General features: G+C 40.4%; 1 long non-coding RNA gene and 1 pseudogene across 1 annotated transcript in view; both read left to right on the top strand.

The window, feature by feature from the left end:
• LOC139702086 (uncharacterized) overlaps positions 1-3,002 on the top strand; it is a 4,130-nt gene extending 1,128 nt beyond the window's left edge. The window contains exons 2-3 of the long non-coding RNA XR_011704680.1: positions 1,360-1,547; positions 2,900-3,002. This is a non-coding gene — a long non-coding RNA (uncharacterized lncRNA). The remainder of the gene's footprint in view (positions 1-1,359; positions 1,548-2,899) is intronic.
• A 5,837-nt stretch (positions 3,003-8,839) lies between these two features.
• LOC114101734 (thioredoxin-related transmembrane protein 1 pseudogene) lies at positions 8,840-44,349 on the top strand (annotated as a pseudogene).
• The last annotated feature ends 21,691 nt before the right edge of the window (positions 44,350-66,040 follow it).

Raw genomic sequence — 66,040 nt, 5'->3', positions numbered from 1 at the left:
CAGCCCTCAAAACCTTTTAAGACAGGGAGCCGGGTCCAACCTGCTGTGTTAACACACTGGGAGGTGACTGAACTTGCCCCTAGAATCCTGCCTATGGACAGGGCAGAAGCCAGGCAAACATACTGTGAGCCCAAGCCTGAAGTCAGAGCCACAAGGGCCCTCTGTTCCAGTAGAAAAGAAGAACCCTGCATGAAGAAGAGTTAGAAGAACTGCTTCTTCCCCCAGGCTGTGCAGCTAAGCTCTCCTGTGATCCAAGGAGGTTATGGCCTCTCTTCTGCTCACATACCTGCAAACTGTGGATATTCACAGCCTACCTACTCACTGGACTGTTTATAGTGAGAAAAAAGTAAGACATAAAAATACAAACCAAAGCTCTGTACACATATAGGTAGATTAATTGTTGGCAAAGGAATCATGTTGAAGCCTATCAGTTCTCTGGATCCTGCTTAAACAGAGATGTAGACCTCTGACCCAAGTGAAATGTATAGCAACCCTTCAGAGGTCTATTTACCATACATTACAGTATCTGAAAGATTTTCACGCTCTGACCCTCAGAAGGATTCTGTGGTCAGTCCATTTCCAATAATATTGGTTTTAAAAGAGTATAAGTTAAAGTTCAGGGAATTGTCTGACAGGAGTAATGATTAAAATATGATAGTCATCTGACCTTACAAGTTACAAGACTGTAGTTTGTGGACTGGATAGTCTCACAGAATTGAATGTGGACTGGGTTTCAGATTTTGGCAAACAAGGTTCACCCTAATATTTTTTCTCAAATTCATTGCTATGTTAGGTGTCTCCTTAGGAGTCCATGAGGAAACCATCTTTCCATCCAAAGCAAAAGTATGATAACCATTACAAGGATCTAATTATTTTTCAGTGATAGGGATTGAACCTAGGGAGCACTTTACCACTGAGCTACATCCCTTGTCCAATTTATTTTTTATTTTGATACAGGGTTTTGCTAAGTTGCTAAGGCTGATCTTGAACTTGTAATCTTCCTGCCTCAATCTCCTGAGTTGCTGTGCTTATAGGCATGTACCCAGCAGGGGTGCAATTTTTTTAAAAGTCAAAAAGTCCTATCTTTTTCCATGTTGATAAGTTTTATTACATTTAAAGGCAACATGTGAAAACTTACTAATACCTTGTTATGGTAGAGAAAACAATGTAAGGTAGGCGATGTTCCCAAAGATGGCCACCACAATCTCTCCTTTGTCACAAAGTAGAATAGTTTTCCTCCCTTTGAAGCTGGGCTGTCCTAGCATCTGCTTTGACTAACAGAATGTGGTAGAAATAATGTTCTGGTACTTTCATGCCTGGACATTAAGAAAAACTGACAGCTTCTGCTTTATATTCTAGCAAAAGCCAGCCACTATGGAAGGAGACAACATCAGGCCGTGAAGAAGCCCAAGCTAACCATGTGGAGAGGCCACATGGTAAGAGAGACAGCCCATAGCTGTCCACCCATCCTAGCTGAGGTGCCAGTCAGGAGTGAAGAAGCCCTCTAGGGAGTTCAGAGTTAACAGATACCGCATGAAACAAGTGAGGTAAGGCATCCCCACTGAGCCCTGCCAAAATGTCAGATATTGAGTAAACATTGTGTTAAGGCACTAAATGTTGGAAGATTTTTAAATTTTGTTTTGTTTGTTGTTTGTAGTGCTAGGGATTGAACTCAGGGCTTCCTGCATGCTAAGCAAGAACTGTACTAGTGAGCTACATCTCCAGCCCTTAGAGTATTTTTTAAAGCAGCAATAGATAACCAGAATACAAAGCTAAAATATTAGATAGGCCCATCACTGGTCTTTCATTTCTAAACTCCACACAGGGATAGCTTTTGTGATTTAAAAAACAATGTATTGGGGGCTGGGGATGTGGCTCAAGCGGTAGCACGCTTGCCTGGCATGCGTGTGGCCCAGGTTCGATCCTCAGCACCACATACAAAACAAAGATGTTGTATCCGCCGATAACTAAAAAATAAATATTAAAATTATCTCTCTCTCTCTCTTTCCTCTTTCTCTCTCTCTTTAAAAAAAAAAATAAAATAAAAAACAATGTATTGTGTTGGGGATGTAGCTCAGAAGTGAAGTGCCTGATTAGTATGCATGAGAGGCCCTGGGTTCGATCCCCAGTGATCCCCAGCACTGCAAAAATCTTATCTCAGGAGTCATTTGCTTTCTGTTTACTCTCTTGCTGATTTATAATCTTGCCACCTGGTACTTGTTTATCCCAGTGATGTACCAAGGGATGGGTGGAGGGAGGAAGCTTAGGAGAAGTCTGCCTTGTGAGGGAGGAATACTTTATCACTGACACTGTTTGGAACTATTGGGGCATGATGATATTACAAAGCAGATTGACTTTTAGTCAGTTCTATTATTGTTTTAAAATTCTCTACAGACAAAAAATAAAATAAAACATTTCACTGCCAGTTGCCTGCACCTAGGGTGAATCCCTCTGTCTGTCTCCCTCCATGGTAGGCCACTCGTTTACATACATACATGCAGTGAGACTCAGGAGTAATGTCATCTCCTCAGCAGAGAGCTCAGTGAACACAACCAAACTGACAGATCAGAGGACTGCAAACCAGCCTCTCATCTGTTAGCTGACAAAGACCTAGCCAGTTCTTTGCCTGGGCAGATCCAGTCACTCTAACCATCCTTTAATTCATAGGATAATATTTAGAGTGTTGCTATAGTACCCAGTTCCAGGCTGACCCCCTGCTGTGGTGTGCCCCTTTCCCCATCTGTCAGAGTACCCTTGAGTTCAATACACTCTCTTATCTACCCAAACAAAAGGGATTCAACCTCAAGTTTTGTTGGAAGGATCACAGGGCAGGACCACATTTATGCCAACATCCAGATACAATGCAACTAATGCTCCTGCCTCCTGTCCACGAACGCAGACTGTGACCATCATCCTGCCAGTTGCACCCAGGCTGCTAAAGACTGTTGTTTCCCACCACGCCACAGGAGAACCCCATACAAGACAAACTTGTGGCACAAAGCAGCAAGTTATCCAGTCTGTGCTGTGGAAAATCCCAAAGTGAAGTCTACTTAGGTCATTTTCAATCTATCCATCAATAAATCAGGTCTATTGGGCTTCGAGTATGTACTCAGCATATTGCCAAGTGTCTGGAAAGACAGTAAAAACATTTTTATTTATCTCTTTTAATACCAGGATTTGAACCCAGGGGCCCTTACCTACTAAATCACATCCCCAGACTTTTTTTTTTTTAATGTAAATTTTTTTTTTTTTTTTAGTTGTCAATGGACCTTTATTTATTTATATGCGGTACTGAGAATCAAACCCAGGGTCTATCACACACACTAGGCAAGTGTGCTACTACTGAGTCACAAGCCCAGCCCACATTCCCAGCCTTTTTTTGTATTTTATTCGGAAACAGGGTGTCGCTGAGTTGCTTAGGGCCTTGCTAAGTTGCTGAACCTGGCTTTGAACTTGCTATCCTCCTGCCTCAGCCTCCTGAGCCACTGGGATTACAGGCATGTGCCACCACACCTGGCTAGAAAAAACATTTTTTAAAAATTGCATTTTAATCACTTAGAATTCCAGTGAAATCTGTTGTCCAGTGAAATCTGTCTGGACCAGAAAGCATGGAAGAGAAAGAAGCAAGAGATTCAGTGAGCTCTACTTTTTGGAATAAAAACAGGATCATAAGTGTAACAGGTATTCGTAATCCTGCAACCTTTGTGACTTCTGTGTGTTAGTTTTTCCGTTTTTGTTTTTGGTGCTGGGGCCTTATACATGTTAAACATGTACAATATCACTGAGCTGGAATCCCAGTCCCATTAGATTTTTTTTTTAACCCCGTTTCCACATGGTGATTAGAAATAAAGCCTTTAAAATACAAAGGACCGGTGTGCTGGCAGAGAGACCAGAAAGGAGCAGGAGGTGTCCCCACATCATTCAGCAGCCAGTACAGGGGAGAAGAACCGTTTAGAACTGTGGGGGCATATGCTGGATTGTGGCTGGTCCATGTCAGTTCCCCAGGCCTGTGGTGCTTTCTCCAGTTTCTGTAAAGTCCTAAATTTAAAGGCTTTTTGGTTTCTGGATGAATGCATAGTTAAGAAGTAAATTATGTAGAATTATATTAAACTTATCCTTATAGAAGAATAGAAGTCAAGGTCATCCCTGAATGGATATATGCTATATGGTGTCCCTCCACACACTTTCCCAGTCCTAGGGAGGCTTGAAGGGACCCACTGTGTCGGGGTGGACCCCTGGAGCTGGGGCATTTGTTGGGGATTAACTAAAGTGTGTGAGCTAAGGTCTTTTCTAACTCTTGCTACCAAATCTACCTCTATACTCTCACTACTACTTCTGGACCTGTGCCCAACAGGCTGCGTGGGCCAGAGGTGGCCCAAGGTGGGGTCTGTAATCATGAACTGCTCTGTTATGGGGACAGCTTGAGCAGAACGTGCTTCTCTGCTTGTCTACAAAGAATGCCGCAGACAGTGTGATTGCTGCTCACCTGAGCGCCACACTGCCCAGGGACTCTATCTATTTAAGAAAAGTTGTTTATTAGGTCATCCTTTTTTGCTTCAAATACCTACCTTTAGTATCCATTACATTCTGCCAGGTTAATTTGTGTTCTTAAATATCCAGGTTTTTCTTGGTCTTGGGGTTGCCAGGCCTAAATATTTTGATCAACTGAGGTAGGGTTTTTGATTTCTTTTCCTTTGGGACCTCTTCTGCCTTACTCCTCTTTGGCAGGGGTAGTCATTTCTTTTGCTTTGTAGCTCAGATATGTAGTATAGTTCCATAAAGGCTGAATCATCCATTCATTCATTCGGGCCACAAAGTGCCTATTATGTTCACAGCATTCATTCACTCACTTATTGATTCAATAATTACTTAATGAGCACTTACTCTATGCCACATACCAGATATAGAGCAGTGAACAAAGGACTGTCTTGGTCCTCGAGAACCTTCCGTCTAGCAGATGAGTTACAATAATCAAGTTAATATATAATATAAAGGGTGCCGTGAAGAAAAACAAAGCTGGGTAAAGATCTAGAGAAGTTGATGGAGGGGCGCAGATAGGATGGTTAGGCTGAACAGCAAGAACTGAAGAGTGTGAGGGCAAGAGTGGTCCAGGCAGCAGGAAGATCAATTGCAACAGCCTGAGGCAGGAGAGTCCTTGGTGTGCTCAAGGAAGAGCGCTGTGTTCACCCTCTCACTGTACCTGAGAATTTTGCAGGATCTGGTTATCTGATGTTACCTGTCCAGATCCATTGTTCTTCAGGTTGAAGAGGACTGGCCATAGAACTTCAAATTCCTTTACAATTTTTTGGAGGTTTTCACAACACTTCCCAAAAAGGCCTATAACCCCTGAAAGGTAACTCTTTATGTTTATCATTATAACATGGAACTGCATTTCAGAGTGCTGAGAACAGGTTTCACAGAATGGGCTGCAGGGAATCAGTCCTGCTGCTGATGGGGAAAGCAAAAGCACTTTTATGCTCCCTGGCAAGGAAAGGAACAGGTAAGATGGAGACCCTATTCTGGAATGGGGACAGAAAGCAGAAAATGCCTGACTCATGCTGGTGTTCAACAAGTGTATTCCCACCAGCACATAGACCCTTCTTGTTTTAAGGATTTTTATGTCTTATCTCGTGTGGAAATAGGATTTTAAAAAATATTTTTAAAACCCTAAAGTTTACATCTTTAATAGCATTTGAGAACTTGAGGTCCTGAAGAAAACCAACGGAGTAAACAGCAAAACATCCTCAGCTTCTTTCCTATGTTTGTAAGCAGGTGGTCTAGACCTATGCTTGGATTTGTGCCTACCTGACCCATATTATGCATTATCCAAATGTTTAAAACCATAGTTTGGAAAATAAGCCACTCTCTAACATACACTGCTATACCTGAATTACTTTACCTGTCTAAACACATATGTAATCGAAACCCATCAGTCCCTGAAAATAAACTCAGCTAGTATCCATATTGTCCATAACTCATAATAGAATTTAAAGTGAGATGCAGCTGAATGTAATGGTTAAGAGGACTAGTTCTGGAATCAGGCCTTAGGGCAAGTGTATGACCTTGGGCTTGACCTCATTTAGCCTTAGTTTTCTGATTCATAAAATGGGGATGATAAAAAAATCTCTTTTTGGTAGTTCTGAGGATCAACTGAGATGATGTGTATTAAAGTATCTGATACAATTGTAGTGGCACCCCACACACACACAGAAAATCTTAACTAAGCTTCTCCAGAAATCGTCACCATAATTGATTTTAGGACTATCAGCAAAAGAGTCTCTACAAAAAGAGTTCAATGTAGGTAAACTTCCTATTTTCCTGTTGCTCTATTACTTAGCCACTGGCCTGGAAGAAATCAGCACTCCCAGTGCTGAACACCCCTTGACTTGTTTTTCACAAACATGTATCCAGTATAGTAGTTTGTAAAAGTGTGTTTGCAAATGCAAGATGTGATTAAAAAAAAAAAAAATATATATATATATATATATATCTGGCCTTGAGCTTGGCTTCATAGAGATGTCTACATTTCTAAGATAAGAGAAGTTACCAATTGGGCTCCATGGTAACAGTTGACAGGGGGAGGAAAGAAAGGGGAGAAGAAGCTCTCCCCTTCTCAGGTGTTGTTCTTGAAGGGTTAACTTGCCCAGAACAGTGAAAGAAAAAGCTGCTTTTATGTGAACTTCTGAGCCCCTCCCCTTACATGCTGGGTATAAAATTCTGAAACTACCTGGGGTTCAGGGGATTAATTGATTACAAATTTCAGGGGATTAATTGATTACAGCGAAAGCTATGCCCTCTGAACCTGGCTGCAGACAAATAAAACTGTTTCCTGCTATCTTTGGTGCCTTGCCTCATCTGTCCTCTACAACACAATGCTTGGCACTATTGTAAGCACTTATTAAAATTCATAAGTGTAAACCTGAGTGTGCTGAGTTCTCTGACCTTTGGACAAGTGCTAGGTGAGAGGGTATCAAAGAAGGTCTCTCCCGAAGGTGAGTTTTAAGCCAAGCCCTGAATGATGTAAGGAGCCGGAGAGCTCTGTGGAGCCCTAAGCAGCAACTAATAGTAGAGGCAGAAGGAGCAGTGAGTGGCAGCCCCACCCACCCCACCCACAGGAGTACCTAGTGTCCAGGATTGTGGCTGGAGAATGGCAAGGGAAGGGGACCATGGAAGGAGACCAGCTCAGAGAGGTAGGCAAGGCTCAGGTGAAGAGAGAACCTGTAAACCAGAATGAGAAGTCTAGATTGCATTCAAAATGTAATGGGAAATGAGAGGCCCAGTAATTTCAAAAGAATCAGCTGGGTCACTGAATAGAAAACAGCCTATAGGGGAGAAGGGCTTTGGGTAAGGAAATGAGATGCAGTCACTCAGGGACAAGAAGGAGCAGTTTGGAGCAGGAGCTGGAAGGCAGCCATAGAGGTGGGGATTAACGGTTGAAATGGGCGTTTATGTGCCAGGCATGATGGCTCACACCTGTGATCTCAGCTACTTGGGAGGCTGAGGCAGGAAGATCACAAATTTGAGGCCAGCCCAGTCAATGTAGCAAAACTGTGTCTGAAAATTATTGAAAAAAAAAAAAAAAAAAAGGACTGGGGATGTAGCTTAGGGATAGTGTGCCCCTGGGCTCAATCCCCAGTACCACAAAAATAGGTAAATAAATAAAAAAGAAATGAGGGTAAGTCTTGAAGTAGAGACAATGAGGCTGCTTAGTGAATTGATATGAGGTATGAGAGATAAGCAAGGGCGGTGCTTGGGTTTCTGACCTCTTTGGATGAATGGTGATGCTATTAAAGGGCATGGGGAGAAACAGGAGAGAATCTTGGGGAATGTCTGAATTTGAAATGCTCTTTAGATAGCCAGGTGGGCATGTCTGGGACAACTGAATATTTGGGTCTGGGTCTCAAGGGAGTGGTGAGAGTACTCCCAACGGAGGTAAGTGTGCAACTAATAGTATTCAAAGCCATAGAACTGGGGGGAGTGAGCTAAAAAGAGATTGCGGACAGAGAAGAGGGCTGAGGGCTCTGACACTTAGAAGAAAGAAGGATAAATGATATCCAGCCAAGAAGTCTGAGAGGAGCAGTCTATGGGGTGAGTGAAAAACGAAAGAGTATAATGGCCTGGAATCCCAGTGCTGAAAATGCCTTCCAAAGGGGAGTGTCACCAACTGCAGAGAAGCCCAGTTTGATGAGGACAGCCGAGGGGTCCCCGAATCCAGAGAAATCACAGCCAGTAATGACCTTGACATAGTGGTTCTGGAGACTGGTGGAATCCTGACTGGAGAGAGTTAACAAGAGAAAGGAAAATCACCAGAAACAGACTGGGGCCAAGGAGGAAGATGGATGATCCAGCTGTATTTGTTTGCTGGGGCTGTTGTAACAAAGTACCTCAGACAGTGGAGTAAGAATGGACGTGGTTTTCTCACAGTTTTGGAGACTGGACATCTGAAACCAAGGTGTGGGCAGGGCTGGTTTCCCCCGAGGCCTCTCTCCTTGGCATGGCTGCCGAGTTCTCCCTGGGTGCTCCCATGCCCTGCATGTTGTCCCCGTCCTAATCTCCTCTTCTCACACGGACACCAGTCATACTGGATGAGGCCCACCCGAATGGCCTGGTCTTCACTTAACCACCTCTTTAAAGGTCCTGCCTCCAAATGCAGTCACATTCTGAGGTGCCACGGGTGAGGCCTTCCACATGTAAATCTGAGGGGAGGACACAATTCAGCTGATACCACTAAGCAATCATTTTAAAAGGAATTTTGTTTTGAAGGAGAGAACAGAAAGGAGAGGGAAGTGGGGAGACAGGGCAATTGTATCCCAATCTTGAAATTTCTACTGTGGGAGAAATGAGGCCTGCTGGTATTGCCGCTGCAAATGGTTTGGTGGAGAAGCCGAAACTGGCTGCAGGAGAGACGGGGGTAATTGCAGTAGCAAAGCCTACCTGAGAAGGGAAGGGATCAAGAGGTGTTAGATAACCCACTCGTGTCACATAACCTGTGAGTGATGGGGCCTGCACTTGACCCCAGGGATGTTCATTCTGAGACTCTTTGAGTTCCACCAAATTATAGTTCAATCCTCTCCTTGGGAGCAACAAGAACCAGCACAATCCTCCAGAACACAGAGAAGGAAACACATTAACATATCAAATGTCAGCTGACCTGGCTTCCTACATACTAGATACTCAGGGCTCACAGAGGGCAAAGTAGGTCAGTGGGTTCATCGGAGGGAAGATGAGGATGAGAAGATGGGGCTGTCTGCCTGACTGATAAACTAAAACTCCCAAAGGAAGTCCAGTGCAAATGTGGTTGAATATTTCAAATCCATGACCCAATGTTGGCCTGTCTGAACTGAACTTGGTCAACTTGGTGTTGAACTTGGCAAGTCACCACTAGTCATTTCAAAAGGTTACATCATTAGCTTCCCATATGCAGATTGTATCCTCTGTTACCAGTGCCAAGGGACACGTGGCTTTGTGATTTTGCTTCTATAAACTCTCTTATCACAGCACTTGCGTGTTGCAGCCCAGATGTTAAACAAATCAATAAATAAACCTTGGCTTCACATTTTGTACAGACAAATTTAACTGACACAGACAAAAAGTCTCTTAGCTACTGCGCAGCCTCTGTGTCACAGGGGTGACAATACAGCCACACTCCCAACATTTCCTCCTCAACACTGTGGTTTTCACCTGAATAGATAGGTCGGGCTCCTAACCTTGGTAGGGCTTTGCTGTTTTCGTCACAGCAGTTTCCAGACATGTGCAGTTTATCTGAAGGCAAATGCGGATGTAATTTGGTGCCTTGGTACAGCTGATGACTGCAACGAAACCACGACTGGTACACTGTTGAGGAATGAATAAACAAGGAACTGACTGAGAGGTTTAATACAGCAAGGGATGGCTGCCTTACTTAGTGCTCAGACAATGGCATCTCAGTATTTTTAATCCAAATGGCAGGACACTAAATCCCTTGCATTTGTTTCATATCTTCTTACCCAGCTTTCTGCTAAATGCTCCATTTCATTCTCCAAAGTGTTTGTTTTGAAACCACCTATGTCCTCCTTCCTCTCATGGAAACCACCTGTAGCAGCCACCCCTGGAGCTGCTGCAAACATTTGTTTTTGATAACAGTGCATTTTGAACTTCTGTGGTTTCAATTTCTATTTTTGTACCTGACTGTTGTAACTTTTCGATCTCTTCATACCTTTTAGGGGTAGCTTTGCATTTCCCAGGCTTTTGTACTCTGCCCAACACGTCAGCTACATAAATTGTGATAAGACTATTGCAAAATTTTTCCATCATTATTACCCCCAGAAAATGCCTTGTGATAGACCAGAACTCTAAGAGGCCAGCACGTGGACATTTTCAGCCTTGTATTGTATCTTCAGCTATTCCCAAACATCAGAAACTGTGCCACGAGAATATCCTTTTTCTGAAAACTTGACCTGCAGTACAGAGGAGCACAATGGTATAAACCCCTCATTCCCAAATAGAAACTTGCTGTTTGTATTAGTCAGGGTTCTCCACTGACACATAAGACTCACTACTATACTCAAGTTTTATTTTGTTCTGAACTCTAGCCTACATCATTTAGAATTTTTCCTCCTTCCAATTAGCACCATCTGATTTTCATTCATTCAGCAAACACTCTTAATATTTAAAATCAGGAAAATTGCTTAATGATTTACAGTTTTCAACTATATTATTTAAATTGGTCCAAATGACAATTCAGAGAACAAAATCAGGGCAACCATTATTCCCATTTTTACAGGTAAGAAAACTAAGGTCTCCTGGCTAGCAAGTAATCAAACTTGTAATAAAAAATGAGTGAGATGCAATTCAGAATAGCCAAATTATGGAATCATCCCAGATGCCCATCAATAGATGAATGGATTAAGAACATGTGGTATATATCCATAGTGGCGTTTTTACTCAGCCATAAAGAAGAATGAAATGATGGCATTTGCAAGTAAATGGATAGAACTGGAGAACATCATGCTAAGTGAAATAAGCCAGACAAAGTAAATCAATGGGCAAATATTTTCTGTCATGTGGAAGCTAGAGCAAAATAAAAGAAAAGGCGGGGACAGGGAGCAGTGAAGTAGAAGAAGGAGATGGAGAGGGAAAGAGGAAAGAATGGGAGAGGAAATGTGAAAAGAATTTTAACAAAATCACATTATGTGCATAAATAAATATACCACAAGGAATTTCACCTGTATGTGGAAAGTGCCAATCAAGGATGGGTAAATGGATGAGCAAGGGGCAGACCAGTGGAGTAGGGGGTGGGTAGGAGAGGAACAGAGGGAAGAGAAACAGGGACTGAAATGGAGTGGGTCAGATTCTGTGCATGTGATTTTCTCAGATGAACCCACTTTGTATAACTCTAATATGTATACTATGCGTAATGCTCAAATTTAAACAAATGGGTGATAGGAATTCTGGTCCAGGAATTTTTCCTACCATAATACTGGCCATCAAGATGGCTAAGTTTCTCCAGCTTCAGCTGCATTCAAATCCCCTGGAGGGTGTGTTACAACACAGATTCCTGGGATCCACCCTCAAGCATTTCTGATTCAGTAGGTCTGGGATGAAGCCCAAGAATGTCATCATTCACACTCGTGGTCCTCTGCTTTCTCTCTCGCGGCTAGAGGTGGCCATCTGATCTAATTCTGGCCATTGGGATGTCAGAAGTCTTCTGAGAAAACCTGTGCCTTTTTATGAAAAGGAACAGAGTTGACTTTTCACATCTCTTGGTTCTTCCTGCCTAGAACACCTATGCAACACTTAAAGGTATAGAAGCCACATTATTTATGACCAATATGTTAAAATTAGCATGATAGGAAGAGTCCTGATGGCCCTGGACTCCTTTCTTCCAGTCTTCCTATTGTGTGAGAAAAGTGAATCTCCTATTATTTAAGCCACTGTAGTCAATCTCTGTTATTTGCACCCAAATGCATTTCTTTCTTTCTTTTTCTTCCTTTTTTTTTTAAAGCCCAATGCATTTCTAACTGATAAAGAGAAAAAGAAGAATAAAAAGGTGTATGATGGTTTGAGGACATGGCATTACACAGGCATTTTTAGGCCCTTTTCTATAGCTGACATTGTGCTAAATGAGAGAGGGTTCCTGCCCCCACCCCCAAGGGGTTCCTACTCAAGGTGAAAAGAGCACTAAATAAACACATAAATAATAATACATTTTGACAAGCAGAGGTATAAACAAATTGCTACAGAAGTGCTCAGAAGGAGCCCTGCCCAGGGAGTCAGTGAATTCTCCCAAGAGGTGACCTCTGAGCAAGGTCCTGAAGGGTAAATAAAATTCTGTCAGATAAAGAAGGAGGGGGGAGCTTTCTTCACTGTGTCTCTTCTCTCTCCTATCCTTGGGGTTCAGCTGGGGTGTATGAGGACAAGGTTGTAACAGAATTTCTAATTAGACAAAGGAGGATTCCAAAGCCCAAGCTTCCAAGCAGGACCAGCTGCAAAAAATCCAAAAGTATAAAGAACAAAGAAGTTGTAAGGATTAGCAATAGAAAATACTGACAGCTGGTCTAGGAAACCAGAAGTCTGGGGCTAAAAGACAAGAGCAAGAGAAAAGAAGGCAGACAGGACAGTAGCCCAAGAATATCAATGGAAACTCACTTCTCAATCAGGACAGAACCTCAGCAGTTCAATAAATACCCCATTTTGTTCTCATTGTGTTAATCCTCTTCGTGTTGCTATAACAGAACACCTGGGACTGGATAATTTATAATGAACAGAAGTTCATCTGGCATGTGATTCTGGAGGCTGAAAAGCCTAGAGTTGAGGGGACCATGTCTGTAAGGACTTTCTTGCTGCATCATCCCATGGCGGAAGGAAGAAGGAAGGAAGAAGGCAAGAGAGCTTATGTGCATGAAGGAGGAAGGGGCCATCATTATGAGCCCGTCCTTTTATCAGGAAGTTACTTCCAAGGTAACTTACCCTCTTTGTGGTAACATACAAATCCATTCATGAGTGCTGAGCCCCCATTGATCTTCTCACCTCTTGAAGCCCCTACCTCCCGACATTGTTGCACTGGGGATTAAGTTTCCAACATATGAACTTTGGGGGACACATTGAAACCATAGAACTTACAATTCAATTTCATTTTCACTCTCAGCCCCCATCCTGTTAGACTTGTGGGAAATTCAACCTTAGTCTTTCTGGGGCTTCCCCCTGCACCCACGGCTGGGCTAAAATTCTGGTGTCTTACTCAACCTGCAGGGCCTTGAGCTGCTTTATTATGTGACACAGTAATCTGGCAGAAGGATGCCATCTCCCTGATATATCCCTGACATTTCCATAAAGCACCTGGTACATCCTTTGGTGCTTCTAGAAAGCAGGGCACAGGTTCTTGCTTCTGGTGGGCCCCAGAGACTTATCTTTCTTCTCCCCAAGCCCAGGCCTCTCTTCTTATTCTGGGAAGTTAACTTTGTTCTCCACCTTCCCAATTTCCCCCAAGGCTATGAACAGATCCTTTTAGAAGGAAGAGAGGAAAAAAGGATATAAATAAATAAATAGAAAACAAACTTATGAACAATTACTGGGCTACATATTGATGGCAATTCTGTATTAAAGGACTCAGTACAGAACACACACATTCTAACAGGCATGAAGTCAGAGTCAGGAGAGGGTGTGAGGTGTTTGGAAACTGGTGAGTCCTTGTGGAATGAGGAGGAAGAGACTTGAGGGAATGCCAAGGGATAGACCATTTATGGAATTTGGATTTTATTCTGAAGGTATCAGAAGTCAGGAAAGTTCAATAATCTATGTGGAGACATGACTCTGTATTTTTTTTTTAAGGGGAAACTCTGGTAGAAGAGTAGGAGATTAAGTTGTGAGGAGCTTACGGCTGGCCCCAGAGATAAGCCAGATGAGGGCTCATAAGAGGTTAAGTTAGAGTAGCAGGAGAGAGAAACATAGTCACAGTTCTGGGAGAAAAATCAACTGAACTTAGTCATTGATTGGCTATGAGGGAATGATGACAATGACAAAGAAAGAAGTTGAAGAAGATTCCAAGATTTTTAGCTTGGAAGACTGGGCAGTTAATAGTCCTTTATCCAAGGTTTGGAAGACAGTGAGAGTGAGAGGGAATGGGGACAGGTGATGGGGAGGAGAGAACTAGACAAGCTTAGCACTGGTCATATGCCAGGTACTGTTTTGCATACAAAAACCATGTGAAGTAGTAGTAGCGTGCCCATTTCACAGCTAAGAAAACTAATAGCTCAGAGATGTTGTTCACCCACCTTCACTCAGAGAATAATGGTGTCAGGATTGGAAACTGGGATCTCCTTGGAAATTGGAAACTGGTATCTCCTTGGCCTGTAATCCATGCTTCTCCCCCACATGCTGCTTAGTGCCACGCAACTTTGGAACATTGGGGAAATCACTCAGTACTCTGAGTCTGGAGCTTGGGAGTCAGGCAGAAGGTGCAGGTATCACATTGGGAAACCTTATTATGCAAAGGATTCCTGCATCATGGAAACAAATGAGATCACCTGGGGTAAAGGTGGAAAGAGAAGACAAAGACAGACCCTGTGTACTGGGTTACACCAGTTAGTTCTGTGTTATGTGACAAATCACAGGACAGGCAAGGAGCAAGGTTAGGACTGTTTTTCCCATGGTGGAGTTCAGAGGTGAAGTTTCCAGAGGTGGCAGTTGGCTTCATTAGAGACCAAGCTCTTTTTCTTCTCCCATACTCTGTGTGTTCCATCTCAAAAAATGGCCTCTTTAAATCCCACCATCCTATTTCAGGCAGCAGGAAAGAGGAAGGGCTAAAAGAAAAAGGTGTCTGCCAGCTTAGCGAGTCTGCATTTAGGGAAGTCTTTCCAGAAGGCTGATCATGTAACTTCCACTTACATTGGCCAGAACTTGGAACCATCTTCAGGGTCGGCTGCAGATGTGGTTCTTTAGCTAGGCCCCTTACTGTGCCAACTAAACCAGGTCCTGTTGGTAGGAAATGAAAGAATGGAAACTGGGTGGGCCCTGTAAACTCTGCCAAAGTGGTAGTTGGAGGAAAGAAATAGACAAAGAAGAACATTTGAAGAGAGAGAAAGAAAGGAGAAAAGGATCCTATGAAAATTATACTGGTGAGGATGATTTTAGTTTCATGATTGAAAATCCAGCCCAAATTAGCTTAAACTTTGCTTGAATAACAAAAACCAAAAACTGCAGATAGAGCAGGTGTGTCCACTGGGACTTTAACTTCACACCTTTGCTTTTTTTGGATCTTCCCCTGTGTTGGCCTTGTATTCAGACTGGCTTTCCAAATAGTAATAACGCAGTATAAGCAGTTTCAAGATTCACATGCCTACCACACTGTCCAGAGCAAGACACGTCATTTTTTTTTTTGGGTGGGGGGGTACCCAGAATTGAATTCAGGGGCACTCAACTACTGAGCCACATCCCCAGCCCCATTTTGTATTTTTATTTAGAGACAGGGTCTCACTGAGTTGTTTAGCACCTTGTCATTGCTGAGGCTGGCTCTAAACTCAGGATTCTCCTGTCTGAGCCTCTTGAGCTGCTGGGGTTACAGGAGTGAGCCACCGCACCCAGCGACAGGTCATCTTTCTAGCAAAATTCCTGAAATGTGTTCATTCATTCAGAAATATTTCTGAGTACATACTGCATGCCAGACACATTTTGGGTTTATACCATCTATTCCCTGTACTAAAGCCTTTTAAAAGTAAGGCAGATCATGTCACAGTATGGCTCAGAACCTTCCAGTAAGGTCTTTACTTTCCTGCTGTCTCTATGTGAACTTCATAATCCCACCCTACCTCTCTGACTTGATCTTTTCCCTTGTTCACTTAGCCAAGGATGGCTAGAACAAGGCCCAGCTGGGCAGGACCCCTGTTTGTTTTATTCACATTGTCTCCTGCACACAAGATGTATGATAAAGACAAATGCTTGGCTTGTTAGCCAAGAAAGAAATACAAAAGAAAACCAAAGATGATATGTTTTCAACTACCAATTATCAAAAAGCAATTTATACCATTTAACCCAGTAATTCCAGTTCATAGATTCCTAAGAAACTAAGCCAAAATGCAGATGAAAAGAACTGGCCATAATTTTGTTTGTGATAGCAGAAAATAATCCAAATAGGTTACACCAAGAGACTAGTTTAGAAATTTATGGCATATTCATACAAAAGAATATTAAACTGCATCCATTTACAAAAATTTTGGGGAAGAATTTATTGTAACACAGGAAAATGCTTATATTGTCTTAACTGAAAAAAAGAAAGAAAGAAAAGCAGGACTATAAATGTATATCATACCTATATTCTCACCTATGGGAAAATGTTCATAGGAAAAAGGGAAACTCACCCAAATGTTCCCTCAGGGTCACACAGGAAGACTGGTTTCCATTCTTTCATGTGGCACACCTTTGTTGAGTTCTGTGATGGCCTCTCTATGCTAAGTCCTGGGAGTACAAAGATAACTTGGAAAGTTCTGCCCTTGAGAAGTTTATATCCAATTAAAATTTGACAAACTGTTCTGTGGGAGTAAATAAAGTCTCAAAAGATATAAATATAACTTGAATCCAAAAATATCACAGCACAAATGAGGCCAGCTGCAAGGTGGCCTTGCCTAGATCTACAAGTCCCAGGGTCAAAAAGCTGCTAGGGGCTGTGAGGTGGACTGAACTGTCAGTTGAGTTCTTGCAGACCCAAGTGCTGGAGTTAAGATGACCCTGGCCCTAAGGAACGAACACCAAGGTCTAGCTAATGGAATCGAAGGATGAAGCTGATATTTCTAAACAGTATTTATTCTCCAGTTTCTTGTGAGAAGAGATTTGGCGCAACTGTGCCTCTGTCCAGCCTTTGCTTAGAACCACCAGCCTGCATATGGATTGTGGTTACTCCTTCCATCTTGGGCAACTCTGCCTCCCCACCTCTTTGCCTGGTATGGTATCAGGGTCAGGCTGGTTAAAAAGCCTTTGTTTTCAGACTTCTCATAAATGAAGACAACAGAGGACGGTACCTCACATTTCCAGAATCTTTTATGTGTATTTCACATATAATCATATGCCACATAATAATGTTTTGGCCAACAAATGATTGCCTAATGATCATGGTCCCATAAGCTTATGATGGAGCTGAAAATTTTCTATTGCCTAGAGACATGTCTGCAGTGCAACCCATAACTCAAGTGTTTGTGGTGATCCTCATGTAAACAAATATGTTGTGCTGCCAGTCATGTAAAAGCATGACACATATAATTATGTATAGTACATGATACTTGACAATAATAAGCAACTATGCTACTGGTTTACTGGTTTAATATTGATTATATTATACATTTTATTGTTATTTCCAAGTGTACTCTTTTCACTTATTAAAAAAAAAAAAGGTTACTCTAAAACAGTATGCTGTTGTACCCTGGAATCAGCTCATGTATCTTGATAACTGTGTCTCTCAGTTGCATCAGGAGGCCATGTCCACTGACGGATCTATACCTAAGTTTGTGTAAGCACACTCCATGATGTTTTCATAACAATGAAATCACTTAACAATGCGTCCTCAGAACATATCTTCATTGTTAGCAATGCATGACTGTATTTTTCAAAACAAAATTCTGACTTATTTGCAAATCAAACAATGGTGGGGTTGCTTATAAAACCAACCAGCTACATTATTTATTTTCTGGCAGTGTCATTTCCACCTAGCTGCCTTCACCTATCAAATTGCAGCTATTTCACAAATGATAAGCAAACAAAATACTGGTTCCAGTAAGCTGAGGAAGAAAGCTCTTCTAGAAGGCTGCTTTCTGGAAAGTTCAAAGAGATTGTTCTTTAAAATTAAGATAGATTCAGGGTGCAAAGAATAGCTACAATGTGATCTTTAAACCAAAGGAAAATTCAGTTTCTGATTATAAAATAAGTGCAATTTGAAAATTCTTTTTTTTTTTCTTTTTGTACTGGGGGTTGAACACAGGGACAATTTGCCACTGACTCACATTCTCAGCTCTTTTTATTTTTTTAATTTTGAGACAGGGTCTCTCTCAGTTGCTGAGGCTGGCCTCCTGCATCGGTCTCTGAACTCTGTTTTTTTTTTTTGTACCAGGGATTGAATTCAGGGGTACTTAGCCACATCCCCAGCCCCCACTTTTTTTTTTTAAATTTTTTATTTTAAGACAGGATCTTGCTAAGTTGCTTAAGGTCTCGCTAAGTTGCTGAGGCTGGATTTGAACTTGCAATTCTCCTGCCTCAGCCTCCCGAGCTGCTGGCATTATAGGCATGTATCAACATGCTCAGCTGAAAATTCATTTCTTAAGAGGAATTCTCAATAACTACCCTGTCATTAGGACTCTTGTATCTCAAAATTACCTGTCTGGGTTCAAATTCTGGCTCTGCCAGTATTCTGTGTGACTTTGAGCAAGTTTCTAAATTTCTGGGTTTTTTTTTCCTCATTTGAAAATGGAAATTGGGGCTGGGGCTGTAGCTCAGTGGCAGAGTATATGCCTAGCATGTGTGAGGCACTGGGTTTGATCCTCAGCACCACATAAAAATAAACAAAATAAAGGCATGCTGTCCATCTACAACTGCGGAAAAAAAAAAAAAGACAATGGAAATATTGATAGGACCTACTTTATAAAGTCATTCTGAGAATTAAGTGAGCTAATATCTGTAAACATCTTTACAATTACCTTCATAATTCTTCTATAGAGTACTTGCCAAGTAAATATGTAAATAAAATAAAATGAAAGGGTAGTTTTTTTCTTCTGTCATTTGCAATTATCACAGGTAAAACCAGCCCATAAATTCGTTCTGTGACAATAAGATGAAGTGTTTGTTTCTCCTTTCTGTGTGTCCTTTCTGCCCTGTGTCTAGCAGGTGGCCATGCTTTCTGGTACCTGTGTGTTGAGGGATTTTTGTAGGGCAGGAAGCCCATGGAAACCGAAGGTACCTGAAGCGTGGCTTGTCCCATGTTTCCTGAAAGCCTGAGCCCACGGACCTGATAGGTGAGGCTAAGTGTCACAGAAGAGATGGAGGTGGGAGGGCTTGTGGGTACAAGAAGAAGGGACGGAAGAGGGGATGGAAGTCTCCCTGACAAGGGCAGGAAGCTGCAGACCTACAAAGCCTGGAGCTGTGGGACCTGGGCCAGGCCTTAAGGGAATGGCTGTGTGGTGTGCTAGGAAGGCAGCACCCATCTTCCCATGCCTCATGTGACCTAGAAGCAAGGTGCTCCAGACTCAGGGACCCTGGGATATTGGACTAGGAAAATGTCAGTCTTCACCATGAGAGATCCGAGGTCAGAGCAGCACTGATCAACAGAAATATAAGACAAATTTGTAATTTAAAAATATCTAGTATTGTGGATGTAGCTCAGTGGTAGAGTGCTTGCCTAGCATATGCAAGGCCCTGGATTCAATCCCTGGCACCACAAACAGTATTAATAAATAGAAATTAAAAAGGAGTTTCTGATTTCTCTTCTCAGGAGAATTTAAAAAGAATCTATGGCTTTCAGTGGGTGACTGATTAAGCAAATTGGTATACTCAAACCACGGAATATAGTGGAGTGGCAAAGAAGAACCGACTGGAGTCTGGCAGCCACATTAAAAACTATCAAAGGACACAAGTAAATTAATTTTAATAATATGTTTTGTTTATGTCTACAATATTATTTGAACATATAATTAATACATAATACTGAAATATTTTACTTTTTAAATTTCACTAATTGTGAAATCTGGTATGTAGTTTCTGCTTGTGGCACAGCTCCTTGTTAGTGGGAATTTAAAATGGTAAAACCACTCTGGAAAACAGTTTGGCCATTTCTTAAAACTAAACATGCACCTACTATCTAATCCACCAACTATACTTCCAAGCAGAGAAATAAAGACTTGTGTTCATATGAAAACCTGCACATGAATGTTTGTGGCAACTTTATTTATAATATCCCTAAACTAGAAACAACCCAGATGGCTTTCAGTGGGTGACTGGTTAAGCAAACCATGGTACACTCAAACCACGGAATACAGTGCAGTGGCAAAGAGGAACCAACTGTGGATACAGGTGATGACTTGCTGTTTCAATCTATTAGACCACCAGAAAAAGACAGTTCTATCTACCAGTAAACTTGCAATGAGAATCCTGCCTGGGACCTTGCTGTAATCTCCTTATTGATCTGCACGAGACTTGAAACTGCAAATAATACTGGGTGAGGTGGTGCATGCCTGTAATCCCAGCTACTCAGGATGCTGAGGCAGAGGAATCACAAGTTTGAGGTTAGCCTCAGCAATTTAGCGAGAACCCCATCTCATAAAATAAAATAATTTATTTTTAAAAAGTGCTAATGTCCCTTAGAACTAAATTCACTCTCTTTATCATGGGCAAAATTAAATTCCAATGTATATAAAAGATCTGAAGAAAGTATGAATTCAGACATTTTTATGTCACTAAAATTAGACATTAACTGAGTATTCTAAGGTTGTTTTTTTGTCTGTGTGTGGGGAAGGTGAGGGGTACCAGGGATTGAACCCAGGGGCACTTTACCACTGAGTCACTTCCCCATTCCCTTTTTTTTTTTTTGAGACAAGGTCTCACTAAATTGCCCAGGCTGATCTTGAACTTATGATCTTCCCAAATTTCTGGGATTACAGATGTGTTCCACCATGCCTGGCTCTCAGATCTTTGAAAAAAAAAAATCTCTTCTGAAGGTCTTATGAAAGAGGTGGCGATTTTAGTATGAGTTTAGTCCATATTTTTGAAATCTGGGAATTTTACTTTTTGACTTTATACACTTCTCTGTTATTTGAATTATTTGCCACAAATGTATAACTTTTGTAATGATCTTTAAAATCTTCTTTTGAAAATAAATTATATTCATAAAGTCTATGTAATAATCTGGAAAAATATTTATGAACTAATAACTAAGGGAAAAAGTAGAAATACGTGCAGGAGAATCATAACAATGTAAATAAAAAACATGACAAAATATAAACCATGTTCATTGAAGACAAAGGAAATACCTAAGAAATAGTGGTTAGGCTTATGTGTTGAGACTGTGGATAATGCTTTTGTTCTTCGTGTATTTTTGTATTTTACATATATTTTTTAAAAGCATATTCTCCATTTATGATGGGTAGGGATATTAAACCATCCATGGAGTTGGTCAATGGCAGAAGTTGCACATTGTGTAAAACAGTGTGTAGGGACACCCATGCTCAGAGGAAGATGTCACTGCAGTGCAGTTATTGTTCAAAGAAAAATGACACTGTAAACTGTAGTTAATGAATCAGGCATGAAGTTTTGTGGACATATGTTTAGCTTCATCCCCCTTCTTTCCAGAAACATCTTCTTTTGTTTAGTCATCTCTCAACAACCTATGAAATGCCTCGGGCTTCACCCCTGACTCACAGGAACAGAACAGGACCCAGGCCTACACCAGTCAGCAGGTCTTATTCCTCTTACCTTGTGAATGGTTCCAAGATGGCAAGTAATTGAAGCCAGTTAAACTTAAGTCACCACAAAGAGCATCTTCTTTTGGCTGGGGATGTAGTTCAGTGGCAGAGTGCTTTTCTGACAAATATAAGACCCTAAGGTTTGATCCCCAGCCCCACAGAAAGGAAAAAAAAAAAAAAGTTTTGTTTGCTTGTTTTTGCATGCCATACTTGAACTTGAAACTCTAAGGCTGCAGCAACTTCCGTCGTCATCTTACTTCCACATGGAGCCTGAGAATTAAGCAATGCATGGAAGAGAGAAAATCATTTGAGCCTCAATTTGGCCATACTGGGGCCAAGTCAGCTCTGTGATTGTTTAGCTCTGTGAACCAATGCATTTCCTAAGCCAGGTCAAGTTGGGTTTTTAGATACTTAGAACAAAAATCGTCCTACAAACTCTGCTTATAGAGATTGGCTTTAAAATGAGGACTAGAAAAAGAAATGTCGTATCTTTTATCCAGTGTTTTCTTGAGAGAACCAATGTTCTGATTCCTGACCTCCCCCCACCCTTCTCATCCCACCCTCCCACTATTCAATGGTCAGATATATTTCTCCCCTGAAGAAATAGTCATTTGTTCAGGTAGCCATGTAGCTCAGTGAAAATACCTCCTCAGGCTACCCCACTCTTATTTCTGATTCCAGACTCATCACCAAACTATCTTCTAACCTGTAGTTTGGCCTCTTGACTGGGTTGGGGTCAGGCAAGCACTTTCCCATTATCCATGTTCATGGTGGCATTATATTTGCTAAGTCAACCTCTTGTGAATTTGAGTAAGTCATTGGTTGCTGTAGTATGCTTGAAGGAGAAAACTTGAGATTCTGGATGCAAAGCCGAGAACAATCCCAACTCTATGGTGACCTTCCGTAATATGGAGGAGTCAGCCAGCTTAAGACTCTTCATATCTCTCTTTAGCTTCAGCAAGGTCATTTGTCTGAAAGAGGATTAATAAGGCAGAGTGTGCATGTTTGGTACGTGGTCCTGATGATACTATATGTAGGCTCTGGGCTGTGGTTAGACCTGAGTTTGTATCACCACTGTTTTGGGATAATCAAGGGCAGGTCAGTTACTCCCTGAGCCTCTATTTAATTCTTCTACTATAAAATGGTAATAATAATACTTTTTATGTAGGGTTGTTGCAAAAATTAAATGGAACAATATATATGAAATCTAAGCTCAAGAAAAATAATAGCTACTCAGAGGTGCATTTTCCATGAAGCTAATGAAGTTTCAGGTCCCTGAGAGGAGCCCTAAAAATGTATTCACACGGTCCTATATTTTTGTAAAATTTGCCAATTTAAGATATTGTTGCCATTATTTTTCTTAAATCAGATCCCTCAAATCTTGTGCCTTACAACAATATTATGAGATTGACATGGTTATTATTACAAATGAAAAAATGAGGCTTATGAGTAGTAACAACTTTTCTAAGATAATACTAGAAGTGATGAAGCCAGGATTCAAACTCAGGCAGTAGTATCCAGGGGTTGTCAAGTTGCTCACCCAGTTTCCCAAATTGGCTTGTACTGAAGAATCTCAAGGAACACATATTAATGTACAGATTTCAAGGCCCAAGTCATGATTATCAAGTTAGGATCTGTAGGGGAGCTCTAGGATTCTACTTTTAAAACTCTTCCCAGATGAATACGAGCAGGAAAAGTCACACTCTTACGATTACTCTTACGATTTTTAATCGGTTGCCTCCATATAGCAAGAGTTCAATATGAACTGGCTAAGACTGTGATAAAATTGTTTTTGTTGTTTTTACAACAAAAACCTCAATCTTGAAGTTTTCACAGAGGAGACAGAATTTTAACTGAGAACAGACAGAACTTCACAAAGAGGAAAATCCTGAGAACCCTTAAAATAGTAAAGTTTATCTGATCTAAAATAATTTTGGGTAATTTTGCTACTGGTTAACTGTTGTTGCTAAAATTTATTGTCAGCTCTGCCAAAGCTACTTAATAGGTTTTTGGTTGTTACTGGGGTTCCAGCCCAGGGCTGTGCTAGGCAAGTGCTCTTCCTCTGTATCTGGGCCCCCCCCCCCCCTTTTTTTTTATTTTGGGACAGGGTCTTTCCATGTTGCCGGGCCGGCCTGAAACTTGTGATCCTCCTGCCTCAGCCTCCTGAGTAGCTGGATTGCAGGTGTGTACCACCACGCCTAGCTGTTTTATTTTTAAAATGAAAGTTCTCCAGCTTATTTGAGCAAATGTGAAAATATCACATTTGGAAACTACCTGAAAAAGACCAAATGTGACTACAGAAGTTTCCAATCTAAAGAAAACAAATGTATATCAACAACAAGAGCTTTAACATTACCGATGAGCTGGATTGTGTTCACACATGCTGGTACCCTTTTGCCAAATGTATGTTTTCCCCATCGATTCTTAAATCTGGGGGAAGCAAAGAAAAAAATCCTACCAGAATGCTTGCCGATTTTGTGTCTAAATTCCTGAAGACTAATTTCCCACATGTAACATCTGAATTCCATTATGTTTTTCTAAGTACACAATCACAGGCTTCAAATATTTTGCAGCATGAAGATCCAATTCCTTTTTTGTAGGCAACATGTAGATATATCTTGTTTTTTTGAGCAACTTGGGTCATCTATAATTTTAATTAGTGTATTAGCATCATTGCTATTCAAAGGAATTGTTGGTTTAGTTGAATGGATATCTGCCATATTTGTTATTGGTTTGCATTTGCTGTCTTTGTTCTTTTTATTTATTTCTTTTTTGTAGTGCTGAGGACTGAACACAGGCTCTCTGCACCACAGTTAATTGTTTTACCACTGAGCTACATGCCTATCCCTTAGAATTATTTTTGTATTCTGCTCTTTTTCTGCCTTCTTGTGATCTTACTTGAATATTTTATGATTCTTTTTTCTCACCTTTTTTTAGCATACCAATTTTACTTTTTAAAACTTTGTAAAGTGGTTTGCAATGTACCTTCACAACAATTCAAGTCTATTTTCTTTTCTTTCTCACCCCATCCCCGAGTGAGGAGTGAACCTAGAGATGCTCTACTACTGAGTCACATCCACAGCCCTTTTTAGTTTTTATTTTGAGACAGGGTCTCACTAAGTTGCCAAGGTTGGCCTTGAATTTACTATCCTCTTGCCTCCACCTCCTGAGTTGCTGTGATTGCAGACGTGCCCTAGGACGCACGGCTTCCAGTTCACTTTCAAATAAGGCTATACTGGCTGGGCACAGTGGCACACATTTGTAATCCCAGCAAGTCAGGAGGCAGAGGAAGGAGGATCACAAATTTCAGGCCAGCCTGGTCAACAAATCAAGACCCTGTCTCAAAACTAAAATGCAATAAATTAAATGGGCTGGGAATATGAGTGGTAGAGATTCCTGGGTTCGTTGGTGGCAGTGTGGGGTTGTGGGAGGGTGAGGGGACAGGGACAAAAATAGCACTATACTTCTTTGTGGGCTTGTGAGGACCTTATAATAACAAAATAATCCTATTTCCTCCCTCTTGTCCCCTGTATCATTGCTGTCATTCATTTCACTTTCCTATAAGCATGTATACCTTAAGTGTACACAATCAAATACATTGTTGCTATCCCTATTTCTATTTTTTGGCAGTACTGGGAATTGAACACAAGCCCTCTGACATGTTAGGCAAGTTCTCTACCACTGAGCTTCATCCCTAGCCTTTTTTTTTTTTTTTTTTTGAGATAGTCTCCCAAAATTGTTAAGACTGGCCTTGAACTTGCAATTCTCCAGCCTTAGCCTCCCAGGTTGCTAGTATTACAGGTGCGCACCACTGCACTAGGCTTTAAGTTTTTATTTTATCTTCACTTATTCCTTCTTTAATGTTCTTCCTTTTTAAATGCAGATCTGAGTTTCCTTCTTGGATTATTTTCCTTTCCTTTAAAGATCTTCTTTTAACATTTCTGGTAGGGCAGAACTATTAGCAACAAATTCCCTCAGTTTTTGTTTATCTGAGAAAGTATTTCTACTTCACCTTTGAAGTATAATTTTTCAGGGTACAGAATTTTAGGTTGGTGGATTTTATTTTTTCTCACACCACTCTTCTTGCTTGCATGATTTCTAAGAAGTTGGATATAGGGCTGGGGTTGTGGCTCAAGTGGTAAAGTGCTTGCCTAGCATGTGTGAGGCACTGGGTTCGATCCTCAGCACCACATAAAAATAAAATAAAGATACTGTATCCACCTAATACTAAAAAATAAATATTAAAAAAAAGAAGTTGGATATGATTCACATGTTTCATATATGATGTGTGTGTATCGATGTAGGTATAAATATATAACTGTATCTGTATATCTCTGTATATCTATCTATCATCCATATATAGGATTCTTCAGGAATCTAATTTTTTTTTTTATAAATCAAAAATGATATGCCTCAGGGGGCTGGGGTTGAGGCTCCGTGATAGAGCGCTTGCTGAGCATGTGTGAGGCACTGGGTTCTATCCTCAGCACCACATATAAATAAATGAGTAAAATAAAGGTCCACCAATAACTAAAAAAGAAAGAAAGAGAGAGAGAGAGAGAGAGAGAGAGAGAGAGAGAGAGAGAGAGAGAGAGAGAAAACAAACATTACTGAAACATCAATAGTAATAAATCTCATGGAAAACTATTTAAAAAATGATATGCCTCAATAGGTTTGGAGGGGTTTGCGGGGGCATTCATCCTGCCTTGGTGTTCTCTGGGTTGGTTGTTTGGAGTCTGACATTAATTTAGGAAAATACTTTGTCAATATTGTTTCAAATATTTCTTTGTTTCTTTCTTCTCCTTTTGGTATTCCTATTACCATATGTTACACCTCTTGTAGTAGTTTTCCCAGATTCCTTGGGTATTCTGGTCTGTTTTTTTCAGTCTTTGCTCTTTGTTTTTCAGTTTGGGAGTTTTTTGTTGATCCATTCTCTAGCTCAGAGATTCTTTCCTAGTCCACTCTACTAGTTAGCCCATCAAAGGTAGTCTTCATTTCTGATACAGTATTTTTAAATCTTCATATTGGTTTTTGGTCCTTTCTTAGAATTTCCATCTCTTTGCTTACTGTGCCCATCTGTTTTTGCATGCCATTTACTTTATTAATTAGGGAAATACCCAACTCCAGGTCACTCTGGAGCCCTTGCCATAGTAACTGTTGTTTTGAATTCCCAGTTTGATAATTCCAGCATTACTGCCATGTCTGGTTCTGGAGTTGGGTATTTCCTTTCCCCCAGGTCAGTTAGGCTCTTGTAATATCCCAGCAAGTTAGCTTCTGGTTAACTAGTATTTTTCCTAGGGTGGACCTTGTTAAGGACACAGAGTGCTAATGGTGTATTTCGAAATGGTTCCATTTCCCCTCTTGAGAAACACATGGGGATTTTTCTCCAATATTTACTGTGAGAACTCGGTTGAGCCCCAGGAAGTAAAACTCACAAAAGTGTGGGGTCCCCATGGCATGACTGAGTCCCTTCAGAGTTCTTAATTTTCTGATGTGTCTGCACTGAGCCTCTAGTCATTCGTCAAGTGCAGTGCAGTTTTCCTGCCCCTCAGTGGTTCCTGCCACATTTCCACTCCTGACCTGGACCTCACGCTCTGCGTTCACCTGTCTATCTGTCTGATCTTGGGAGCAGCCGCTTGCCCCGAGTCTTCATCTCTCATATAGTTCAAAGAAGATGTGATTTTTCAGTGTGTTCAGCTTTTTACTTGCTATTGGGACAGTGGTGACTTCCAGACTCCGTACATGCAGAACTGGAAACCAGAAGTCCTATCCCAACTCATTTTTAATTTATTAAATATATGCAAAAGTACAGTAGTATATGAATCCCTAAGTGCCCATCAGCTAGGTTTAGTAATTATTAACATTTTGCTAATTTTGAGAAGCAGTTTAAAACTCCATAGAGACCGGTGCTTAACAGTTAAAGTATTTAGTGTTTGAGACTCAAAATAGTCACCCAAATAATTTGGAAGATGAAAAGAACTAATTTTTTAAAAATATTTATTTTTTAGTTGGACATAATATCTTTATTTATTTATTTTCCTGTGGTGCTGAGGATCGAACCCAGGGCCTCAAATGTGCTAGGCAAGCGCTCTACTGCTGAGCCACAACCCCAGCCCCACCCCCCAAAAAGAACTAATTTTAAGAAAAATTACCTGCATGATTTGGGGACAAACCCTTTTTTATATTGAAAACACTGTATAAATAGATAACAGATAATGTTAATTTTTTTTTTTCAGTTCTGGATTTGAACCCAGGCGTGTTTTATTACTAACTTCACTCCTTTTAAAATTTTGAGACAGGGTCTTAGTAAGTTGTCCAGCCCAGACTGGCTTTGAACTTGAAATCTTTCTGCTTTAGCCTTCCTAGTATCTGGAATCACAGGCACATACCTCTGTACCGAGAGGGCAAAACAGTTCAACTCAGTTCACTGGATTTGTTGAGTGTGGGGAGCTCCTCTATACTGGGAGATCAGAGAGAAGAGTCGCAATAGTGGAAAAATTGGTGTTTGAATGACACCATTGAGAATGGATTTCGTGCATAAAAACAATGTAGAAAGGGACAGAATTCCAGGCTGAGGGAACTCGGTGTGCAAAGATAGGAGGTGGGAAGGGACAAGGTGAGCGTGGGGGTGTGGTTTTATGACGGTGTTTGTGATGGAAGGGTAATTTAAGAGCTGGATGAATCTCAAAGGTGATATCATGGAACAGAGGTTAAAGCATAAACTCTGTTGACAGACAGACCTGTCTGGTTACCTACTGCCTCAGGTGACAATGCTAGGGGCCAGCCCAAAAGCATTCCCAGTGAGTGTCCCTTACTGGAGAGCTGCCTTTTCCTCTAAAGGGTGGAAATGCTAGATACTTATTTACTCTTAAAACTAGAGCATGGCCATGTGATCCAAATGTGGCACAGGGACTTGATGGGAAATCTGTAGGGAACTTCTGAAATGTTTTTTCCCTAATGAAAAAAAAAAAAAATCCCTACAAAAGCAAAAACTTCTTTTTGCCTTTGAATCCAGTTTTGTGACAGTGTGACCTCTGAGTTCTGGCAACCACATTGTAACCATGAAAACACAAGCCAACAAGGAAAGCTAAGGTGTTGAGGAGGGCAGAGGAGAAGATAGAGAGTGTTTTATTCTTTGATGACATCAATGTGCCATGCTACATATGCCACCCTGTGTTTGGAACTTCATGTTGTGTTCAATGATACATTTTCCTTATTGTTTAAGCCATTTCAATTGGCCTAACTCCTAGTTGATATCAGCTCAGAAAGTAGAAAACACATAATTCTCATACCTAGAGTATTTTTCCTTTGCAGCCTTTTTAAATTTTAAAAAATTATATATTTAGAACATATAAAAATGTATATAAATAATGTATTTCATATGATTTTGTACAAGTCTGTAGTTTTCAAAAAGCTCATCTCCAACAAAATCATGCATAACAGGGCTTATGGGGAAAATAGGGTCAGGGCCAGACCACTCAAGGCCTTAAGACATTTGAAGCAGCCACATATGATCGCACATCCCTGAAATCCCAACACAGGAGGCTGAGGCACGAGGATCACAAGTTCAAGGCCAGCCTCAGCAATTTAGTGAGACCCTCTCAAAATACAAAAAAAATTAAAAAGAACTGGGACGTAGCTCAGTGGTAAAGCACTGTTGGGAGCAATCCCTAACGACAACACCAACAACAACAACAACAACAACAAATAAATTTAAAGAAGGGCCCTGATTTAAAAAAAAAAAGCAATTATTCTAACAAAAATTCTGGCACAGTCCACTCTGCATTCGTAGCTAGCCAGCTTAGCCACACAGCCACACCTTCCCTCACAGACTTACATCCTGAAACATCTCTTCAGAGAAGGGAGCTCCTGAGCACATTTGTTTCTATAAAGGTAGCTTTCTTAAGTCATTTTATTTAAACATAAGGAGAAATGTCTTCATAATTTCTTATTTAAGCTCTGGACTTCCTCAGAGAATTAAAATAATAATAAAATAATGATGTGGAGGGTCACACAGTGTCCACTAACAGAAGGCACCTCTGCTGGGTCCTTAGCTTTTTTGTTGGGGTTCTCCAAGATGGGGAAGGCTTTCTCTTTGTGAGAATGCTCCTTCTGATCCCTTCAAAACACTGGCAGAACAGGAAAATCACACACGAACCATCTTGGTTTCTAGGGTAGTTGGTATCATTCCCCTACTCACCTGTCATGTGTCATAGCATTAAAAGAATGCCAACTGTGGTTTAAATGGTAAATTTTATATTGTGTATTTTTGACCACAATATTTATATATAGAGAGAGGTGGGGGGAGGACTTTGGGGAGATAGCTCAAGGGTAGAGCTTAAGCTCAGCATGTGTGAGGCCTTGGGATCAAGCACCTCTTCCTACAATAAATATTGAAGGCCTTCAAGAGCTTTTGTACATGAGGGTTTTATCTATCAATGTTTACTTCATAGTCATTGAAACTTTGAAATTAAAACAACAACAAAATACCGTTATGTATACAGGATCCCTGGCACTGGTGTATACGCCACTCAGCTTCAGAAACAAAACTTGATTGATATCACTGGGTTCCCTCCTGTGCCTCTCCCTGAATGTTCTGCTTTGTCACCCAGAGGTAACAACTCTCCAGGACTTGGTGCTTATCATTGCCATGTTTTTTCTTTTTTTGGTACTAGAGATTGAACCCAGGAGCATTTCATCACTGAGCTACATCCCCAGCACTTTGTATTCTTTTTTTTTTTTTTTTTGAGACAGGATCTTGATAAATTGCTTAGGGCCTAAGTTGCTGAGTCTGATCTTGAATTCGTGAGCTTCCGGCCCCAGTCACTGTGATTACAGACATGTGCCATCACACTCAGATTCTCTATGATTTTTCTTTTAATTTTTTAACCTGTTTTAATTAGCTAAACAGTAGAATGCATTTATGCACTTTGATATGTCATACATAGATGGGATATAATTTCTCATTTTTCTAAGTATACATGTTGCAGAATCATATTGGTCATACAGTCACATATATACATACAGTAATAATATCTGCTTCATTCTACTATCTTTCCTATCCCCACGTCCCCTCCCCTCCCATCACTTCCCTCTACCTAATCTATGGTAACACTATTCTTCCCTAGTCTCTATGATTTTTCTAAGTTTGAATATATCCCTGGAGACATATAATTCAAAAATTTTAAGCTAATGTAGTCATACTATCTATCTGTATTGCTCTTCAACTCCTGGTTTGTCCATCCTCAAAAGTGCCCACGGTCATCCACTCCTCCCCAATCAGGGGTACAGATCTCCCTAATACTTTTTTTTTTAAACATTTGTTGTTGTTGTTGTTTACCTTTATTATTTTTATGTGGTGCTGAGGTGCCTCACACATGCTAAGAAAGCGCCCTGCCACTGAGCCACAGCACCACCGCTGCCCCCCTCAACACTTTTTTGTAGACCTTGATGTCTTACTTCTAGTCCTTTCAGAAATTGTCTGATACACACACACACACACACACACACACAGCCTTTCGCCTCTCCTTTGGAGCTCCCTTTCCTACAGGAGGTACATTGTACACAAGTAGTCTTTTGTGTGACTCAGTATTTTCCAACCATAACAGAGCATTACAATAGAATAGGAGCTAACATTCTCCATTGGAGTCAAAATATATTTAGAATTACATCTTAGCACACTGAAACGTGTATAAGAGGAGAAGACATTATTGACAGGGACAGTACTGGCTGGTGGGACTGCCCAGTTTTAGGCTAGTTAGGTAACTGGGGAACTGGAATAAGACCCCTCCCCCCCATAAAGAAAGGCAAACCAGAAACAAAAAGAGGAAGTCAGAGATGAACTGCAAAGAACTCACTGAGGTTGAAACCTCAGTGTAACATTTTGCACAGCAGGTTCTCACAATGTTTTCTTGTTTATTTCAAACTCCTTCTTTTAGCCTGGCTTACTAGGCTGGCATCTAATCTCAATGCTTCTGAGTTAATTTATTCAATTTTATTATCTTTATTACAGCAGCTTCCACTAGGATCATCCCATTCAAGGGCCTCATCTGCATCTATAAAACTGTTAGGGAGACAAGGGTAATGAGGATGAATTTATAAACATTTTCACATGGCCTGTGGATTCTAGAGCCTATGCTTTCCAAATGAATCTGAACTGTGATGGTTATTGATTTCCAATGTACTACTTTCATAATCAGGAACTTCTTTCCTCCAGTTCTCTAAGCTCCCACAAGCCCATTTTTTTTTTAACATATGCTTCCAATGTTTATTTTTTAATTTTTTTTAATCAAATAGGGTATAATTTGATTAAAAAATTTCTCACTTTTCTGAGTGTACAGGTTGCAGAATCACATTGGTCATACAGTCACGTATATACATACAGCATTACTAGTGTCTATTTTATTCTTCTGTCCTTCCTATCCCCCCTTCCCCTCCCCTCCCCTCCCATCACTTCTCTCTACCCAATCTAATGTGACACACTTCTTTTTTTTTCCCCCTCACATCATCATATATGTATTCTGTATAATGATGAGGGTCTGCTTCCATCTTCCGTGCAATTTCCCTTCTCTCTCCCTTTCCCTCCCACCTCTCTTCCCTATTTAGTCTCACAAGCCCATTCTAATGACTCATACAGAGGGCTCAATAAAGAAGAGACACAGAACTAGAGAAGGGGGCATGGGCAATAGCGAGGTCTATGTTCTGCAAAGAATTATTTTTTATCAAATTCTTTTTCACCCTTGAAATGTTTTCCCCCCTTAAAGTGGGAAAAACTCTCAAACAGAAATAGCAAAGGCAGTTTAGTCTTTACTGAATTTGCATTTCTTAGTTTCATTCCCTCTTGCAAAAATTCCTAGGTGTGTTTTGATTTTTGTTTTGTTGCAGTACTAGATTTCAAACCCAAGGCCTCATGCATTCTAAGCAAGCAGTGTACCACGGAGCTACATCCCCAGCCCTCACATTTATTTAAAACGTAGAAATGAATATGTACTTTAATATTATAGGACCTAGTGTATTTAATAGAATTGAAGCAGGATGGAAAAAAATTTTTTAAAAAGGTAGAAAGGAGACATGAAGAAAGGATAAGGAAATATAATTTTAAAGTTCTGCATACTTTTTTAGGCCTGTTATTCCCTAGGCCAGTCTCTCCCCCAAGACTGTAACTCTTAAATTTCTTGGAAATTTGTAAGTCTTAGAGGTACCATAAATTCACTCACTTATAAAAACTACTTTGTGCCCTGTTAATTTGTTCACCAATAAATATATGAAGCAAAGAAAGAGACAATATTTTAAGAAATAATATAATTTAGGGGACTTTCTAGCATTATCTATTGATTAAATAATGGAGCCCATGTCAGCTTATGGATCCTGAGAATGGCCAGACCACCATAAAGCATTTGTGATCACCAGACTGATGTCTTCTTTATGTACCTTTTTGTACCCAACCATTACAAAATTTCCTTTAAAAGAAGAACCTGAGAACTCCAAAGCATCTTTCATTCTTGAGATGGCCTGCATTCTCCCTTGAATTCTCCTTGCACTTTTAAATAAATCTCTGTGCCTCTGCTGGCACATGCTGAAAGTCTTTTCCATCAATAAGTCAAGGGGCCCACTTGTCCTGAATTGATTTCCCCTCTCTCTGGGAATTCCTCAGGACTCTGTTCCAATGACATCTCTTCTCCAGTGGCAGAATGAGCACTGAATCAGGAGCCAGGAGATCTGGGCTTCAATGGTTCCAACCCAAGCACTTGTTTGCTTTATTTTCTTCCCTTATGTGATGAAGTATACCACCTATTGATGAGTGGATAAACCAACTGCAGTACACCCACACAATGCTACAGAAGGATTGAGTGCAGACACCTGCAACCACATGGATGAGCCTTGAAGGCATTTGCTAAATGAAGAAGCCACATCTTGCATGATTCCATTTATATGAAATGTACAGAGTAGTTAAATCTATGAGGACAGATATAGCTAATGGGTACGATATTTCTTTCTGGGGTAATAAAAATGTCCTAAAATTGTTGTGATGCTTATAAATTAAAAACTCCATTAAAACTCACTGCCTGGTATACTTTATTATATATATATATATATATATATATATATATATATATATATATATATTGTTGTTGCTTATTATTTTGTGGTTCTGGGAATCAAAAGCAAGGCCTTGTGCATGCTAGGCAAGCACTCTACATTGAGTAATATCCTCAGCCCAAAATATACTTCTCTTTTCTTTCTCTCCTTCCTTACTTCATTTCTTCTTTCCTTCTTTGTGTTGGGGATTGAATCTTGTGTAGCCAGGCAAGTCCTCTACCACTGAGCTACATGTCAGTTACATCTCCCTGTCCCCATGTACTTTAAGTCGATAAAATGCGTGACCTGTATCTCGATAAAGCTGATATTAAAAAAAGAAATAAAAAGGAGCAGTAATTTCTACCCAGGTATGTTGGGAGGCTCAGATTAGTTGCCTTCATTATAAAGCAAACATTTCAAGGGGAGGGAGAAGGGAAATGCTGGGGAATGATGTTGGCCAAATTATATTGTTACATTGTGCGCATGTATGAATATGTAAGAACAAATTCCACCATTATGTACAACTATAATGCGCCAATAAAAACAAAAGCATTTGATAAAAAAAACATTTCAAACTATATAAGATAACTATTTTTAGTTTAGTATTTCCTTAAATTAGAGGCTAATGTACTAAAGCAGTTTCCCAGTGACAATCAGCATTTCTGTGGGGCAGAAATTGGAGTTGCTACTTACAATCTGACCTCTGTGCACCAAAGTGAGAGGAGAGGAAGCAGTTTCCAGTTCGTGACCTTGGCAGGGGAGAGAACCATGACTGGACTGTGAACTGCTTGAGGACAGAGGTTGCTTCTTATGTAATCCCAGTGCCTCATACCATATCTGGCTAAATAAATGTGAATGAATGAGTGAATAATGAACAAATGAATGGTCAAACTAATGAACTAAGCATTACTGAATGAAAATGGGGAGACACCTTCACCCAGTCAACAAACCATTTTACTAGCCAGCACACTCAGATTCTTGCTTTGATGCTGACAAAGACTGGGCAATTTGGGGGACACATTCCATTGCTAGTTCTCTTTTTGGTGTTCAGTTTACAATGGTTCTTATTTCTCCTTAAGTCTACAAAGGGCTGGGAGTGGTGGGGCACACCTGTTATCCCAGCAACTCTAGAGGCTGAGTCAGGAAGATTGTAAGTTCAAGGATAGCCTGGGAAATTTAGCTAGACCCTGTCTCAAAATAAAAATAAAAAAGGGTTGGGTATGTAGATAAGTGGTAGAGCAACCTTGGGTTAATTCCTCAATACTAAAAACCAACCAACCAAGCAACAACAAAAACAAACAAACAAAACAAAACTGGAAGTTCTGTAAGACTCCAGCCAAGGTCGTGGTTAAGATTCACTTCATCTTCCATAGTTGTGATAAGGAGAGGTTTGACCTCCAGAACAAAAGCATCATAAGGTCTGGTCTAGACATACTGGGACCACAAAGGGACTAAGGGACTATGGGGCCATCTGAGAGGTCTATTTTGCTGCAAAACAAGGGCAAAACATTCATTAGGTGGTTTGGAATCAGGACAACAATTTTGTGTGGTCCTGGCATTTGAAGTCACTGTGATAGAAACAGGAGTCACCAGTTTTTGGGAAAAGCAACTACTCCCTATTTCTCCATTTTTACCAGCTGGGAAAAGTCTTGTGGGTTTGGGCCCAAGTGCTGCAAATCATAATCCTGAAAGACACAAACCTAAATACCATAATCCCAAATGTTGAAATCCTGAAAGATCAAAAGCTCCAAGATCTAAAATCCCCCCAAATCATAATCCAAAAAGATTAATATCCTGAATGTTGAAATCCTGAAACCCCAAATCCCCCAAACCACAATTCCCTTTGGGAAAACAAAGAAGGATATATAACAGGGGTAAAAAGCCAAATCCTGGGAAAGGTATTAGTGCATCTTTGGTTATACACAGGGTATTTTCTTCATGTTTGGCAGAACAGATACCTTGAAGCCTGGTATAAAGATTAGTCTGAGTGGATTGGGTGGGGAAGATCCACCATTGATGTGGGTGGGTACCCTCCAATGGACTTGGGGCCTAGAGGGAGCAAACCCGGGGCGGGGGGGGCGGGGTGGAGAGGGGGGAGGCAGTGTTCTCCTCATGTTTTCAGCTGTGGCCTTTGGACTTGGCTCCTTAGGCAAATGGATATGTGGCAGTGACCCACTGTGGGTATTTTTGTTTTTTGGGTTTTTTTTTTTTGTAGTGCTAGGGATCAAACACAGGACCTCACACAGATTAGGCAGTGCTATCCCATTGAACCCTAGTCCCCCATTGTAAGTTTTTGATAGATCTCATAAAAGACTTAGGTTGTCTCATGGTATTTCCGATAACTGCAGTTATAAAGCTGGGCATACACAATTAAGAACCACAGTGGTATGCATTTATATATTTTGCTTTTTGACCTATTTCTTTTTAAATTTTTTATTATTGCCATATAGTTATACATAAGAGTGGGGTTCCTTTTGACATATTCACAAATGCATTTAATAATTTGCTCTGTTTCAATCCTCAGTACTTCCCTTCCCCTTCCTTCTTCCCTCCCCCTGATCCCTTCTTCTACTGGTCTTCCTTCTATTTACTTAATTCTAATTATACCTTATGGAGAGTAGTGATTTGAATCATAGTCTTGCTGACTCGCTGTGCTTGTGCTGGGAACTGCCTGTGTAAAAGTTCAGGTTGAGATAGCCCAGTTGCTGTGGTGACGTCAGCCCAGGAAACTCTGTACAAAGGCTCAGAGTTATTAATCAGGACCTTGAATTCAGGCACCAACTTCCAGGGATGGAGGATTTTGAGCATAACAAGATGACCCCAATGTCTTATGGGTCCTGTGTCTTCAGATTGCATGCTTTGCTAAAACTTTCCCACAAATAACCTTTTGATGAAACCTATATAATAAACATGCTGAATTATCTCTCTGAGTCACTGTTTCTCCATCAGAGAGCAGTATCCCACTTGGCCCCACCTTTTTTCTCTGTGTGTGTGTGTTTATCTTTTCCTCATCCCCCATCACTCCTTGTCTGGTTTTTCTTAATTAGCGTCCATGGCTGAGAGATGAGAGGGCCCCGGCAATACCTAAAAGTGGAATTTATCATGATATATTCATACGTGCACAGAGCATGTAATTTGGTAATTTTCACTTGGTAAGTTCCTCCTCTTTCCCGCCTTTCTCCCTCCTCCTTTATCCCCTCCTTCTACTCTACTATTCTCCCTTCTGATTTTATGAAATCTCTCCTTTTAAAATTTTCTTATTTCTCTCTCACTTCCATATATGAAAGAATACATTTGACCATTGATTTACTGGCTTATTTCACTTAGCATGGTGTTCTTCAGTTCCACTCATTTACCTGCAAATGCCATAATTTCATTTTTCTTTATGGTGGAGTAAAACTCCATTGTGTACATATATCACATTTTCCTTATCCTTTTCTCTATTGATGGACACCTAGGCTCGCTCCATAACTTGATGATTGCAAATTGTGTAGCTATAAACATTGGAGTGTAGGTATAACCGTACTATGCTGATTCCTGCTCTTTTGGATAAATACCAAGGAATAGAATAGCTGGGTTATGTGGTGGTTTCATTCCTAATCTTTTAAAAAGCCTCCATACTGCTTTGCAAAGTGACTTCACTAACCTGCAGTCCTGCCAACAATGTGTAAGTGTTTGTTTCTCCCCACATCCTTGCCATCATTTATTATGACTTGTATTCTTGAAGCTTGCCATTCTAACCAGAGTGAGATGAAATTTCAGAGTAGTTTTGATTTGCATTTCCCTGATTGCTAAGGGTATTGAACATTTTTATATGATATATATATATATATATATATATGTTGGCCATTTGCATTTGACCTATTTTTTATGAATATAGTTCATCTATCTGCTCATAACTGTTATACCTTTGTGTTAGTATATCTGAACATTTATACTTGCAAAAATAAATATGTTATCATTGCCTATTTTATTGTGCAAAGTGGCTGATGAAGTATGCAGCCCTATTTTTAATGTGTCAAATAAATCCCTTTTAAAAATGTAAATAAAAAGCCAAGTGGTGCATGTGGTTGTGCATGTATGTAATCCCAGTGACTCAGAAAGCTAAGGCAGGAGAATGGCAAGTTCAGGGCCAGCCTGGACAAGTTAGTGAGACATTGTCTCAAAATAAAAAATAAATAAGGCTGGAGATATAGCTCATTGGTAGAATGCCCCTGTGTTCGATCCCCAATATTAAAACAAACAAACAAACAAACAACAACAACAACAACAAAAACTTGTTAAGATTGTTTTTTCCAGAATTACATTTTCAAAATTTTGATTTTTTTTAGATTTTAGGAATTTTAATCTTTTTAGATTTTAACATTCAGGATTATGACATTCAGTGTTATGTGCACCTGTGCAGGCCAGTATGGCTACAGAGAAAACATATAAAATAGACAATAATAACATACTTATTTTTGTTATAATAACATCTGTTAGCAGATGGAACGTTATGTACCTACAGAGACCCACTCTTTTTGTCTACATAAACAGCATTCCTCTTACCCCATTGGATCAGTTGGAGTAAGCTTCCCTCCCTGTACTCTTACCCCTTATGCTGCATATAAATCCTAATAAAGCCTATTTTGGGTGGTCTTATTTTGCCTATTTGTGATTTCTATCTTGAAAAGAGCAGGCTAAGCTAGTTGCACTAAGAGCTGGTAACACTGAGGTCAGTTGGTAATGAGAGTTATCAGAAGCCAGAGCTGATAAAACCCAGCACTATTAGCCCTGAAGACAGCTAGCAGTCAGACAGCTGTGGAGAGCTGCTGGGAGCTGTAGGAAGTACTGCTGGGAGAGCTGCTGACCCTGGGTGAAGAAGGAGCTGTTAGCTTTGGCTGCTGGAAGAGCAACAGGTAGAGCTGTGAACACTGAGAGGAAAACCAATGGCCCTTAAAGCCCAGAGCAGCTAACATTAAGGGAGTTGCACTTTGCCCATTTATGACTTCTCCTGAATTGAACAAAAGAACCCTCAGCCATTTGGCAACATCTATACCTCTAGCCATTTACTTTTTTTGTTTTGTTTTTATTTGGTACTGGGGATTTAACCCAGGGGTGCTTTACCACTGAGCCACTTCCCCATCCCTTTTTTTTTTTTTTGAGACATGTCTCCTTCAGTTGCTTAGGGCCTTACTAAGTTGCTGAGTCTTGTCTTGAATTTTCAGTCTTTCAATCCTCCTGCCTCAGTCTCTAGAGTTGCTGGGCCACTGTGCCTGGTTCTAGTTACTTACTTGCACAACATGTCCTGGAGCTAAGCAGCAGTAAAACTTAAACTTCAAAAGTCTTAAAAAAAAAAAAAATCTTGCCTAAAGCAACTGTATGTACCATATAAAGCAGGTTATGTTTCCAACCCCTTCTCCACTTATTTCTTCCAAAACAGATATCTGTAAAGCCAGGAAGCCAACAAAGAAACAAATAAACAAAGACAAACTTCTGGTAAAACCAGTTTATATAAACAACAACAAAAATCTCCCAATCTCTAGTTCTTTGTATTTGATAAACACCTTAAAAAATGTTTGGGTATGACTACTGATTATTCTACACTTATTTATTTATAATAGATAATAAATCTGAAAACCAGGGACTTGTGTTTGCTCAGGGAGCAGTTTGAAAAATGATGCAGTATAGATTTTAGAGTCAGGCAGAGAGTAAAGTTAGTGTCTGGCTCCATGTTCACCAGTTGTGTAAATTGGTAAACTGGGTAAGTGTATTAGTCAGCTTTCTGTTGCTGTGACAAAATACCTGAGCTAAACAACTTTAAGGGATAGATTTATTTTGATTCATGGCTTCCGAGGTTTCAGTACATGGCTGGCAGCACGCATTGCTTTTAGGGTTGTGGTAAGGCAGAACATCCTGGTGGGGAACATGTGGTAGAGCAAAGTTGCTCAGCTCAGTGTGACTGGAAAGCAGAGGGTGGGGAGGGAGAGAGAAAGAGAGAGAGAGGGAGGGAGGGGCTAGGGCCTCAATTGTCCTTCAAAGTCACACCCCAATGATCTGCTTCCTTCAACTAGGTTTCACCTCCCAAACTTTTCCACCACCATCTTCCAATAACAGCTTGAGACCAAGCCTTCAACTATGGGTATTTGGGGGACATTCCAGATCCAGACCGTAACAAATGACTTTCTGATCTGCATCTGTACATGGGGATAATAACACTTGCCTCTGATTTGTTGTAAGGATCTAATGAAATTGTGTATATGAATGAGAACATAATCTAGAATAATCCCATCTCTGTCCCTACCTACCCCCTTCTCTCTATATAACCAACTATTTGCTTATCATTCCTTCAGATTTTTATTAGCAAACATAAACAAATTAAATAAATATGAATATAGGGACAAGTATACCCTCCTTTTGTCTCCTTGTTTATATAAAGGGAGCATACAACTGCTTTTCATCTTGTTTTTTTTTTTTTTTCCACCTAATCTATCTTGGAAATCTTTCATCATTTTTTTAAACAGCAGCATGAGATTCCATTCTGTGGCCTTAGCACAGTTTGTTTATTTTTTATTGTTTGTTTGTTTGTTTGTTTTGCAGTGCTGGATATTCAACCCAGAGCTTTATGCATGCTAGGCAAGTGCTCTACCACTGAGCACATCCTCAGTCCCATGTAGCACAGTTTATTTAACCACACTTCATACTTTATAGGAAGACATTTGGATTATTTCCCAACTTGGTTTATAACATATAAAGCTGTAACAACTATCCTTTGATACATAGAATCATTTGCTTGTGAGTATATATAAAAAGTTGATACCTTTGAAACTTATATGTATGGCGGGGGTGGGGGGGTGGGGGGAACGTTCTGGGGAGTGAACTCAGGGCCTCACTCACGTAGGCAAGCACTTTACCAACTGAGCTACCTCCCGAGCCCTAAAACTTTTAAAAAAATTTTATTGACATTAAACTTACTACATTTGTAATTTTGATGGTTTTTGTCCAGTTGTGCTTCAAAGGGTTTGCACCATTTTGCACTCTCCAACAATGTTTGAGGGCATGCATTACAATTTTTAAAAGTGGGTATTTCTAGCTGGGTGGACCATACTGCGATCCCAGCTACTTGGAAGGCTGAGACAGAAGAATTACAAGTTTGAGGCCAGCTTAGCAACTTATCCAGATCCCTGTCTCAAAATTAAAAAATAAGAAAGGGTTAGGATGTTGCTCAGTAGTGGAGCATTCCTGGGTTCAGTTCACAGAACTGGAGAAAAGAAAAAAGAGGAATTTTTAATTTATTTCTTTAATTTAATTAAATTCTTTAATTTCTTTCTTTAAAAATACTGTAAGTTTTAAAAAAAATTTGCATGTGGATATAGTCTTATGGTAAAATATTTTAAACCACATGAATAAATGGTAAGAATTTCTTTTTTAAAAAATATTTATTTTTTAGTTGTAGTTGGACACAGTACCTTTATTTCACTTATTTATTTTTATGTGGTGCTGAGGATTGAACCCAGGGTCTCACACGTGCAAGGCAAGCGCTCTACCGCTGAGCCACAACCCCAGCCCTGAGTGGTAAGAATTTCAAGTTCTCTTTGGCCAGCACTGTTTTCTTCCCTTCAAGCTTCTTCAACCCCTCACTTATTGTACACTGTTTAGTGTGCTAGTTAACAATTGTCAAACACAATAGCTTTTTCTCAGTTCTCACCCTCCTTGAGATCTCCAAAGATTTCTTCCCAAGATCCTCTCTTTTTGCTTTCCTGGCACAAACATTCTTGGGTTCTCTCATATTTTTCTGATGCTTCACCATCTGCTCTTGTTTCTCTTTCGTCTTTTGCCTTGAAAAACAGGCCTAATGATAGGAAATGTTTACTGAAGACTGATGATGCACAAGAACAACAGAACCCTGGCCACAAGAATGAGGTCTTGGGAGGATGGCAGATTGTTTGCTAGGGTGGCTGCAACAATTCCTCCTCTCTCTGTAAGCATATTTGCTAAGGCTGCCATAACAAAATACCACTAAGTGGGTGACTGAAACAACAGAAATTTATTTTCTTCTGATTCTCTAGGACAGAAATCTAAAGTCAAGATGTTGGCAGGGTTGGTTTCTTCTATAACCTCTCCTTGGCCCACAAATGGCTGCCTTCTCCTCCCTGTGTCTTCACGTGCTCTTCCCTCTGTACCTGCCAGCATACTCCTCTCCCCTTCTTATAAGAACACCAGCATATTGGATTAGGACCTTCTCTAATGAGCTCATTTTTAATATAATTACCTCTTCAAAGACCCTATCTTCAAATACAGTGACATCCTGAGTTACTTAGGGTTAGGACTTCAACATATGAATCTGGCGGACACCATTCAGCCAATGACAGTAAACTTGACCTTTACTTTGCTGTCGTTCCCATTAAAGGGTATAATATTTGTCTTCACTCCCTAAAGCTAGGCTAGCCTTGTGATTTGATTTGACTCACAGAATATGGCAGAAGCAATGTTGCATAACTTCCAAAATTAGGCTGTCCGTTTCTGCTGGCACTCTCTTGGAATGCTGCTAGCTGAGACCACCAAGTAAGGATGCTGGTCTAGCCTCCTGGGGGAATGAAGGTCTATGGAAGAGAAATGGTGCATGCCAGCCCTCGGTCAGCACTTCTAGTCATTTGAATGAGGTTACAGTGGCTCAGGCAGCTCTTACTGCCATCATCTGACTGTAATTTACATGAGTGAACCCAGCAAGTTCAGCTGAAGAAGTGCCTATCCAGCCCATAGAACAATGAGAATAAAATGTGGTTTGTTTTAAGCCACTAAAACATGATTATTGTTCTGACCCACTATTTTGAAATAGCAACAGTTCACAGATACTGGAGGAGATAAAGAAATTAAATATCTCCAAAAGTGATGAGTTTCATAAAAGGAAAAATCAGGGTTGAGGCAAACAGTAGGAATCAAACTAGTGTGGGAAGAGGAGCTTCAAAGAGACGTCCTGGTTTGGGGAGGCTGAGGCAGGAGGATCCCAAGTTCAAAGCCAGCCTCTGCAATTTAGCAAGGCCCTAAGCAACTTAGTGAGACCCTGACTCAAAGTAAGACAGAAGAAGGGCTGGGGATGCTGCTCAGTGGTTAAGTGCCTCTGGGTTCAGTCTCCTGGTGCCAAACAAAACAAAAACAAAACAAAACACCAAAAAAACAAGCTTCCTGGGGAAGTGATGGTTGAGGTGAGGTATCTGTGACAAGCAGCAGAGGTAGGGCAAAGCTGGGGAGTAGAGCATGGAAAGAGGATGTGTGGACCAAAATCTACTCAAACATTTGCTCCCCCCCTGCACCGCCCTCCACCGGGGGAGTTCACTTCCCTATCAGTGGCACATGGGTAAAAGTGGCACCGTGCTGTTCCGATCCTAGTCCTTGAGAGGCAACGTGTGGTTCTGCCTGTCTCTCTGGGAACTTCAGCTTCTGCCATGAGAACACTCCCCAGGCAGAATGCTATCCCAGCAGAACAGAGGGTACATGGAAGAGAGCCAGACCAAACCCACAGTGTGGAGCTGAGCCCAAACTGGATCAGACAAATTCCTGCTGACCCAAAGAACATGAGTAAACAGATAAATACTTCAGGTTGTGTGCCACTGAGATTTTATGGTTGTTTGTTACATAAACTAGCTGACTAATAGGATGACTGGCATTCTAGAGAAAGAGTAAAGGCCACATGCAAAAGCCCACAAGCAGGAGAACATGCTATAGTTGAGCCAAAGCTGATCAGTGTAGCAGGAACCTAATGAGCAGGGTGGAGACTGGATCACCTGGAGGTTGGAAAGTCAGCAGATGCACATCATTTAGGGTTTAACAGGCCATGTTAAGACTCAGGAGCTTTAGCTGGGCACCACATGCCTGTAATCACAGCAACTTGAGAGGGTGAAGTAGAAGGATCATGAGTTCAAAACCAACCTCAGCAATTTAGAAAGGCCCCCAGCAACTTAGCAAGACCTGTCTCAAAATAAAAAATTAAAAGGACTTCTTGGGAGGTGGCTCAGTGGTTTAGTGCCCCTGGGTTCAATTCCTGGGAGAGAGAGAGAGACAGAGAGAGAGAGAGAGAGAGAAGAGAGCACAACTACTATGGAAAACAGTATGGAAGGTCCCTAAAAAGTTAAAAAATGGGAGCCACCAACATGTACTCCAAGAGTCTTGCAGTTCCCCCGATGCTGTTGCTTTGGGTGGGGTGGGGGAACTCGCTGGATCTGCAGCTGGTGGAGCAGTGTGCATGTCATTATGGATGAGAACTGGAGAGTCGCTGGAAGGAGACAACTTAGGCTCCGAGACGTTGTGCTTGTCAAACTCTTCAACCAGAATGGGAAAAGTTTTGCTGGATGGGGAGCTGATCTTGAGGTTCATGTTGCAAAAGTGGATGTCCCAGAGCAGAGAGGACTGAGTGGACGTAACTCTTCTTCCTACTCTTTATCATTGTAGAGATGGTGAACGTAGGTGCCTATCAGAGCCCAAGGACAAGTTTATGAAGTCCTTCTTAAATTTAGAGAAAGAGTGGGAGAGAGTAGAACACATTTTATCCTGGCTTGGTCCAGGTTGTCCACTAGCTATCTGTGTGGATCAGGATTTGTCATCACTGTTTGACCAAAGACCCTGGATTAGTGGTTTGGGGATCACATATGGTTCTGCTTTCACTCTGCTCTCAGGACTGTAATTAGAATTCTGTGTATTTGTGGCAAATTGCCTTTGTTCTTCAAAAAGGCACAAATCACAGACATACACTTAAAAAATATTATTACAGGAATTTCATCAACCTTTGAAAAAAGTGGAAAAAGAACAAGAAGCTGATAAAGATATTCTGAAGAGGAAGCTGAGAGTAAAAAACAAACCCTTCGCACAGAATGCCACGTGATGACGCTGTGCGGGTCTGTCATTAACCACAGACAAACCCAAGTACATTTCTATAGATATTTTAATATTATGATTTTAGTAAAAACAGAATTCTGATCATTGCTTATATATTGTAGGGTTCTGTCTAGATTGTCATTAGATTGAAAAGTCATTGTTCTAAAACTTAAAGTGCTGGATAGAGAAGCTTGAAATATGATTTCAACAGCATGGTGGTTTAAATAATTCTTTAATTTTGGGAAAATCCTGGTATCCAACAATAAGATTTGTATATGTTTTATGATAATAAGCTGTTTCAATACTGAGTTGAAAAATTACATTCCCTCAGTATTGTTTTATTGGGGTATTTAAGAAGATTACTCGAGAGAAAATAATTTTTCTTTTTTGGCAGTATTGGGAATGAAACTTAGGGACTTGCACATGCTAAGCAAATGCTATCACTGAGCTACACCCACAACCCTTTTTATTTTTATATTTTGAAATGAGGTATCACTAAATTGTGCAAGCTGGTCTCAAACTTGTGACCTTTCTGCCTCAGTTTCCTGAGTAGCTGGGATCAAAGGGGTGTAACACCACACCCAGGTTGATATAATATTTCTTGGTTTCTCTGTGTGAAAAAATTTTTTCCCATGAATGAGAACTTCACTTATTGTTTTAAGAAATATATATTCCAACAATAACTCTGATATTTTTAGAGATAAAGTCCAAAATGTCCTGTTTTAAAATTATGCAACAAATAAACACTATCTTAATTAAACTGTGTTTTATTATATATGATAATACAGAATATACTACTTATTTAGGAAGTTTTTATAATTCCACAGTGTTCTCTTGATTTCTATAAAGATTTATTACTTTTTCCCCCTGTCTGTTCAGTGTATGGTTTGTAGTTTTTAAATTTGCTATGAATTACATTTTTCATTTTTCAAATTGGGTGATAATTTCTTGAACATTATCATGTTTTGATAAATAGTATTTTTTGTTATTGTTTCAAATACAAGTTTACTGAGCAATTCATTAAATCAAGCTATTGATAATTTTGATAATTTAAAATTTTGGCTGCTCATCTCTAGTTCTACATCATTCTTGTTGAATCTCTACTTGAACTTTTTTTTTTTTTTGGATGTGAAGGTGAACATTCCTGATTTTTATTTGATGTGGAAAGCCTTGGTATTTTACATTTTGAAAATTCACAGAAGCTTAATTTGGTATCAAATTTACATTCTATTCAGGAAAAATAAATTTTAAAATAGTATTACCATGTGATCAGTAATCTACTCTCTCTCTCTCTCTCTCTCTCTCTCTCTCTCTCTCTCTCTATATATATATATATATATATATATATAATCCAAAATAATTCAAAGCAGGACCTCAAAAAGGTATTTATATACCAACATTCTTTATATACCAACATTCATTGTAGCATTATTCACAATAGCCAAGAGGTAGAAACCAATGCAAATGATGAATGTATAAAGAAAATCTAGTATATACATACAGTAGAATATTACACAGCCCTTAAAAAGAGATCACATGTTACAGTATGGATAAGCCTTGAGAACGTTATGTGATGTGAAATAAATCATTTGCTAAGGGACAAATACTGTAATCCCACTCCTATGAGGTATCTAAATTAGCCAAAATCATAGAAAGTAGAAAGATGGTTGACAAGGCAAGGGGGGAGGAGGAGGAGATATTAGTGTTAATGACATACAGTTTCAGCTTTGTAAAATAAAAAAGTTCTAGATATATGTTGTACAATAATGTGAAATACTTAATGCTATTGGACAGTGCAATTAAAATGGTCAAGAAGGCAAATTTAATGTTATGTATTTGTAACCATAACTAAAAATAAAACTTGAGAAAAAGAAGGAATGAACAATTCATTCTAAAAGCACTGGGAAACCATTTTAGAGTTTTATACAGGTCAGTGACCTGCTCAGTAAACCCCTGCTCATCTACTAGTCTGCCTTCAGTTCTTGCCTCTACTTGTCAAGTTTGGGTCTGGCCCTGACTTCTCTCCAGTGTTCCATGCTAGATCACTAACTACCTTTGAACAGCTTTTTTTCTAGGTGGTCAAAACAACCATTTTAAATTTAGTGGATTTAAATTTAATAGATCCTGGCCCGTGCACTGTGAATTCAGTATGATAGTCCCAAGCCTCAAGAGTCTCCTGACAGATAAATGTGACAGCCAGCCACAGTACAATAAAACAAATGCTGCTCTTTTTTTTTTTTTTTTTTTTTGGGGGGGGGGCGGCGGGGGGATGTCCTCTATCTTTCAGCCCTGCCTTTGCCTAGGAACCAGGTCAAAAATCACACACCTCCTCTAAGGTCTCTTCTTGGACTTTTCAGATTTAATCATTCCCTCCACAATTTACACTTGAGGCCATTATTGCTATTGGGTTGTCTGTAACTATATTTTCATGTATTTAACTAATTTATAAGCATTAAAATGAGATATTCGAATGGGAATTCTTCATTTTTCTTTGTATACTAGGGATAATAATTATTGCCTCTTAACTAACTAGAATCAATAGTTGATCTAATTCAACTTTCTCAAGAAAGTTGGGTGATGCAGCCTGTGTTCCAGCAGATCCTGGGGTGCTAAGGATAATGGCAAAGGAAGTAAAAATGGTATTTGGGGATAAAATATGCCCCCCTCCCAAATTCTTATGTTCAAGTCCTACCCCCAGAACCTCAGGATATGACTGAATTTGGAGACAAGCTCTTAAAAGAGGTGATTGTGTGAAAATGAAGTCATTGGGATGTCCAATCCCCCAATATGACGGGTAGCATTTTAAAACAGGCACTGAGAGAACACCTGAAGGCACCAGGAGAAGATGGCTATCTGCAGGAAACCAATCCTGTTGACACCGGGATTCCGGACTTTCCAGGCTCCACTACTATGAGAAAATTAATTTCTGTTTAAGTCACTAGTCTGTGGTGCTTGGTTATGGCAGCCCTAGCAAACTATCACAAAGTTATAACATTTGCTTTACAATAAATCAAGAAAATAACTAATTTCAGAAAAGAATCTGTGTTTGGAAACACAAATCCAAAAGGGCCCATCTCAAGACCCTCCTGTTTGGAGTTCGCCCTCCCTTCTGAAGAGGAAGATGTGAGGTAGAAGGGGGCAAGTGCTCTGTGCCTACACACATGGCTGGCTTGTGAGTCACAGGGCAGGCGCTGGCCAAGGGCCAAGCTCACTCTGCCAGGATTTCATCAGGCACTCAGGAAAAAAAAAAAAAAAGAAGAGAGGGAAAAAGAAAACACAAGAGAGAAATTTGGAGTATATAACCTAAGAAGTAAAAAAAAAAAAAAAATCTATTCTTCTGCTAACAGCTATGTTTGCAACATCATGATGATACTCCTAAAAGTAGCCATGGACATATTTTTTGACTTAGAATCATTTCAGTGATTTTAACAGAAAACGTTTTGCTTGGTTTAAAGAAGTTTGAAGATCTCCACAGCCATTCTTGTTCCAACATGCAGAATAACTGGCTCTCAATTAGTTGTCTTGTTAAAAGGATTCACAGGGCTACCTATTATTAGTGTATATTATTTTTCTCAATGCTTCAGACACTTAGGCATTTATTTTACTGTTGCCATGGGAACCCAGGTCTGTAATAAGCAGCTCTTTTAATTCTGACAATTAGGCTGATATAAAAGAATATTTTAATGAGGTGAAGAATATTGAGAGCCCAGCCAGAGGTCTGGCAGAAGAACTTTGTTCTCCAAACAGTTTCAAAATTAGCTTAGACTGTCCTTTGTTACAATTGTCTTCTTTGACATCTGCTGAGCATTCATTAGTCAGACCTCCCTAAGGATCTGTGGTTTTTCCATAAAGATTGGAGGTTTGCTTATTTCTTAGAAACTGAAGTCTTGTTCACCCCAGTCTCTTTCTCTGAACACCTGGGCTGCTCTCTAGTTAGAAAGAGAAGCAACTTCTCCTTTGTGCTGTAAATCAGGAAAGACTGGGTTAATCTTTAGGCGTCACAGATAATAAAGGTGTCCTCTCTCTTTTTTACTAATATAATTTTAAAAAACCATGCCTTTATATATTATGGAATAGCTGAAAGCCCTAAATCTTGTTTTACTTTCATTGCCTATAAAATATTTTGGAGGACTATTTATTAATTTAATTAATTTTAGTCATAGATAACGTTTGCTTGGAGCATAAAAATCAAGAGGCACCCAGTGAAATATTAGTGTTCCTTCTATCCCTGGCCACAGGGGGCAAACATTGTTACCACTTTCCTTTGTATTCTTCAGAGATATCGTCTACCATCAAACTCTCTCTCTCTCTCTCTCTCTGTCTCTCTCTCCTTTGGATGCTATTTTATCTCATTACATTAACAGTTCCCTTGTTCTTTTTAAAAAATTTTTTTAGTTGTTGATGGACTTTATCTTATTCATCTATTTATATACGGTGCTGAGAACTGAACCCAGTGCCTCACACATGTGAGGCAAGCACTGTACCACTGAGCCACAACCCCCAGCCCTGCCTTGTTTTTTTATAAACGCTCTTCCCTGTAATTATTTAGCAGTCACATGTTGGGTGCTACAGGTATCATATGGCAACATTGGCAACAAGGACCACAAAATCCCTGATCTCCAGAGCCCACATGAGCAGATAACTTTGGAAGTGACTGCTCTCCAGTGCACAATGCTGAGATTAAGTCAGGTGGAAAGAGAGGTGGATGCACACGGAGGGAATCTGGCTTTGCTCAGGTAGGTCACCAGAGGGCTCAATGGCAAGATACTTGAGCAGCATTTTGAAGGGTAATCCAGGGGCCTTCAGGTAGGAAGGCAAGTTCATTACAAGTTGAGGGAACAATAAATGTCACGTCCTATAGTTATAACAGCATGGTGTTTTGGGGAACTGAAAGTGGTTTGTTATGGCTGGAAAGCAGGATAGAGGTTTGTGTGTGTGTGAATTAGACTAGATCAGTGGTTCTCAAACTTTCTGACCACAACCCACAGTTAAGAAACACATTTTACATCATCACGTTGTATGTATGCAAATGTCTGTGTGCATATACACATATGTAAGACAGAAACAAAATTTCATGAAACAACACCCCTACTAAATGTATTCTGGTATTTTTCTACTAAATTCCATTCTGGTAATTTTTCTAAGTGCTGGTTGTGACTCACTAAATTGTTTTTTTGTAAACCACTAATAAGCACTATCTGCAAGTTGGAAAACTCTGGACTACACTGTAGATTCTGATGCATTAACCCAGTCAGCCTTTACTTGATTCACATGACCAGGACTACTTTTTAATTTATAATATGCTGAAAAGCATCAAGAAGTTTCATTTGGACATTCATTCAGAAATATTTATTCAGCACCTGCAATGTCTCAGATACTATGCTACATACTGGAAAGACAGTGGCAAGGGAAACTATTTGACCTATACCCCCACAGAACCAAAGACTGGTGCCACAGATGCATTATTTACTGCAATAATTTAAAAATTCATATTTTAATATGAGCATGGTAATACAAGACTGTAATCCCAGCTACGAGAGAGGTTGAGGCAGGAGGATTGCAAGCTTAAGGTCAGATTTGACAACTTAGGGAGTCCCTGTCTGAAAATAAAAGGGCTGGAGATACAGCTCAGTGGTAGAACACACTGGGTTCAGTTCCAGCACTAAAAAAAAAGCACATTTTAGTCTCAAAGTAGAATAAGCTTGTTGTAAAAAAATTCAAACTATGTAAAAGGGTGTAATATAATAAGCAAAATTAAGTTTAAAAATGCCCTTACCTTTTTGTGCATAAAATTTCTGTATTAATTTATTTCATTAGGATAGAAGGGTGGAACATCTTGAATTTCTGGCCCTTTGGGAAGTTTTTTGGGGTGTGTGACTCAATTTCCCAGAGCTTGATCACCCTCACCCCCATGAGAGAGCTAGTGTCATCAAGTTTGTGATCTCAACAAGTTTGTGATCTGAATGTTTGGACCTCACCTTGATAAGGCTGTACTTCAGCGACATCCTTCCCAGAAGCCAACCAACTGGACTGTCTCTATTTTCACTGCAACAGGAAAACTTTTAGGTGACCAAAGACACCCAATGTTTTACTGCTGAGATGACATAATCACTTCTGGCATATTTGCCCAGATGCTTTTTTAGCCTGATCCCTCCAAGCTGTCCAAAGGTTAGATTAAGATTTTTGGATCTCTGGATAAACTTCTGCTTCGATTTGGCTGTTAAGGGCTAGACTCTAAACCTCTGAAGTGGGCTAAAGAGGAAACAATGTGAGGAAGTTGGATATGATCACACATTGGGGAGGAAGCTTTAATTTGAGTTACTTGCCGTCTATTCAACAGATATTCCCAGAGCATCTGCAGATTGTATATTTATATGTGGAAAAGTCTTGGGGGCCTCAGAGTTAGAAAGAGCTCTCCTACCCTGTCTAAGGCGGAGCTGGAGCAGCTGGAACACCGGAAGCCTTATCGAGAGTTCTCTGGGGAAGCAGAACGTTTTACAGCCATTGTGTTTACCCAGGGTTAGACACACATCCAGGTCAGATTAACCTGCCCTGATTTAGTTGGAAAGAACCTTGAAGACATGGAAAAGAGCATTTAGCGAGTCCTACGGTTATTAAATTATGTTCAGTGAAATGGGTCTGACTTTAAGAGTGGTTTTATGTTTCCTGTTTGGTTCCTGATCTATTTATAAAATGTTTCTGATCTTGTTCTGCATTTTTTTTAATACTTCTGATAAAAATATCTTTTTCTCTCAGTCTAGAGCTTTGTATCCATAAAATATATATGTTACTTTTTTCTTCTCTGTTATTCTTTTCCTATTCAGGCCAAGGCAAGTCACAACATCACGTGTTAAACATGTGCTGCAAGCACCTCAGGAGCAGGAACTGTCTCACCTTCCCTTCTTTTTATCTTCTGCACAACAACTGGCAAAGAGGAGGCCAATTTAGAAGAGTTAACTTACTGAACTTCTACTATGCAGATCTAAGCCCTGCCACCAACTTGTCATCTGACAGGGAGAAAGGGCCGAGAACACAAACAGCTAAAATAAGAAGCAGGCGCTGGGAGTGGAACTTGGTGGTACAGTGCATGCTTAGCATGTGTGAGGCCTGGGTTCAATCCCAATGTCAACCACACATACACACACACACACACACACACACACACAGAGAGAACATACAGAGCCTATAAAGTGTCAGCAGAAGTTATAGTATTTGCTTTAGGGTTCTGGGAATAATTCTGATTCCTAAAGGAATTTAGTAAACCATTTTTAAAAAACATTAACTTTAAATTATATCTGGAATGATTGTTAGGATTTCAAGTATCTGGAATGATTGTTAGGATTTTAAGTTATTTAACATTATTGAGACTTCATTGTGCTGTGGAGACTGATGGTTACAGTCTCCACATCTAATAAAAGACTTAGTGACTACTAGGGGAGACACCACATGTAATCATCCAGACCCTTTCGGGGGCAAGCAAGCAAAACCAGCTCCTGCTGGCTTAAGCAATAGAGACCCTTGATTGGCTCATGGAATTGAAAAGTCCAGGAGGGGAGACACTGTCAGGCATAAGTGGATCTGGGAAGTCAAATAATGTGGTCCAACCTGGGTCTCCTCTGTTTTTCTAGGCTCCCTCCATGTGGCAGTAGTTAGAAATCATGGTGTAGAAGTCAGCACTTGTGGTACACGCCTATAATCCAAGAAACTCAGAAGGCTGAGGCAGGAAGATTCCAAGTTTGATGGTCGCCTGGGCAATTGAGCGAGGTCCTGTCTGAAAAGGATTAGGGATGTAGTTCTGAGGTAGAGCACCACTGGGTTCAATCCCCAGTATTGGGGGGGAGGGGGAGAAGAAGAAGTCATGGTGTTGAAATTGGCCACAGACAACTCTTGACTTTCATCATCTCGGCTAGTAGACCCAAAGAAAGAGATCTTTAGCCGGATGTGGTAGCACATGCCTGTGTAATCCCAGCAACTCTGAAAGCTGAGGCAAGAGGATTGCAAGTTCAAAGCTAGCCTGACAATTTAGCAAAACCCTATTTCAAAATAAAACTTGAAAAAAAAAAAAAAGAACTGGAGATGTAGCTCAGTGTAGAGCACCTTTGAGTTTGATTCCCAGTATGAAAGAAAGAAAGAAACAACTAAAGTTAGAAAGAAAGGAAAGAAGGAAGGGAGGGAGGAGAAAAGAAGGAAAGAAGAAAAAAAGAGGGACCTTTTCATTTTCTGACCCTGAGAAAAGATGTTATGTGCCCACATTACAGCTGGAAGGTCCTGGAGCCCTATTTGGACCCCACAGCAGAACTAAAATGAGTGACCGAGGGGCAATTCTCTGACTGCAGGGTGGATGTGTTGCCAGAGGAAGGGGTGCTGGGTAGAGGAACACAACAGATACCCTCTAAGTGCAAACCAAAAATTACAATAAAATGTGACAAAGGCTGTAACAGGCCTGTGTAATAAGTACTATTAGAACACAAATAAAGGAGTGATTCACTTTTTTCCTTAGCATTTTTTATTTGTTCTTTTTAGATATACATGACATTAGAGTGTTTTAAAAATATTTTTAAGTTGTTAATGAACCTTTATTTTATTCATTTATTTATACGCAGTGCTAAGACTCAAACCCAGTGCCTCACACATGTGAGTCAAGTACTCTACCACTGAGCCACAACTCTAGCCCAGCAGAGTGTATTTTGACATATAATACATACATGGAGTATAACTTCCCATTCTTGTGGTTGTACATGATGTGGAGTTTCACTAGTCATGTGTTCATATATGAACATAGGAAAGTGATGTCCAATTCATTCTACTGTCTTTTCTATCCCCATCCCCCTCCATTCCCTTCATTTCCCTTTATCTTATCCAGTGAACTTCTATTACCCTCCCCCTTATTGTATGTTAACATCTGCATATCAAAGAGAGTATTTGGCCTTTGGCTTTTTGGTATTGGCTTATTTCACTTAGTATGACAGTGTCCAGTTCCATCCATTTACTGGCAAATGCCATAATTTCATTCTTCTTTATGACTGAATAATATTCCAGTGTGTGTGTGTGTATAGTAAAGGAATGATTTTTATCACAGAGAGGATACTCCTTGGGGAGCAAAATATGTAAGCAATGACACAGAGGTAGGAAAGCAACAAAGATATCTGTGGTCCAATTGGGCTCAATATGGGTAGGTATGCCATGGAGCAGAGGAGATGAAGGATGTGAGATGAGTCTAAAGTGCTGTTTTAGGGGCCCTCGAAGATAGGGCTCAGCCTATATGTACCTCAGGGATTTATTGGGGAAGGTTTTTAAACCCAAGTTTAGTCTATGCTTCAACTGGTAGGTTCAAAGGGCGGGCCGGGATTGGATCCTAACCCTAGAGACAAGAGTGTGAACACACAGCAATGCTCCACACTTCCTAGTTCCTGACTCAATCTGTCACTTCCCTGTTTCCAGAACCCTTGGCCTCCTGGAATAGCTGCTCTGTTCTATTCCCATGGAACAAATTCACTGTCCCAACTCCTAAGCCTCCTCTAGCCACTCCTCCCTTATCTCTTTCCTCCTCTTCGGTCAAACTTATCCAAACTCAGTCTTGTTGTCTCCTCTTTCACTTGCTCCGCAACCTGCTGTGCTTGGCTTCTGCTACCTTCTTTCCACTGACCAGTTCTAAGGTCATTATTCACCTTTCTTAAACTTTTTATTTTATTTTTTTCAGCACTGGGGACTGAACCCAGGCATGCTTTACCACTGATTATGTTTTGAGACAGAGTCTCACTAAGTGGCCAAGTCTGCTGGAACCTGGGATCCTCCTTTGTAGCCTCCTAAATTGGCATTATGGTCGTGTGCTATCTCACCCAGGCTTTTTTAACATTCTTATGGTTCTCCTTCTGCAAACATTCTTTTCCTTTGGCTTCCAAAATGCTACACTCCCTGGCTTTCTTACCAACTCTCTGGCCATTAGTTTTTTATTATGATAAAATATACATATCATAAAATTTGTGATTAAAATTATTTTAAGTGTTTAAATTCGGTGGCATTAATTACATTCATGTGTGAATTTGGCTCATTCATTTTATTTGGCTTCCTTCAGTGGCTTCCATGAGATGGTAAGCTGGGAGACGGAAAGGGGGAGATCAGCTCTGCTCCCCGTGGTAGCCACCGCGTCTGTACCAGGCTTTGTACATATGCACTTGTTGAGTATGTGAATAGACAGAGAGTGGTTATTCCCCATCTGCCCCTATCTGATCCATTTTCCACTTGTCTGAACAAGAAGGCTGACTCCTGTGGACTTGGCCCCCTGGCCAGCTGGCATCTGACCAATTTCAAGCAGAGAGAGAGGCCAGCACATCTGAAGGTAGGAAGAAAAGGAACTAGGTTTCTGAGCTGATCCCACCGTGATGATAGCTCTACCTGACTATGGCTCCCTACGGGCTGGGGGACTCTTTGGCCCCAGGAGTAGCCACGGCATCCCACTGTTGCTGTTTTCTGAGTGTCTCATCACCACCGTTTTGAATTCTATATCCTTCCAAGTAGTTTCTCTGCGATCCTGACTAATAGCAGAAACTGGCTATAAGGAAAAGAACAGGTAGCAAGCTCCTGTACCAGGGAAAGAGAGAAAAGAAAGATAAGGACTGGTGTACAATAAACCATACAATAGTTTGCAGCTGATTCTGTGTATGAACTATAATCTCTCTGAGGGCAAAAACTATTTAATTCATTCTTTAACTCCATAGCCTAACTCTTAGTAGGTGCTCAATAAGTATCAGTGGAATGATTGATCAGAAGAGTCAAAGATGATTCCAAGGTTCAAATCCAGGTGATTCCCCCTAAAGAAAAGGGGAGTCAGGTCAATTGTCAAGCAGTAATTAAAGTCACAGTAACAATAACACAGAATGATAGTATAGAAATAGAATTTTTAGGGTCAGGTGGATCTAAATCCCAATTTCCCATTCAAACTTTGTCAAATGACTTGACATCCCTCTTTGAGGGGAGTTTTATTCTTTGTAAAAAGGGGCATAAAAATCTCCAACTCATTTTGTTTCTGTGAGGGACATTTGAGATTATATATGTACAGCATACATCCATCCTGAGAGAGACTCCTACCAAGCTGAACATCTTCAGATGTGATACAGAGACAGAAAGACATCAGGAACTATTCACAGGGGTCGCCTTTGAAATATATTTCTTATCACCATGAAATAAATCATTAGTTATCTGTATCTGAATGATCCAGGGTAGTCTTTGTTAGTGAACATTGTTACACCTGTTCCTGGAATAGCATTATATTTTAATTTTTATTTTATCTATTTATTTTAAATTTTGGCAGTGGGGAATGAACCCAGGAGTGCTTTACCACTGAGCTATATCCCAAGTCTTTTTTTTTTTTTTTTTTTTAATATTGAGACAGAGTCTGGCTAAGTTGCTAAGAGGTCAGTTGCTGGGACTGGCCACCTTGTGATGCTCCTGCCTCAGCTTCCTGAGTGGCTGGATTATAGGCATGTGCCACCGTGCCTGGCAGCATCACAAATTTTCTAAAAAATCTTTTCTCCCACCTGTCTTTTGTGGAAGCCTAGAAAGTTAAAACCTGTGGCATCGTTACTCAATAGACTGTGTTTTAGCTTTCAGACCTCCATGCTGCCAGGTAGGACTGATGCTCTGAGCCTTTCTCCTGCCTGCTATTGTGCCTTTGTTTTAAGCACTAGAGTCCATTAGTGACACATCAATCCTGGAGGAGGGATGGAATTCAGACCCCAAACTTCCTTTCACCTTTGGTGTCCTTTGTATCTTAGTCTCTCCTCTTCTCTAAGTGCCCTTAGTCAGGCTAGTTATTGATCTCAAAAATATCATTCCCACAACCCAACTAGGCAGTTGGCTACACATTTAAGTCATTAAGAGGTACCAAAACGACTATCTCTGACACTACTGAATTTGTCTTAGTTATTACAATGCACTTTCAGGAATGGGGCAGACAGGAGGAAGAAGTTCCTGCTCAGGGTATTTGTAGGGTATTTATAATTCAAATAATGACTTCTGTTGACTGGTCATATAGAAGTAACCTTCCTTTCTAACTCATGAGAGTTAATTTTTCTATTGGTTTACTGCCAGTTCTTTCTCCTTGTAAGACTTCTGTAACACTTAACTCTCAATCTCTATGTACCAGGTTTTATTTTAGGACCCTAGGCCTCGGTATCCAAGAACACTAGCTCATTATCATACAGTTTACTCCAGTTGAACATTCATAACTTTATACATATGCTATTTCTAAAAAAAAATCTACCAAAGCAATTTAGTAACTTCAGACTAAAAAGCATAAAGAATGCTTTAAAGGTGCAAATTTTGCATATTTTAAATATGCATTAACATGTTGGAATAGTAAGAATGAAAGATTCCTCTGAGACATGTGTTTTTGGTGATGCTGAGGATTGAATCTAGGGCTAGCACATGCTAGGCAAGTGCTCTACCACTGAACTATTTCCCCAGTCCTTAAAAAAAAAAAAATATTATTATTTTGAGATAGGGTCTTGCTAAGTTGCCCAGGGTGGCCTTGAATTTGTAATCCTCTTGTTTCAGCTACTCAAATAGCTGGGATTCCAGGTATATACTACCACACTAGTTTTGGAGTCCTTAAAATCCAACATAAAGGAGGGTGGGGAGTGTATGCTTAGCTTTCATTTGAAATGTACAGCTTGTCTACTATTTTTTTCTTTCCATATGTTTTTTATGCTGTAGTTTCTTAATCTTATACAAATATGCTTGTGGAAACAGTTGTACTGAAAGCACACGATTCAGGACTTTTCAAAAGCTGAGAGAACCAAGCTGCCTCCCTTTTTTTTTTTTAAGTTCTTCATATATTAACTTCTTTCTTTCTTTCTTTTTCTTTTTTGGAACTAGAGATTGAACCCAGGGACACTTTACCACTAAGCTACACATCCTCTGTCCTTTTTATTTTCTATTTTTAGACAGGGTCTCCTAAACTGCTGAAGGTATTAATATGTTTTTTAATGCTAAAATAAGCTTTAAAATTGTGATTTAATTATTATTATTTATTATTATTATTATTATTATTTTCAGTGCTGAGGATCAAACCTAGGGCCTTCCACTTACTTGGAAAGCACTCAACCACTGAGCCACAACCCAGCCCCATAGTTCTTTTTAAAGAATTGCCTCAGCTTCCTGAGTAGCTGGATTATAGGCATGTGCCACCATCACAAATTTTCTAAAAAATCTTTCTCCCACCTGTCTTTTGGGGAAGCCTAGGAAGTTAAAACCTGTGGCATCATTACTCAATAGACTGTGTTTTAGCTTTCAGACCTGAACCAGATAGCCTTTTGGCTCTGTGCTCTCTTATCCTCCTTTCTTATCGCCATAGCTGAGAATAATTAGGTAATATTGGGAAAGCACAGTATTATTTAATAATAAACAGAAAATTAAAGATGATCAGCAATAAGTCTTATCCATTTAAAAAAATTTTTTAGTTATTGATGGATTTTTATTTTATTTGCTTATTTATATGTGGTGCTGGGAATCGAACTCAGTGGAATTGAACCCAGTGCCTCACACATAGGGGGCAAGTGCTCTACCGCTGAGCTACAACTCCAGCCCCAAGTTTTATACATTTTAACTGTGTAAAAAAACAAACAAACAAACAAAAAAAAAAAAACAAAAAAACTGAGGCCTACATTTTCCTTAGCTGCTTTTCATATGTGTCAACTTGATATTTCTTGTTTAGATCACTGCTCCTGAAAAAGAAACTCTATCCTGAGATAGTACTAAAAGAGTAATTAATGTTATTGATTAATGCCCATTTAAGATGTTTAAAATTTAAACTGGAAAATAATTTTCCACTTATGCTATGCTATACTATGCTATGCTATGCTAACATTTACTTATCTTTATTTATAGATGTGGACATTTCCTGAAGTTCATGCTTGTGAACTCAGATACCAGCACTGGTAGTCAACACATAATACGTATCCATATGCACACATCAGTAAATATCATTCACCAAATGATTTTATTTCACTTGGAAGCACCCTGTGTCAATTTTAGTGGCACAGAAGAGATGTTCAACCATCTGTGCATAATTTGTAGCTAAAACCACCCTTTTCTGTAGATGAACTGGCTGATCCATGGTGTTGATAAAACCAGATACAGTTGAACATAGGTCATTGGCCATCTTGCTCTGAGAGCTACTGAGTCAGTGGGTCACAGTATAGAGAGGGTGAACGATGCTGCAGAGATCCTCAAAGCAGCAACAGAGAGAAGTTTAGGGGCATGGTCTTCCTGAGAGCCTGAGAACTGTCCTAACTTTATCTGCTTTGGGCCAGCTGGGACAGAAAGTGGATTAGTGAAAGTTAAGCAGCCAGGTAGAAAGTTGAGCTTCTCCTTTTTATAAAGGGGAAAGGGCCAAGTGGAGATGTAATTTCAGCAGAGATCGGGAAAGAGGGCAGAGAAAAAAGAGTTTAAGAATAAATGGCATTGACCAATATATTCCCCTATTTAACATAAAGAATGAGACTAGGGTTGTAGCCAAGATATAGAGTCTGTGGGCTCAATCCCCAGCCCCCCTTTCCTGCAAAATGATTTCTCTTTTTCTCTCTTTTTGGGTACTGGGGGATTGAACTCAGGACCTCACAAATGCTAAATACCCCAGGTATGATGGCATACCCCAGTAATCCCAGCTGCTCCAGAGGCTGAGGCAGGAGGATCAGAACTTCAAGGTCAATCCGGGCAATTTAGAACGACCCTGTCACAAAAATAAAATTAAAAGGACTCGGGATCTAGCTCAGTGGTAGAGCACTTGTCCAGCAGGTACAGGGCCCTGGATTCAATCCCCATCACCAAAGGGGGAGAAAATAGTGTTATCTTAGCAGTTTCAAATGAGAGGGTATCTAGCTGTGCAGTTGTGCTTTCCAGGAAGCAGATAATGAGAAGGGTAGGGGTGGCCAAGATTTTTCATGGGGGAATAAAAACTGGGAAGAAGCCCTAAGTGGTGGACCACATCTGTAATGCAAATTCAAGGCCAGACTGGGCAATTTAGTGAGACCCTGTCTTGAAAGAAAAGATAAAATGGACTGGGGGCATATCTCAGGGGTAGGCATCTGCCTAGCATGTACAAAGCCCTGGGTTCCTTCTCCAGGTCTGGGGGTGGGATGGAGATGGCTGTGAAGACAAAGGGGAGGGAAGCAGGCGTGGGCGGGGAGCCACTGGACCCATCCAGATCTAACAAACACTCTGGCAAAATGAGAGGAGCTTTAAGTAACGTGCACACTGTGTCTGGTGGGAATGCCTAGGCCCTGGTCACTGCCTGCCTTAGGCAGTACGGGGAATGCCTCCCCACAGAGCTGGGACCTCCAATCCCACACTGAAGCTGGTCCTGAGGGAGCTATCAACTGGAGCTATTGCCAAGCCTTGCTGGAGCCCCGAGGGCCTCAGGGACCTGTGCTAGAAGCACTGCTGCTGCATTTCTAGGGAATGCTTCTCCATTTAGTCCGGAAACTCCTCAAATCTCACCCGTTTCCTTGCCCCTCACCTTCTCTCTTTCCCAAAGAATATCTGGTTTTCTCTCAGTTTGTTGCTCAGAAAGCAGTTCAGCCTAGGAGAGACCTCTCCTCTCCCTGCAGGGTAAGGAGTCACTTCAAAGAGGCCCACCAAGCACGTTCCCTGGGTATAAATATGCACTCCCTGGGTGACAGAAAAGGCTGTGAGAAATTCTTGCTCTAAGTAGCACGTCCCCTTCTTATTACAGACCCAGGCAACTAGGACAGTGAGAGCAAAGAGTGAAAGTCAGGAGCAAAAGCTAAGGATTCCCCTGCTAGTGATGTAGAGGGTGGCCTCCCGTGCACACCCTTTTGATCGTTCCCCTTCTAAGCTCACCTTTGAGGCCTACAGTTTTGTATAGATCTGAGACTGTTTGAGGGAGTGAGATACAAAAGCTCAAAAGACATTTTCTTAAACATTCATGACCTAACTCCCAAAGCAGAATTTTAAGGAATCAGATCCTTACCTCTAGTTGATATTTAATAAATGTTGATTGTGGTGTTTAATTAACAATTAAATCTGTAGAGAATGGGAATTTTACTCTATGGATTCAGAAGCATAAGAGTATATTCTTGCCAGGCAGGGCAGCACATGCCTGTAATCCCAGCGACTCAGGAGGCTGAGGCAGGAGAATCACAACTCTGAGGTCAGCCTGAGCAACTTAGTGATAAAAGAACTGGAGATGTAGCTCAGTGGTAAAGCATCCTTGGGTTCAATCCTCAATTCCCTAAATGAAAAAAAAAGAACAGAACTTTCAGAGACTTATTGATAGTATCATTGCGAGGGCTCCCCCCCCCCCTTTTTTTTGTGGGCTAGGTCTCTCAATATAGGACTTTCAGGTTAAAGTGTAAGTATATTTTGAATTTGAACACATAGTTCTACATACTATCCCACTCCCTAAAGCATGAATGTCTGATTATCCATTTTCTCATCAGCCTGGAAGTCATCAATCTTTTTAATTTTTACTAAGCAGATGGGCAAAAATAGAACTTTATTATGATTTTAATTTTCATTTCCCTGGCTACTGATGAAATTGAGCAATTTTTCATGTGTTTATATGGCCTCTGCATTTCCTTTGATCCTTTGGTTCTTTTGTCTCCTTACAGATTAATGAAGGCCTCATGTAAATATGGGCTCTTAACTCTTGTGTGTGTTTATGCTACAAATATTCTCTTTTAACTTACTACTTGTGTTTCAAGTGTCTGTAGGCTAGCAAAGATTCCACTCCCTGAGCCTAGCTCATATTCCAGAAAGGGCAAGAAAGGAAAGACATGGATAATACATTTTGAAAAAGTTACACACACAGATAGTATATCACACTAAATGCTGGGATGGGGGCACTTCTAATATCTGCAGCAGCGTATATTCACATTAAAAATATTTTTTCAATGGGTAATGAAAAACTGTAACTTCACTGAAGACCACTGGCATACTTTATCATGATAGCAAGCAAATGATCACTACTATTAGATTTTGCCAGAGCTTGACCATACTAAACCTCATTCAGCTTCTATCCCTTCTCACCTTCCCCTTGAGTTAGAATAGAAGAAATAAAAGACAGGTAGAAAGAAACTGAAAGATAAAGAGATTATAACCTTAACCTAAAAGCCTTGTGCTAAAGTTCCTCAGACCTTCGCTTCCCAAGCCAGTTTACCCTCAGGCTCGTCACTCCCAAATTTCTGGGAAATCTACAAATCTCCACTCTCAATCTTAAAATTACTGGAAATTCTTGCAGTCATGAAAATTGGCCTGTACACTATTAATTAGCCCACAAACCACATGTATTTTTAGATTAGATTGAGCAAAGGAAGATGCAAAACCTAAAATACAGGGTATTTTCCTAATTATCTATGGATCTGATAGTAGAGATGTCAACCTAAGGATCCTGAGACCTGCTAGACCACTATAAACTGTCTTTGGATCAACAGGTTGATGTTGTAGTAGGAGAGAAAAAATAAAAATTGGAAAGGAGGCCAAAAATAAATAAATAAATAAAAGATAAAGAAATGTAATTTAAAGTTCTATGTACTTTTCCAGGCCTGTCACTCCTAAGTTTTGGGAAATCTGTAAGTCTTAGAGTTATCATAAATTCATCCAATTATAAGCCAGGCTTGATGGCGGGCTCCTGCAATCCCAGAAACTCAGAAGACTGAAGTTTGAGACCAGCTGGGTAATTTAGCAAGACCCTGTCTCAAAATAAAAAATAAAATAAAATAAAAAGAATTAGGTATAGGTCAGTGGTAAAGGACCCTGGGTTCAAGGTTTAGTCCCAACTACTGCAAAAAAAATTTTTTTTTTATTCACCTACTTACAAAAATTACCTGTACACTGTTAATCAGCCCACTGATGAACAGGCTAAGCAAAAAGAGACATATTTTAAGAAACCTGTAATTTAGGGGACTTTTCAACATATGCTGATCAGATAATGGAGGCTACATAACCCTAAGGATCGCCAGAATTACCAGACTCCCCAAACTGTCTTTGATCACCCAATTGATATCATCCCTACATACTTTCCCATGCCTACCTCTCATCAAATTTCCTTTAAAAGAAGAACGTGAGAACCAAAAATGCAAATGTGTCTTTCACTCTTGAGACGGCCTGCATTCTCCCTTGAATATGTCTCCCTTCCTTTCCTAAATATCTCTGTGCCTCCAATTGACACATCCTTAAATTTATTTCTGTGACATCTGCCTAGGACCCCATTTGTTCTGAGTCTCTGGGAATTTCCTTGACCTCTCCAGTGATAATTTCAACATTCCCACATAACTTCCTTGCCCAGCCCTACCCATCTCTCACAAAGTTTTCTTTAAAAGAATATCTGAGACCCCAAAAGTGCTTCTCCCTTTCCAGATGGCCCACATTCTCCCTTGAACGTGAACTCCGTGCTTTCCTGAATGAATTTCTGTTTGTATCTCTATCTGACACATTTTGAAATTTTTTTTTCTGTGATGTTTGTCAAGGACCCTGTCCTATGTTGAAGTCCCCCTGTCTGGGACCTCCCCTGACCACCTCTCACCTCTGGTAACACCCTATCAACCTACAACTCCCAAATTCTATTCTTACTCAGAGTGTTTCTATTCACCCTTCTATTTTATGTTTTATTTTAGTTTGTAGATGAACACAATGCCTTTATTTTATTTTATTTATTTTTTAAGCGGTGCTGAGGATTGAACTCAGTTCCTCACATGTGCTAGGCAAGTGTTCTACCACTGAATCACAACCCCAGCTCCACACCCTTCTAATTTCAAAGGAATGGTATTTGTAAGATTTTAACAGAGATTTTAGGTAGACTGTTAATAAGTCTTAAGGTTCTGAATATACACATGAAAAACATCTGAAAAACCTTTTCTTCTTCAAATAGTTGACTATGTAAAAAAGAAGTGTTGGATTTCAGTAATTTAAAACAGGAAAGCTTGCTTCCTAGTTTAGTATTCACTTATTTACCAAGTATTGATTGCATATCTCTATACACTAGGCACTTTTTTTGTTTTTCAGTGGTGGGAATTGAACCCAGGGCTTCCCGGAGGCCAGGCAACCTCTCTACCCTCAGACTAAGCAGTCTTTTAAGTACTGTGGGTATAACATTACATCTTCATGTTCATGGGACGTACCTCCTAGTAGTGAGGGAGAGAAACATTAAGCCAGTAAAAACATATGTGTATTATTGGTCAGATGGTCATAGGTACTACAAAAAATAAATAAAATAAAATAAGACAGCATAAAAAGGGTGGTTTTTTTGTTTTTTTGATACCAGAGATTTGATACCAGGGCTGTCTAATCTCTGAGCCAAGTCCCCAACCCATTTTTATTTTAAGACAGGGTCTTGCTAAGTTGCTTAGGGCCTCACTAAGTTGCTGAGTCTGGTTTTGAACTTGTGATCCTCCTGCCTCAGCCTTCCAACTGCTGGGATTACAGGTGTGCACCACCATGCCCAGCATAAAAGGGTTTTTTTTCTTTTTTCGGGGGGAGGGGGTGTTGGAGAACTAAAATCAGGGGCACTTGACAACTGAACCACATCCCCAGCCCTATTTTTTGTATTTTACTTAGAGACAGGGTCTCACTGAGTTGCTTATTGCCTCACCTTTGCTGAGGCTGGCTTTGAACTTGCCATCCTCCTGCCTCAGCCTCCTGAGGTGCTGGGATTACAGGTGTGTGCCATTGCGCCCAGCAAGAAGAGTGTTTTGAGTTTAATTGTGTTTCCCCAAAATATATGAAAATCCTAGTCTCAAGTACTTGTGACTGTGATCTTAATTGGAAATGGGATCTTTGCAGATGATCAAATCAAGATGAGATTATCACAGTGGGTCCTCATTCAGTATGACTGATGACCTTTAAAAAAAAACAACAACAGACATTTGGACAAACAAACACAGAAAGAATAAATGTGAAGATATTTTGCTTCAGAATCTAAATAAATAGAATATCACAGAGTTGAATACTTATTTTTTTACTCTCTTATTATAGGGTCTTGATTTAACATCCATCTTATGAGATGAATTTTGCTTTCCTGTACTTCCTCTTACCCGAACTCCTCCCACCCCCATTAGTGACTTACCCCATGGTACCATAACCCTAAGCCAATCCTAGAAGGACAGGACCCCTTGCCCCATTGTGCCATGGACCTCAGCCAATCCCAGCCTATTCCCACCCACCTAGCTTTGACACAAGCACCTGAGCCTGGCCCACAGTGCCACAGCCACACCTCCAAACCCTTCCCCACAAAAGCTGGACACCCCCAACATCTCAGGGCCCCTGTTCACTCTATAGAGGGGTGGCCTTTATTCGTCAGCTTTCACAAATAAACTTTTGTGTGGCTCTCTGCCTGGTCTCGGTCCTTCATTTCTCGCTCACTGTCTCTCGCTTTCTCACTTTCCTTATATTTTGGTGCCAAAACCTGGGATCGGGTTCCCTGGTATTCCTTCGAGGGTCACTGAGCATCCCCGGGGCCCTAATCTGAATACCCTTGTGGGACCAGTCCTTCCATTCTGCCGAACACTCTCTCTGCACACACACTGGACATTCCAAGTAAGATCCTTGTCTTTGGTCAACCTAAACGAACTACAGGTCCTGGGAAGTGACCACTGAATGTCTGGCATTCCCAGGGTTACCATGTGGTCAGGGGCACCCCCAGCCATAGCTTTCACAGTTACTGCTGATCCCTACTGTCGATCGAGTCTGTAGGTGGTCTTTTATTTGCACCCTGGGTTTTGAGACAAACCACCAAGAATGATTGGGAGCTGTTCCTGGTGAGACCTCTTGGCCTTGGGTTCATCTCTATGGCTTTTGCCCCTACGTAGTCCTGGTCAGGTGCCCAAGTGCCTCTACAGGCCCCTGATGCTTACCCAGACCTGGTGACAACCCTCTGAGCATAACCGTCCTTTCAACTAGGTGATACTAGAGACTGGGGGTTGCCCCACCTCTAAACTCACCTCCTATGTCTCACCATGGGCTGCTCCTCATCCATTCCCTCCCACAATCCCCTAGGCTGCCTCCTGGTTAACCTAGGATCTCTCTCTGTCACACTGGACCTAAAGCCCCCAAAGCTTATCCACTTGTGCATCAGATCTGGCCTCAATATCCTTTGGATAACAACTCTAAATGGCCGGTTAGCGGCACTCTAGATCCCAATATTATCAGGGATCTTTTCAACTCTTGTGTTTGGGAAAATGGAAAGAGATCCCTCTACCCTCAGGCCTTCTCTTTCCTTCCTTCCAAATCATCCCTTTGCTTTTCCTGTTCTCCAGCCTAGGTTCTGCTGGCTCTTAAACCCTCTCTTCTTGACCTCAAGACCCTCCCGAAACCCCAGCTTTCGACCCTGCTGACAAACACCCTTCCTACCATTTTCCACCTTCTGCTCCAATTCTTCTGGGTCCTCCCTCACCTACTTTCAGTCTACCTACTACTCACTTCCGTTCTCGCAGGGACCCCTCTACCCAGCCTGCACCTTTGCTTTCCTCTCGTGTAATAGCAGGTTTGGAGGGAGTTATCTGGATACACGTCCCTTTCTCCCTTAGTGACCTCTCCCAAATCTAAAGGAGGCTAGGGTCCTTCACCTCCAATCCTTCAGGTACATTAAGGAATTCCAAGACCTAACCCAATAATATGATTTAATTTTCCATGATCCTATCCAACACTCTCCTACCTGAGGAAGCAGGTGAGTTTGGGAGCAG

The sequence above is a fragment of the Marmota flaviventris genome, chromosome 15 (assembly GCF_047511675.1).
Source record: "Marmota flaviventris isolate mMarFla1 chromosome 15, mMarFla1.hap1, whole genome shotgun sequence".
NCBI classification, from domain to species: domain Eukaryota; kingdom Metazoa; phylum Chordata; class Mammalia; order Rodentia; family Sciuridae; genus Marmota; species Marmota flaviventris.
The sequence above is the reverse complement of the archived record's forward strand: the minus strand, read 5'-3'. Positions and strand labels throughout refer to the sequence as shown.